The sequence below is a fragment of the Malaclemys terrapin genome, chromosome 16 (genome assembly GCF_027887155.1).
Source record: "Malaclemys terrapin pileata isolate rMalTer1 chromosome 16, rMalTer1.hap1, whole genome shotgun sequence".
NCBI lineage: Eukaryota > Metazoa > Chordata > Testudines > Emydidae > Malaclemys > Malaclemys terrapin.
In genome coordinates this window covers 27,563,609-27,627,869 of record NC_071520.1, presented here as the reverse complement: position 1 = coordinate 27,627,869, position 64,261 = coordinate 27,563,609, and the positions used below count along the sequence as shown (strand labels likewise).

Sequence of the window (64,261 nt, the reverse complement as noted above, 5' to 3'; positions counted from 1 at the left end):
TGCTTACTAAAAGGATAAAGTTCATAGAGTTATAAAGCTAACAAATTACTGGAGTTTTCTATGCCCTCTTCCCTAATCTTTATGCCATGTGGAGGGAGGTCTAGATTATCACCTGCTTTTAAGCTATTTTAAAAGTTTGTTAATGTCATGCAAATAAGTGGTTGATCATCCCTTTGATACTGGATTATCAGTAGGTTTAGTTCTGAATCATTCAGTCTGTATATTGATTTAATAGACAATACAAATTTTCCCCTACTATCTTTACATGCCTTTTCCATGGGCAGGGCTAAAATGTCATTTTTCAAGACACAGCCAGCCCCTCTTCTCACTCCCGTTCCCTAGAATTTGCAGACAGTAATGATTTTCAACTTAGTAAGTACATTCAAATTGCACTGGTTTTTCTAATAAAGACGATGATGTGTTGGTGCTTTTTAAAAAATTCTTCGTTCCAGCCAAGTTCACATTTACATTTCCATCTCCCCTGGACAAAATTAATTTATGTAAGTTTCATAGATGTGTGGCATTACAATTTGTCTACTTACAACGCCTTCCTATAAGCACTTGAAATAACTGTCGCTTTTTTATAGCCCTATAAGAGACAGTTGTAAAATCTGATATGTGTATATGATCTTGCAGGGTAATTTAATTTATTTTTAAACAAATCAATGTAAAAAGGTGACTTGCTTTCCGTTAGCTGCTAAAGAGAAGACTGCTTCCAGACAAAGCTTTTTCAGACAGCCAGGAAACTTTTTCAGATTTTCAAACTGACATGTTCTGCACCTTTGACCCTAATAGGAATTGCCACAGCAAACATGCTTACAGCACAGCAGCAAGAAAAATCCAATAATTCAGATTGTTTTAAGGCTGATATTTTTAAAACACCTTAATGCAGCTATTCTCTGAAGAATTCAAACAACTTTAATGTCAGAAAGTGGCAGTGTAGCTAAAGCTGATACATTAAAAACAAACAATAAAAATCAGTATGATAGTCTGGTTTTGCTGAAACAGATTAGCTTTGTTTATTGCCTTTTTTTGTTGGTGCTGTTAGAGGATTTTCAAATATCTGCTCCAGATATTTTAGTACAAATACAATTGTACAGCAGCTTGTACTGAACGGTATTGCATGTGAAGATTCTTTGAACATTACATTTCTGTTTCACTATGTGTAAATAATAAATTAAAGTTCTAGGAAAACATACCCATCTTTATACTGAAAAGATATTATTGATGTTGGTTGTGTCAGGAAGATTGTTTGCATGTGTAAAGAAAAGTGCTAAATTGTTATTAGAATATTTTTTCCTTTGACATTAACAAAAGTGAACAGTTTGTAGGATCCAAGGGCCCTAGTTTCTTCATGAGACATAGGATCTGTATCTATTTTTAAGAGAACTAATAGTGTCCACACACACAGGTAACAATGTATATGAAAAAAATTAAGTCTAATGATTTATTTCTAAGTTACAAAGAAAATGTGGGGCAAAAATGAGGCATGTACAAGCCAGGGAGGAGTACTAAGGATAGAGTGTAGCTTTTTCCAGAGAACATATGTAGGCTTAAGTAAACATGCCTTTAGAAAATTCATAGGCTTGCACAAAGATGTTCTGAGATAATGGCAGGTCCTTAACCACAAACAGATAATGATATGCGAATTCCCCTGCATCAAAGCCGAAACAAAAGAAAATGTCACCCAGGAACACTATGCAGCCCCAGACAGGCCACCAGAAGCCTGGCTAAATGATAGACAACTCTTAAGCCTCCAACTGAATTCATTGTGAAGTCACAAGACCAGAATGGAAGTGTATTTTCCATATGATGACACACAGGTATGCCTCAGACAGCTGCTATCTGAAGATGAGGTGATGACAATTATGTATATGATTTGGAGCAAGAAGGAGAAGCTGAAAATAAACATCACAAAGAAATAATAGCTGCAGCCTTCTTTTGTTCTGGGATCCTTAGCCCACCCCTCCCATCTGACGGTATGCCATCCCTAATTGCAAGTATCTCCCACTAGGATCTGCCCTCCCCACCCCGGCGAGCTTGTAAAGTGACAATTTTTTCTAACAGGGAAGATGCATATAGGAAGCTTCGCATGAGTTACTACTTCAGCATGTGGCCTCTAAGGAGTAGAACACACTTTGCACCTTGAACTACACAGAGAGTCTCAAAGGGCCAGTTTTTGTGGCCCTTGAGCAGAATGCCCATGAAAGTCAGTAAGAATTTAACTTGAGCAATGATGGAAGTTTGGCCCATATGCTTGGTTCCCACTGGGGTGATGCGATCACTAGACCAGGCTACTTAGCGGTGAACAATGGCTGTAACAGTTACCTATGTCCTGGTAAATTTCAGTTTAAATGATTCTGCAAAGAGAGCAGTGTTCAGAAATGGAAGCCTCTGGCAGAGGATCTCACACCGGCCTCTGGAGTTAAGGAGACATCCTCAAACCAAATGCTGCTTAAGGGTTTCTCACAGGCTTAAAGTTCCTCCTGTGCATGCATGTTGGCAGAATCAGGGCCCAAGATATTTCCTGGTCACTCCTCATTGCAGTATCTAGATGCCAAATACCTGAGAGTGGAGAATTCACCTTCCCAATCTAGACCCCACTAAGCTGCTCGATCTAGAACAGAACTCCCAGCTTTTGGAGTTTCGTGTTCCATTGGGCTCTGGCAAGACATGTGAGTTCTAGGCTGCTCCAGGATTTACTAGGATAGTTTTATTGCACCTGGTCGCCCCAGCAGCAGTGCAGGAATTTCTGTCAGGCCAGAGTTGTTTTTATTTGCATTTCAAGGGGTTCTACTTGGTGTGAAAAGCAGGATTTTTAATTACATTTCCACTGAAAAGCAATGGTTTAAATTAAAGGGACAACTTGAAACAGAGTCCATTTTTTAAAATGGAGTTAAATGTAGTTTTAGACCCTCCCCCTCCCCCAGACCCCGGGCCAATTTTCGTGGTTTTACCATCAAGTTTTTCCTCTTTCCTGTTACACCACTTACACAAGAGAGACTCACAGGCAATACAAGGGTGACCAAAACTCACAAGACTCATGATAAAGTCACGCACGTTGGTAACAGCACATGGGAGATTTGCCATTGACTTAATGGGGGACAGAAACAAGCCCCAAACCCCGATCACCCAGTGAGGTGCTTAAGTAAGGTAACTTGGACCTAAATTAGAGCATGTCACATGCAAGTAATAGGTGCATCTCCATCTGAACTAATTCTAGATCCTGGTTGTGCCCAGCTTAGCCCTGAAAACTTGCAGTGAAAGTGGTGGAAGTTGCACACCCGAGCTTTAGGAGAGTGGAAATAAATGGGGGGAGGGGGGCGGTGAGCTAGACAGTATCTGTACCATCACCCTGACTTAGGGGTTGGGGTTTTGTAGGTTTTTTTGTCATTTTAAGTGTAAAAGATTTTGGTTCCATCTTCCTCCTGCAGTCATGTTAATGAGGTCAAGCTAGATGCTATGGTGCCTCCATCGCAGGTGAACTGGTGCACTAGGAATATCTGACAGATGCAAATCCATCAGTACAGCTTAGCTCTCTCCACGTCGGGGCCTTTACACCTCTCATTGACCTCAATCCACCAGTATAACCAAAGGCCTGGGGGGGGGCCAGATCCCCAGCAGCTGTAAATCAGCCTACCTCTACGGCAGCCCAAGCACCTACTCTGATTTACACCAGCCGAGGATCTGGCACTACGTATTTATATCGCACTCGACACCCTGGCTTTCAACTAGCACACGGCGTCAGCAACAGCTTTGCTTCCCGCCCATCCTAGCGAGCAGAGGGTAACTGGAGGCAAAAAAAAAAACCAAAAAAAACTTCCGTCCCTCGCCCCATAGGGCTGGCGCTGGCTCCTGCCCTCTTTTACAGCCTAGCTTATGGCCAGAGCAACCAGACACCACAAACATTAGGAAGATGGCAGCTAGAGAAGAACACAACGTAGATTTCAATTGCCCCATGGTCTGTTTTCACAATGGGGAGGGTCAATAGTGGGGGTCCCCAAGGATCTGTACTGGGACCAGTGCTAGCTCCTGGGTCTTGGTTAGGGGCTCTAGGTGATACCAGACTCACTCAAGTTTTTCTTGGTGCCCCCATTGAGAGGCCAGGGGAACAGGTTTCCTCCCCCACCCCCATTGCTTGTATAAACCTTAAAAGCCCCAGAAATGGACTATTTGCTGGAATTAGTATTTTGTTAACTTAGCCTAAAATAACAAGTTTCAGAGTAACAGCCGTGTTAGTCTGTATCCGCAAAAAGAAGAACAGGAGTACTTGTGGCACCTTAGAGACTAACAAATTTATTAGAGCATAAGCTTTCGTGGACTACAGCCCACTTATGCATCCGAAGAAGCGGGCTGTAGTCCACGAAAGCTTATGCTCTAATAAATTTGTTAGTCTCTAAGGTGCCACAAGTACTCCTGTTCTTCTTTTAGCCTAAAATAGTTCCTAGTAAAATGGCAGCACTAGACAGGGCATAAACTCTGCCTAAGGGTTGGTGGAAGATTAGCAAGATACTGATGTTCAAACAGGCATTGCAAAGCGTCTCCCTATCCACAGCCCCTATTTTACCTGCATTAACAAGGGTTTCAGCACACAGGCCCATATCCTGTAATCAGATCCACACAGACAGACCCCAGGGCCTGTGTGGACAGAACCCTGACCTCACTGGGTCTGGTTGCAGGTTCAGGGCTTTGTCTAGGCAGACCCAAGTGCGGGATTGGGGCTGAAGTGAGTTTCCCAGTATAGATCACGCCTTGAGTGCAGTTATGGTTAGAGAAGTGACATGTCCTAACTCAGGGTGTTCTCCATGTGCCTTCGAGTCCTACATTTACTTGACCAATTAACACCAAACTGCACCTCCTGTAGCCCCACAGAGCCGGTTAATCAGCAGAGTAAAAAACAAACAGCAAAGCCTGGTGGCGACTGAAGATGCAGCCAGTGCCCAGCTTGACTCTCAGATCCCAGGTGGAGTCTGCAGTGTCGGCTGTCAGAAACAAACAGCGTCATCTGACGGGTAAGCAGAGCACGTTTGATCCTGGCTTGGGGGAGGGGGAGAAAGCATGGAAGCCTTACAAAGGAATTGTTTTTACAGTCCCTCTTCTGAGCTGCAGCATATGCCGATTTTTCCCTTCAATCCCAAGGGGTCTCTCACCCCACGTGGTGCAGGCCCTCAGGTACATGGAACCCTTGGAGCCGCACGCAGCCAAATTCTTTGTTCCTCCAAGTTTTCACTTGGACAAAGATCAGCAGTTCCTCCATGAAGTGAAGGAAAACCTAATCCTTACAGCCGGCTGTTTTAGCAGAGCCACATGTGCACGGATTGCCTGGGCAGGGCAAGGCCAGCGTGCGGAGATTCAGGTGCCAGGAGCTCAGCCACAAGAGCCTCTCCCCATCCTGAGTGGCCATCACACCTGTGAAATTCAGGGAAGAGATCTGAGTGGCACTAGAACAAGCAGAACAATGGGTGCGCCCTGTACTCTGAGGGCCCCGGGGTCAGACTTCCACAGCATGGGCTGCTGGTAGATTTAGAGCCTTGGTGAGGTTTTGGATCAACGTGTGCCAGAGAAAATGAACGAAGTACACGTGGGTAGGGGAAGAAAACGTTGATGAGCAGCAAAGAGCAATGTACAGTCCAGCACAGGGACCGGGTCTCAGCTTTCCTGGAACTTAGGGCGCATGGACACACAAACCAACACTAGTTCATGGGGCGGTTTGAGTCAGTTCCAGTCAAACTGATGCAAATTTGGCAGTAGACAAGGCTTCGGAGCCCAATCCTACAGCCAGGCAAGACGTCTCGAAGTTGGCCTTTGGGATCACGCCCTGCGCGCCCACTGACTGCTGGGGGAGCTGCATTTACCCTAGTGAGCCCTGCAGGATGTGGTATTTAGAATTCACGGTCAGTCTGTGGCAGGGGGTGGGGAGGGAAGAAAGTCCCCCCAGGAGATCCATCTGCAGCATTGCAATTGGATATAAGCCAGTGGGAAAACCACCCATGTTCCAGTGACGAACCAAATCAGTCCTGTATAAGTAAACCATCTCCCCAGTATCCCAACCGCTCCAGGCTCATTCTGGGAATGAGAGACACTGTAGCCGCATGCCAATCATAGCCACCTAACTATCTGGCCTTCTCGGTGCGCGCAGAGGAACGTTTGTTTGGCCAAGTCACAGTAAATCAGCAGTCGCCGGAAGGCGTAGGGCTGATGGGACTTCAGAGGACCACGCAGGCCCTGGGAGAGGGCTGTAGAACTCAAACAGGCAGCTTGAGTTCCGCTCCCAACCCCACCAGCGAATTGCTGTCTGTCCCTGGGCAAGTTGCCCGTTGTCTCTGTGCCTCGATTTCCCCACCGGTTGAGCACGCCTAGCGATGCTTACCAGCCTGGCTTTGGACTCTATGGCTAATGGCTGCTGACAAGTAGCGTTCTAAACAATAGCGTGCACAGAAACACTTGTTTCAGACCAAGCAGGTTCTAACCCTGCTCAAAAGAATGCTGCAACATGCAAGTTAATAAATCAGTTTGTCTCCAGACTGATCCTCTTTGTGTGACTGACAATGGCCCATTGTAATGGGCAACCCTTTGCCTTCTCTTTTGAAAGGCTTTTTATTAAAATATGGAAGGGACTTTTCTGCCTGATTTAAACAAATGTTCCCTGCTCCCATGTACGGCATTAATTTATTCTCTCTTCCCTGGTATTGGCGATCCACCTGATAACTCCTCCTCTGGAGAATGATCGAGTGCCTTCCTATGACACGGAGGGGAGCAGTTTGTAGGAAGTGTCTAAAATGCCAGGGACGGACCTCCCCCTGCAGCTTACAAAGGCCTACATGCCCCTCAGATAGAACTGTGTGGGGGAAGCTGCACAGAGCATCTGGAACAGTGTCGCGGGGTGCTGCATGAAGGTATGGGCATGAGCAGGGTGGGCAAAGTCAGCCAGCCAGAGCCATGGGATGTGCGCCACATGCACCCCGCCCAAACCGTCTGTGATCTGCATAAGGGGAAGGTGTGAAACTGACCCATCCAGGCAAAGATTGAATGGCAACCCAGCAAGGGATCAAGCTGCAGTGTTGGTACCAGGACAGAGTACAGGGCCAAATTCAGTCCTGAGTGCAGGTAGACAACACCCCACAGATATCCACACAGCACCACCCATTCACACCAAGAGCTGACTTTGGTACCCATTGGGCATGAACACTGCTCCTTCCTCTTACTGGTACGTTCAGACCATGGACTGATATGGTGCCAATTCTCTCCTTCCCCTTCTGCTGGTTTGTACATGGACAGTCGCCCCTGAGTGTATTTCTCAGGCTAGAGCCCATTGCACAGGGCTGGGAGTCAGATCAGTTGCCTCCTGGGCCCAGCTTTGTCTCTGATGACTTGCGCAAGGGCACCTAGTCAATGTCCCCGCTGTGTGCCTCGGTTTCCCCATCAGAAGAAAGGTGTCTGAGGGTACTGAGAAGCTCAATTGCTTGGTGTCTGAAGAGCACTTTGAGAGGGGCTGGGGAAGAGCCGAGAATGTTACTGTGCTTTAGTCCCGCCGCACCTGCCCACTTCATTAAATAATTCAGGCTCCCGGCTGGGACATCACAGGCGTTTGCCTGGCGGTGAATTAGGATTTCCCAAGGGATTATGCCCTAACACGATGACCATGCAGGGGGAAGGTTGCCTGCAACTTAGGCACTTTCTGCACGGCAACAAGGACCTGCAATCAGCAACGGTGGGAAAGTCAGGCTAGGAGAGCAGGCCAAGAGGAGGAGATGGGTAGAGCATGCTCAGTCAAGGGGATCCAGCTCTAGAACAACTTCTGGAGAAGATCAGGTGGATCCAGTCTGACCAGCATTAGGGACCATCACAAAACCTTTCTCTGAGAACGATTTTCCACGGTGACGCTTGCAACGTCCAGTCCCAAACCTCTGCCAACCCCACATAAACACCCAAACGCCACCCCGAGCAGAGTTTTGGGCCCAAGAAGGGAGATGTGCCAGAGCTTCCTTGTGCTGCATATTACACAAAGCGCTTAGCTCCTGCGGCGATGGGCAGCAATATAAAACTGAGCCAGCAGCACGATCTCCCAGAAGTTTATAGTGCGAGAGGGCCTGTGTCATGTTGCCGGTGCTCCCACCAGGGCTGCCGGCTCTATCTCCACCAGCCTTCGGTAAGCACTGGAGATTCCTGGGGCAGGTGCTGCAGGGGAGAGGGTAAGAAGGGCCATGGGCATCTGGTCATTTGCTTTCCCAGGTAAACAGCACCTGCTTTCTCAGAGCCCAGAAAAGAGGGAGCACCACTAGCTAAACAAACAGCCGGGAGGGCTGTGTATTGGAATCGTGTGCTTTGGGCCTGGAACTTGTCTGGAACCCACGCACTAGCACAGAAGGAACCTTTTGTCAATTGCAGGGGGGCAGAAGAGATCGTAGTGAGGGATTCTATGGAAATACTGGTCATTGGGTGCAATCTGCTTCTGCCCAAGGCAAAAAAATATTTACACCAGCTGAGAATTTGGCTCTAAAGTCAGTTTGCTCCCGCTGAGAATCTGAAACCAGCTTGTCATTGTCCTAAATGACAGTGGAATAGGCCCAGCTTTGCTGGCCAGAAGGAGTTTTTGGCATCTTCTCGGACAGGGCTGAATCTAGAAAATCAGGAATGTGGGATCACTCAAAACTCCTATTTACGTTGAGGGCAGAATTTTATTCAGGGGCACCTAAGCCAGCTGCCTCCAGCACCTCACTGCCCCTGCTAGAGATGACTGTAAAGTATTTAAAGGACAGGGGGCCCAACTTTTCTCTCCCAGCCTCCTCCCTGTGCCGACTTCACAGGAAGGACTCTGACTCAGCTAGACAGCAGGGAGAACATGGATCTAAAGGGGGCATGCTGCCATTTTGGAGACCTGCTCTGCTATAGAGCATGTGACTAACATTTTCTAAGCTGGGTTTCTCACCTAAAGTGCCTTGATTTTCAGAGCCAAGGGCAGTGGCCAGTGTACTAGGCCACTGGGTTAAAATAAATAAAACCACACACCCCCTTCATCTAGCAGGCTAAATTATGGACTTAAGGGACTGTTTTTAGACACCTGAGCTTGCAAACATTGACACAAGTCAATTTCAACTGCAGCCCATATAATTTCCCTATCCTGATCTCATCTCTAGCAACCTGCTTACAGTCCTGTCAATGTTTAATGCTTCTATTTCACTAGGGGGAAACAATCATTCAAGGGGACTTTTTCCTCTTTTTTTGAAGGAGTAGAGCAAAGTTGGGCTCCATCTGAGAGACTCCCTGGGACTCAATGACATCAGATATCCCAGGAAAACACAAACCATTGCCCTGCGAGGGTCATTAAATGATTTAAATCTGTTTTTCACGTTCTCATTAATGATTTAAACTGTTGCTTGTTAACGTCTAAACCTATTACAGCAGGTGATTTAGTTTACATCTTCAGGCTCCACTCATCTCTGCAAGTTGAGTTTTTTCCTCCCCACATAAATTCATAACTTCAAGAACTACACAAATAATTTAATACCTAGGAAGACAGGTGGCTGTATTACTACCGGTACAACTAATGTGGCACATTGGACAAAGGCACCATCTGGTGGACATAATGGGGAATTACAGTGAGTGCACAGTACACAACTATTACATTCATTACAGCAAAAGGGCAAAATTCTGCAGCACTCCTTTATCAGTTTTCTGGGATCGTGGAGTCCTATGAACTTCTATTGGGTGGGTGCTTTGCTCCAAAGGCATGCAGGGCTCATGTAGAAGGTACTCCTCAAATCAGGTGTTTTCTATTACAGCGGAGTCCTTCTGATTCCATAGTTTTCCAACACAAGATATTTCTTAATGGTCCAGCTCTTCCTTTTTCCATTGTATTATAAATGTATAACAGCACTTAATAGACTCTAAAGCCTTAGAGACCAAACAGGGTGCATGGTCTCAGATTCCAAGATTGGAGGATCTTATTTTCTTCCTGAGTCAGTGGATTGGGTATCAGATGCTAGGAGTTTACATGTTATGCATCCTTCCAGGCAGGGAGAATTGAGTCACTGTTTTCCTGTCCAGTATGGATGAGGTGATTCCATCATAATAAAACATTTGTGGGATACACAATCAGCTGTCCATCTACTAGAAAAAAAGATGGAGACATGGAAGCAAACGCAGCTGTTTCAATATGCTCTTCCTACTGGATCCCAGGTAGCTAAGAGAAGTCTCATCTATACATTCCCTAGGCAGTTGGAGTCTAACTAGGACACTCAAGCAAGCTGCCCCCAGACTGCAGGCCAGGGGGCTTGGTTCAAGGTATAGTAGTTAGTGGCAGGCACTGATTTGGATTCACTCCCTTCCTGCAGTCTGACAAAAGGTAGAGTTTGTTAACAGCAAGGGTACCCTGCAAGCTGTCAGCGCGGTTCAGGGGCTGTGATTTGGGGGAGGAGGGGGAGGAACGGATATTGCTCTTTTTTGTGAATTATTGTGTTCCAGAGCCAACAATCAGTGCCTGCATCAACCAGATACAAGAAGACAGTGCTTGCTTCTTGTAGGGCCAAGAGCAGAACAGTGTCGCCGGTGCAGTGCCCTCAATCATACTACTGCCATCCTACCAGAACAATCCATGAACAGAACTAGCTCGTGTTCCTTTTCCTCCACCAACTGGGCCTCTAACCAGAAGGGTCCCGTTCCAAGAGGAGACAGGTGACCCCCACCTGGCAGGCAAGAAAACACCCACCCAAAGAGGAGAGCGCCTCACCTGGGTGCTGAAGGTTGCCAGGGCCTTCCCCCCCCCCCCCATAAAAGCTGAAAGGTTCCTGACTGCTTGAATCTGTCATAAGTGTCACCTGCTCTCAGGTTACTGGGCAAACATTCTGCCCAGCTCCACTCCCTAGCCATGGGCATGTCTCACCTAACCACTGCAGGTGCCTGGAGCATGGGTAGCACATTGGTCCTGCCTGGAGCACGTGATGGTTGAGGCTCCTGAGGAATGAAATGCTGACGTCTAAGTGAAGTCTCTGGGCTCAATGCAGGGGCATCTGGCTGACATTTAAGGTAGGTCTTCACTGCAATTAGACACCGGTGGCTGGCCCGTGCCAGCTGGCTCAGGCCATGGGGCTGGGTAACTGCAGTGTAGACATTCTAGGCTGCAGCCAGCGCTCTGGGACCCTCCCACCTCACAGGGTCCTAGAGCCTGGGCCACAGGCTGAACCCCTGCTGTCTACACTGCAATTAACCAAGCCAGCTGTCACAGGCCGGCCATGGGTGTCTAGTTGTAGGAGACATGCCCTTACTGGCCTGTTCTAGTCAGGAGGTCAGACTGGATGATCCAATAGTCCCTTCTGGTCTTAAATAAAAATCCATGGAAGCATTTGCTTCCAGATACAGTGCGGAAAGGACATAATCTTCCACTGGTGTCCGCATAACCCTCAGCCCCTCCACTTGCTGCCCTGCCGGATCCCAGCACCTTCCTGCCCTTTACCAGCATGGGGCAGATGCAATTTCTCTTTATGTCACGGTGCTTCCCTGCTACCATTAGCACGTGCTCTTTACTTAGTTTTATTCTTTTACTGTGTTGGGTTAAATGCTGTGGGTTAAGTGCTTCCATAGTTCAGCGAATCCCCATTGCTTACTGCTTCCTCACATAGACACCCTTCCCCCCCCGCCCCCCTGCCCCGATAAGGGCACCTGCCACTTGAGGAGCCCAACTCTTACTACAGCAGGGCCCGATCCAGCGTGGCATCGTCAATAGGAGTGGAGGGCATTCAGCCCTCTCTTCGAGGGGCCCGATGCTGCATTCCTTCCACAGCCTGAACTCCTAGCACCAGACTCAGCCCTGCGGGAAGTGGACTCAACTCCCTTAATAGCAGAGGAATTACACCCACCTGCAAAAAGTCTGAATTTGGCTCCAGCCCCCAGGCATGCAGGAATGGGCCCTAAAAATGTCATTTCCCCGACTCACCCTGGAGAGCAGTTAGGATTTGCTCAGACCATGCCTAGGGAGATGCAAATATTCCTTTTCACTACCGGGGTGATCTTAGTTTGCATGACAATGGAACTCAGCCAGGCATCGCTCAGGCACCAGACTCAGCCCTCAGGTGAGACGAGGGTTAACACTGCCACCTGATGGAAATGGACTGAAAGACATTTTACATTGCAGGGACGCTGCCAGGGTGGCTGGGCCTGAAACGGGACCTTTATTCTCCAAGAGGCAGGTGGGACACACACACACACCCCACTTCTGAGCAGTCCCTGCAAAAACCATCTGCCCCTCAGCCAGGAGCAACCTGCCCACCAGGCCCGAGAGCCTACTGCAATCAATCAGGGCCGGCTCCAGGCACCAGCCCACCAAACTTGTGCTTGGGGCGGCACCTGGAGGGGGGCGGCGCGGCGCTCCGGCCACCGGGGAGAGCGCAGCCCCGGCCGGGCTCTCCGCCATCCCCCTGGCGCTCCAGCCAGTTGGGGAGAGCGGCCTGCGGCCGGGCTTGGCGCCCTCCCCTGCCGTGCTGGGGGGGCGTGGCGGGAGGCTTTTTTGCCTGGGGTGGCAAAAAAGCCAGAGCCAGCCCTGCAATCAATGCATTCATTTTCAGGGGAAACTACGTTTAGCAGCCCTGCTCCTCGTCATCTCCAGTCTCAGGAGAATGAGACTAGAACTCGGTCTGCAGCACGCAGCTCTGGAGGACATTTAGGATAGGTCGTCACTGCAATTAGTGGCTGGCCCGTGAATGTCTTGTGAGTGCTTGCATGGAAATACTTGTGAATCTCTGTGCAAGCACTCACGCTCATTTTGCACTGGATCCAAAGCCAGCTAAGTCAGTCTCATCGACTCCAGAGGGCTTTTGGATCAGGCCCTATATGTGTAAACTGCTTTAGGCTCACAGATCTCTCTGCGTAAGTGCGTTGTCAGGCTCGTGTGGCGAGGGGGCTGGTCGTGGGCAGCTGGCACACATCCAGCCTGGAGTTTGCACGGCTAAACTGGGCCTGCTCAATAGTGTACGTGCATTTGGTGCAAACAAGCTTTGTGAATTGGGACGGGGGATTAAAGTCTAGGTTGCACATATTGCAGAGCAGAATTTGAGCCGCAATGATGCTATTGAATCTGGTGTATAATTGGAGAGAGGAAGCGTTAAAGAAAAGATCCACTTGGAAGCAAATAACTCTGAAGGGCCCAATCAAGGGGAGCTTTACCTCCCGTCAGCGAGTGTGCCATCAGATCCTAGAAGAAAAAGCAACACTCGGGCTGCTATTGAAACAGAGCGAGGGCCCAATCCTGGGGGCCTTCCAGGGCCAGAACTTCCAGGGCAGTTGCTGGGGCTTCTGTGCACAGAATTGTGTGGAGGAGCCTGAAAAACCCCACTGGGGCCTAACAAGGTGTCACAGGCAATGACAGAGCAGGTGGAATAAGGAATTGAATAAAGAAGCAGAGACAAGTGCCAAGGCAGGGGGATTTTGCCAGCTCTTTGTCTGTGTTTAGACACTGGTTCAGATGGAGTTTTAAAAACAATACAGGAACTGTCCCCAGCAAACAGTGCCCATTCCTTCGCCCCGGAGAGAGCCACGCTCCCATTTTCTAGTTTTGTGCTTCCCAAAGGGTGTCTAAGCAGGTGGGGTCTCCGATCACCTGGCAGTGGCCTGGTTTGCCCTGGAGAGAACTCCCCTACTCACTGGAGCCCAGAGCGGACGTAGTTTCCCTTTGCAGTTTTGGGAGGGTCATTAGCTGTAAGAACATAGGCTAGTTATTAAGAGTTATTAACGCCGGGAGCACTAACTAACTAATGCAGCACAGACCAAGTCTATTCCTTCCGCAGTTCAGCTCGGAAGCGGCATGTGGCGACCCAGCATTGCCCCCCCCCCCCCCCCCCAGGCAGTGTCCCAGTACCAGTGAGCCGGGGACCCTGGGCCACAAGCTCCTGCCAACACAAGCTGCTGCAAGTCTCTAAATGAAGCTGCCATCAGAGTCCAGACAAAATCCTGACAGGAATAAACCAGGGGGCTTGTTAATGCCCTGGCCCTGCAGGCTCATTGTCCACCCACATCCGCAGTGAAACATTATGAACGTTAACCCTCGCCTTCCTGGAGGTGGATCAGTTGTGGCCTGTAAAGTGTTCTCCAGCTTCTCTTGGAAAGACGAGACTTCATCGGGGTCCATTACAGAGGGCAAATTCTGCTCTCTGGTACAGTGGAGGAAATCCAGAGTAATTCTATAAAAATCTCTAACCCCAGGGGTAGGGTGGGGAGGTTATGAGAGACTGGTCTATATTGTATAGCTAGAGACCAGCCATAACCAGCACTCAAATCACAAGAGCAGCACGTAATACAGTATAGAAATCCATCTTTGTAGCAGCTTTTTCCTTTTAAAAATCATCATCATTACCAATAAAAAAAATACACCAGCCAAGGTATATAAGCACCAAATTAAGTAGCTACGTGCATTTGTTATATTTGCTGTAGCTTGGTTAACTGAAAATCCTGGGTTTGGAAAATGGATTGATTTCCAACAAACATTTTACTGTAAGTACCAGCATCTGTTGTAGTTAATATACAATTGTTTAATTTAAAATGCATGAAGTTTAAAAAAAATGCATAGAAAAGAATTGCATTAGCTTCAATAAAAACATTCAATTTCATAAATATTATCCAGTGTTAAAATGCATTGATTTCTAGGGAAAGTGCATTGGTTAAAGGTAATTTACATTGGTTTGAATGGGAACGGATAACTTTCTATACATACTTATTAGTTTAGTCAAATGTATCTGATTTTAAAAAACCCAAATAATCTATATATTGGTTAGAGCAAAATACTATTCATAAAAAGTAAAACAGTGGTTTTGAATAAACACCCCATAGGCTGCTTTCAGAAAAATCTAGTTGACTCTAGTGTTAGGCCAACAAAAGGGTTAATTCTAATAAGATACATTGGGCTGAGCATGGACCATCTGATTTCAGTGGGAGCAGGCCCACAGTTCGCTCTCAGTTACACCCATTCAGTCCAGGTTCTTGCTGGCTCTGGAGACATAAACCAGCTTCATGGGCCAGGCCCCAGGCCTTTGTCCCAGGCTAAACATCGGTGGAGAAAACTCCAAGTCCCCCAGCATCTGCAAGTTACAGGTGCAGAGATTCTTTCCTGACCCACGCTGCTCTGGGGGTGCATTGCCCTAACCATGCCCCCTGTCCAGCCAGCACCACTCAGTTTCAGGGCACTGCAGAGGGGAACTGCCCAATATTTTCCTCCACCAGCATCTCCCCGCTACCCCCAGCTGGTTTTCCACCCATAGGGATTTTCTCCAGGGTCTGCAAAAGCAGAAGCAAATATAGATCCTGGGCCAGAAGAGTTTGCAATTGGCCCACATTCACCCAAGTCAGTGAAGGAGCTGGGAAGAGAACCCAGGAGTCCTGGTTTCCCCTGACTCTAGCCTCCAGCTTTCCCAACATACAGGGGTCACGTTAGTGAAGCACCGTGTGGCAATTGGACAGGTCAGCTTCTGATTCCAATTACAACAGCAACAATGCACAGAAGAGCTGGCGTGCTGGGAGCGGGTGTGGTCTCCAGCCCAGCCCAGCCTGCATGAGCAGCAGGTGAACCTGGAAACTTGGGGAGACGCTGGAAAAACTGGGCTCCTTTAAACAAAGCAAAGCTTTCAAGCAAACCGAGCCTTGAGGCCGCGGCGCAGCGACTGGATGGAAGGGAACAACAGAGCAGCCCTGGAACTGCAGAATCCAGTATCTTCCCCCCTATCTGCAGAGGAGCCTGTGTTTTACATGAAAAAGCCTTTCTAATTAATAGGCCGGCCCCTCTCGCGTGTGATAAAAACGCAGGCAAAGGGGTTGGATTAACCCGCGCTCTTTTCAATTTGGCGTGTTCTGCCTGAGTGAGACGTGTGGCCTGCAACGGAGCCAAGCCTGGCGAGGGGCGATAATGTTCTTCCCTTTGTTACATGGCAGCTTAGCCCTCTGCCTCGGCGGAGCAGGAATCCACATGCCGGCTGCAAGGGGAACGAGCGTGGGGCTCGCTGGGTCATTTACCCTTCCGGAATAGGAGCCCTTGCGAACCAACCCGCCCTCCCCTCCAAACAGGTATTAATCCCCAGGCCAGGCCTGGGGCTGAATGATGGGGCAGGCAGGGCAGGGGTGGGGCCTCGGGGGTCTGGTTGCCAGCAGTTAGAAAGGTGGCAGCCCCTAGCTGGGTCTCCTTAAGATCGTTTCCCGGTGAATTGTGGGAGAACATTCTGTCCTTCGGGCATTGTGGGAAGGCACTGAGGACTATCAGCACTTGAATGATTTTGCCTGTGTCCTCACTGCACAGGGGAGCCTAGGTTTAACTCACACCCCAGCTGGGCCAGCTAGCCTGGGTTGGTAGCATCACCACTCTTGGTGAGGTGTGTCTGTGTGTGGAGAGGGTGATTTAGGGGCAACACCCAACTAGGCGCCCCAGCTAACTGCAGTAAAGACAGACCCCAAGGGATTGCCGGGCTGTCTACACTGCAGCTGGGACCCAACCCCCCCCCCCACACACACACACACACACACACACCCCTCTCTTGCTAGTGCATGTTGTGGCCCAGGCCGCAGCTCAGACTCTCAAGCCCACCTGACCCGGAGCTCAGCTCAGGACCAGCCCAAGGCTCTACTGGAGCCACAACGTCTACGCTGCCATTTGTAACGGGCTGGCTCTAGCCCGGTTAGCAGGAGCCCGTCTAGCTGGCCTGAGGCTCGCTCCCAGCTGCAGTGTAGACTGGAATTGGTTTCGCCCTGTCTGCAAGCGGCAGCTGGTTGCTGGAGCCCTGGAGCTGGCTGGCTCCAGGATTTGGAACGGGCTATGGAGCCGTCTGCCTCTAGGGCAGAATTTGAACACTGCCCTAAGCCAGCGAGGGCTGGAAAATTCTTCCCACCCGAGCTCCCAGGGAGCAGATTCTCACACGCTGCTGCATCAGCTCGAATGGCCACATTGCTCAGGCCCGGACTGAATGGCCATGAGACTCAAATCACCTCTGCATAGCTTGGAGTGGGCTGTGGTGCAAGCGTCTCCCATGCTGCCCCGCTGGAGGGGCTTCGTGGATCAGGGCAAGGCCAGCACAGGAAACTCCCCTGGGCGGGACAGAAGTGAAAGGCCTATGTCTGCGAAGCAGAGAGACCCCCTTGGGGAACGGTGTGGGAGCATTCCAGTTGCTGTCAGAAGTTCTAGTGCAGGTCTCTGCTGCAGAGACCCACCGGGACCGACGCACGCACCTCACCCTGCTCCAGCCTCCCGAACACTCCACCGGAGAAGGATTTCTTAGCTCCCTGGCACCCAGCCTCACTTCTCCACCCAGCACAACAACAACACTCGGGCTGCTGTCTGACTACTGAGAAATGAGCAACAGAGCAGATGTACAGTCTTACAAATTACCATGGAATTATACATAGCCATCTGCACCCTACCACCAGCCAGAATTGTAATGCCACACCGGGGCTCTCCCATATGTAGTCATATGTTTTTAGGATCCGAACCATCCTGTCAGCATCTTGTAATACATCATACAGTACATGGGTGAGATTCAAGGCCACAAATGTAGTGCTGCCATAGGCGTCTGTTTCTGACAAGAGGGTAACAGGGTGCTCCGCACTTCGAGAGCATCTTTCATCCTCTAACTAATACAGCTTCAGAGAGGGAAACTGAGGCACAAGGCAGCAATATGTCTTGCCCAAGGTGTCATGGTAAATGTGGTAGAGCAGAGGCTAGAAGCCATGGGCCTGATCATCTCCACAGATGCACACACACAGCTCCCCCTGAAGTCTACGGCTCACTCATATTGCAGTCAGCCACCAGGAGTTCAGACTGCCAGTCCGCAGCTACCACCAACTCCCCGTGCAATCTTGAGCAAGTCACTTCACTGCTCTGTGCCTCAGTTTCTCCATCTTTACAATGGGGAGAACAGCACTGCTCTGCCTCACAGGCTGTCACATAAGTTCACTGAAGATTGTGATGTGCTTTGAGATCTACTGATAAGCCATTTATAAAGAACTAGGATTCGGAAGTATAGATAAATACAAGAGTGCCCCGGCAAGTTGGCTGTGGGCACTGAACCTGGGAATCTAAAAGCACGAGCCTTTACTGCTTTACCTAGGGGACCAGGTCCATTAGCTCAGAGGCTCTAGCAGCTTCATAAACCTCCATTTGTGGTCCAACCACTAGAGACGGGCAGACCCACTTGGCTAACATGGATCATGTAAGCAATAGACCATGCTGCCAGCATCACCCACTGGGACTGTGCAAAGAGCAACTATCAACCTGCTGTGAGCTCCAGGACTGTCACTGTGGCAGAGTTCCAGGGGCTAAAGGACAGGCCGGCAGGGTCCTGATTGTTCAAATAAGCAGCCGAAGTTCCCTGAACTCTGGTCCTCAGCTTTTTACAATGCCCCCAGCACCACTAGGGGACACCAATTAGAAGTGGCTGCTGAATGATCTGCCTGGGGAAGTGGTCAGTAAGTTAGTGGCAATTCTGTGTTAACTCTCTCTGCCCTCCCGCCCCATCTTATTAGCTACAACCTGTTCAGATGCCCCCCGCCCACACTTACCCTGCTTCTGCCCCACTTAGCCTGTAATCTCAGGTGATCCAGTTTCCCCATCTGGTGCTTCCACTTGCCCTTTTTACCCCCTAAATCCGCTTTTAGAGTCTTGTATCAAACCCGTCAGCTGCTGCCCGGCACCAGCTCACCTCAGCTGGGAGGACAGAGCTGCAGCTGGCTCCCCCCAAGGGCCCGGACAATGCCACGAATACAGCAGGGTACTGAGCTGGAAGAGACCAGGTGGGAGCTGGCCCTGCACGGTGCTGATATTTGTTCCCTTTGTCTCCTGGATGCAATACAGCGGATATTCGAATCCATCCCTGTGCGAGGCAATGGGGCAGGAGCATGTCATGGCAGGTGGGGTGCAGGGCTGCCATGCATGGTTAGAGGAGGGGCAGGAGTTCATAGGGCACCTATTGCATGTCTGGTTACCCTGCGGTGAATGGAGACCATCAGGACAACTCAGCTAATCTCCTGCCTCAAAAGTCTGGGCAGTCAGGCTGCAGAGCTCTCGCTGCCACTGGCTAGTTGGGATGCAGAGGACGGACACTCCCATTTCCTGGAGGCACTTGGCTGGGAAGGAGTCACAGAACAGGATGGGGAGGGCAGGCAAGAAACCACAGTTAGAGCAGGAACGATCATGGGCTCAGATTTCAAAACCCACTACCCACATGTTTGGTGGCTGGTCTCTCTTGGCCCCTTCTTGATGGGAAGAGAGTCGTTTAACTCCAGCATCCCCACATCAGGGTAAAGGATCAATAGCTCCCTAGCAGGACTAAGGCTCCCACCATGCCCCAAAGCAGGCAGGCTTACCCCGCAGCATGGCCATTAGTCCTGGGCAGCGCCGTGGAAAGCTTCCCTGCGAGGCAGCCGAGTCCTGCTAGGGCCGGCTCAGTGGCCAAGAGGAGCAGAGAAGGAGAGTGCATCCCATTAATAGCACCTGTGGCATTTCACTACTCTTTCCACATAGCAGAGGAGACAGCGTAGCCCAGTGGATAGGGAAGTAGACTGGGAGTCAGGGCACCTGGGTTCAACTCCCTGCTCTGCCAAGGACCTACTACGTGACCCTGACAAGTCACTTCCCTTCTCTGAACCTCTGCTCCCACCCTGCCTTGTCTAGGTAAGCTAGACCGAGACAAGGCAGAGACCTAGAACCATGCAGATTCAGCTTCCTGCTGGTGCTCCTCCCACAGTCAAGCCATGATGTGGGACGCTTGCACTGCCCATGCCAGGCCTAGCCCAGGGAAAGGGGTTCAGCCCCAGGTCTGTCACCCCAGCAGGACATCCACCCATCCAGTGCTACAGCCAGTCTTGGGCAAATGGCCACAAAACCCAGGCCACACTGCAGATTTATTGCTTACTGGCTGCTCTGGCAACAAGCCAGTCTCATCTGGTCCCAGAAAAATGATACAACTGACTCCAGCCAGTTCCTGGCGCAGGGCAGGTGAAGGCTGGCGAGAAACAAAATCCTCACCTGTGTCACCAATCACAATTTACAATTCCTCTGGCTCACTCTGCCAGCTGCTCCCAGCAGGGCGATGGCTGCACCCACATGGCACAGGGACCCACCCACCAGATGAAACCTTGATCGTACAGCTCGTTACCCTTAGGAAAAGCAAAGGAGGGCGTGGGAAGATGGGCTTAAGCACCAAGAAGGGAGTGCTAACTAGGGCCCGATTGAAGAGCTCACAGGTAGCTCAAGAGGCTGGGAAACCTAAAGCCCTGATGCTGCAAACCCTCAGGCCCGTGGCAGCTCCAATGGGACCTCTCAGCTGCATGAAGTTAAACATGGGCCTAAGTGTTGGCAGAATCAGGGGCTAAAACTCCACTTGAGGGCACTGGTTAAAGATTTTTTTAAATGGCTTTCATCAGATGCCAAGTCATGGCCATTCCTGTTCACCCTAGGCACTCAGCTCCTGCAGGGTGTGACTGACCACGCTGGCGCCTCCTGCTGGCCATCTTGGGGATTAGTTCTGCAGGTTGGTACGCCCTCTCCTGATGGTGTCTGGCCCACTGTCACTTCTACTCCTGTACCCACATCACTCCAAGGACCACAGCGTCCTCTTCATGACACAGCCCTCCGTCCATGTCACAATCTGTGCTCCCCCTTCTGGGGGCCCTGCAGCCAATTGGCCAGCCACTTCCCCAGTGGGGAAGTGACCTGGGCCCACCCTGTGATGGGTTCCCCCTGGGGTGCCACCTGGAACTGGGGTATCACTGAGCCCCCCCCCAGCCCAATCTCCCTTTACACTGTATTGCTGGGACCAGCCTGCCAAACCCTCTTCCAGGCTCCAACACACACACACACACACAGAGGGACACACTCAGATGCTGTGATCAGCTCTGCATGGGGAGGCCATAACTAAGGAACTTCTCAAGTGCTCACATCCCACCCGCCCTGCAGTGTAAACCCAAAATTCTACCATCTTGCGCTGCACAGAGATCTGTACAGTGTAAGCTCATGAAATTCACCCCCTCCCTCAAGGTGGAGAGGAAATGGGGCAATAAGCTGTTGTCTAAGTTATGATGCCCACACATCGGTTTGTGATAAAGCAAAAACTGTATTAGTGACAAAAGATGCACATTATGTGATAAGGGAGAACAAACCGATCCAAGCAGATTACCTAGCAAACAAACAAAAATGCAATCTAAGCTTAATATACTAAAAGGATTGGATACGAGTAGCAAATTCTCACCCTAAATGAGGATTTAAGCAGGCTGCAGAGATTCTTAAGGGGCCAGTGCACTTGCTTGCAGCTTCGAAACCCCAGGTGTCCCTTTCACAGGCTAAAGATTAGCCTGGGTCTAGCACTTCCCCCAGTTCTGTCCTTGTTCCTCAGGCGTTTCCTTGCCTAGAACATCAGGGTTGGAAGGGACCTCAGGAGGTCATCTCAAAAGAAACAAGCACGTGCCTACCAAAGGATTGTTTCAATCCACTGACCTTTGGGTTATGGGCCCAGCACACTTCTGCTGCGCCACTCTGCTGGCTCTTTAGGGAGGGAGTCTGTGAAAAATCCCAATGATGTCACGCCCCTGCCTTAAATAGCTTTTGCATATGGTGGGAACCCTTCATCTCCAAGCTTAGTTCCTACGCTAGCCAGTGGAAAAACACTGGTATTCCAAGATGGAGTCCAGTACCAGGTGACCTGGTCACATAACCCAGTAGGGTACTAGCAGTCATGAATCAGAAGTTGTTTACAGAGTCCTCAGGGAGGCTCCCCGGTGGGAGATTAGCATCTTCCGACCTATTGTTTTCTCCTAATGGCTCATTGACCTGAATACGCCCTTCCCAGCTAGCCATCTAGACAGTGTCTTTTGCCTAGTGGGCATTCCCCTGGCATAAACACATTTGTAATAGATACCTAGACAATAGTCCTAACTTCAGATACAAAAATGTTACATGTAAACAAGTAGGATAATCATATTCAGTAAATCATAGCCTTTTCAATGGTATCTTACATGACTCATCTTGCATAATACATCAGTGATGCCAATATCATAATAATATCCCTGCCCAGGGACCCTGGAGATCAGGAGTGGGCAAACTACAGCCCACGGGCCAGATCTGGCCCATCAGGGCTCTGGATCCAGCCCAAGGGATTGCCACCCCCGTGGCGCTGCGGACCCTGCACCGCTCCCAGAAGTGGCCAGCACCACATCCCTGCGGCCCCTGAGGGAGGGGGAGCCAGAGGGCTCCGCACACTGCCCTTGCCTGCATGCACCACCTCCCACAACTCCCATGGGGCAGGAATGGGAAACCACGGTCAATGGGAGCTTCGGGGGAGGTACCCACAGGTGAGGGCAGCACGCCGAGTCCTCTGCTCACCCCCCTACCTCAGGGGCCACAGGGACGTGGTGCCAGCCACTTCCGGGAGCGGCGTGGGGTCAGGGAGCCTGCCTTAGCCCTGCTGCGCGCCACTGCCACCCCGGAGCTGCTCCAGGTAAGCAGCACCAGGCCAGAGCCTGCACCCCAACCCCCTCCTGCCCCCTAACCCCCTGAGCCCCTTTCTGCACACCCACCCCTCCTGCACCCCAACCCCCTGCCCCAGCCCTACATTCATGGCCCTGCATGCAATTTCCCAACACAGATGTGGCCCTCGGGCCAAAAAGTTCGCCCCCAGCTGTAGATGGCAGCCCATGCTGCACCCCCTCTAACTCCTCAGTACATTTCAGTGGGCCACTTGCCCACGGCCGCAGCACCTTACCTCAAGGTCTCAGCAGACCAGTCCTAGCAAGCAGCCAGGAGCTCGCTCTCACTCCCTGGCTCCTGCCCAGCGCTCTAGCTTCCCTCCGCTTGCAAGGCACCTAATCTTCCCTTTTCAAGCTCCAATGAGTAACTGGCCCTACTCCGCCCTGCAGCTCCTCTTATATGGGCCTGCCACGCCCTGATTGGCTGCTCCTCACAGCACCTCTTCTATTGGCCGCTTTTCGCGCAGTCTCCCTAGAGGTCTATTAACCCTTTATAGGCCAGTATGGGGCCCGCGCACCATCACACGGGGGCATTGGGAAAGAGACAATAGTAAAGAATGTTGCAGCTCCTGGGGATTGTAACGTCCTTCTCCCCACCCCAAAATACAAATATTTTCCGCTTAAAGCCAGTTGCTGGTTTCTCTTTGTAGCGCCCGAAGCAGAAGAGTCCGTGGTTCCGCTGCCCCACACCACGAGGATCTTGGTTACTCCCAACGGCACCTCTCCGGGTGGTCACAGCTGCGGTAATACACAGAGTTTCCTGCTGTAGCCTGCAAGTCTTCAACCCTATTTCTCATAAGCACTTTCTCCCCAGTCCTGCTGCCATTGAAGTCAGGTCAAAACCTCTCATTACCTTCAGCGAGAGCAGGACTGGGCCTTTAAAATCCTCCCCCGTGATGGCTGGTCATTGCCCATGACCTTTCCCAGCGCAATCTCCGGCTCCTGCCTGCACAAGCCCATTCTCACTGTTCAACCAGAGACTCTTTGCACTGATTTGCATGTGGCAGGGGTATTTCCTTTGAATCCAGGCACAGGAGGTCAATCCATCTCAGGTACTTATACGGCCCCCATTATGTAAGGACTGAGCACCTCACAATCATGTAATGCATTTACCCTCCCAACACCCCTGCGAGGCAGTGCTATGATCCCCATTGTACAGATGGGGCACAGAGAAGCTAAGGGACTTGCCCAAGGCCACACAGAGACAGGGAACTAAACGGATTCTGAAGTCCCGGCTAGTGGCCTACCCTTTGGGATATACTTCTGTGAGATTACTGTGTTTGGATGCCTTTGCCACCTATAGGAATGAAAGGAGAACAGAAGGGTTCTAGACTAGAGTTGACTCGCTATTGGGGTGCCCTCTTGTGGCTGGGCATGGATAGCGGGATCTCCACATCTAGCACCCTCTGCTGACAGCTATTCCAGCCCTGCAACAACCTGCCTCTACTTGTGGTTCAGCCCCCGACCAGGCCATTTATAGTCTCACCCTCCAGGCACTTTTGGGTAAGACCCATCAAAAATAGTCCAATGTCGTTACATCAGGTCTTCAGACCTCAGCTCTGGGTCTGTGCTTCTTAATGCTTCCAGTCCCAGTGTGGGGTTTACACCCATCCCAGGTTGCTTATACATTTTCCATACACAGAGAGCACACCATGTATTCCCAGTCTGGATGAGATTTATTTCAGGAAACAACAAAGAACAAATGTAAAGTTTCCTTGGGGGGGGGGAGAGAGAGAGCATGCAGTGACTCACTCTAACATTCTACAGCTGAGGGGAAATGCAAATTCTCTGCCTCTGCAGAAAGATTTGGGGGAGGAGGGGAAGTCTTCCATATTCAAAGGTGCACCTAGACAGAAAACTGAACGCCAGCCCTATCAGTTCCATCCCTATAGACCCCACCTCCTGAGGAGAAAGGGGTTTGTGGGGAGGGGAACGGGGCAGGTGTCAGTAAACAAAGCACAAAAGAGAACTGGATTTTGAGGGCTGTAAAATGCCCGGCACATTGGTGGAAGCGCCAATGTTCAGCAAAGCTTCCGACTCACTCTGAAAGGGGCAGATTCAGCCTTGTGCTGATGCCAAGGGGCCCCGGGCCAGGTGTGAAGGGACCAACCCCACCACAGAAGATTGTGATGATTTTCTCCGGATCCTCCTCTTTCCGATGATCCACACATCTGATTGCCTTTACCTTTCCCGTCTGGAGACAGCTCAGATAATACAGTATCACTCCCTGGCACTTCACTGCCATCTTTCACCAGGGGAATCTCAATTCATCCGCCCGGCTGGTCGCCATTCAACAGGCTCCGAAAACAAGGGACTTGCCCCATCCCAAGTAAACAGACCTGGAATCCTGCTCTGTACACTTCTGCTCTCACACCTGGAACACACCATTGTCCACAGCCCACATTCAGCAACTCCGTGCTGCAGCTGGGAGGTTGGATGCAACTTTGGCACAATCCTAGACCCCTGTAACAACTAGCATCAATTCCAGTGGATTCTCCAGCTCTCTCTTCTGCAGGCTGTCAGCTGCTCGGCTGCCTGGATGGTCACTAAGCAGGAGAAAACGCCCATGGAATTTTAAACGCACTGTGCAGCAGGCCCAGACAGTAGCTCTGGTTTCGTCTGTGCCTGCTAGCCGTGGCCCCATTTGCAATGAGGAATTCTGCTCCTGGAGACCAGTTCAGCTGTGTTCCTGCTTCGTATCAGCACAGGGCGGCTCAGTCTGCACCCAGTTCTACCTGCTAGTCCGGTTCCCTGCAAAGAGAGGGCAGCGATAAGGGACCGATCCCTTTGGATTGAGATGTCTCATCAGCCAGTCCTCAGGCCAGAGGCAAACCAAGGCATTTCCTTGTGGCAGAATACACTGTGGTGTGTTGAACAGCAGGCATGGCAGGGTAGTGGTGGTGGGGTGTTAGGTGCATGGTCACCCTGCTCAGCTCTAGATCCAAACTTCACCGCTGGGGGTTCTCTCTGGAACAGGCCTGATCCAGAAGCCCAAGACTGAAAACCAACCCAGCTCCAGCTCCAGTTTCTATCCCAGCACCTATTCACACCTGACTGCAAAGGGGTCTCCCACTGGCACCAGAAAAGTGGAGATCACAAGAAATAACTGCCCAGCTCAGGGAAAACCAAGCCCAGGAAAAAGAAGCCAAAAAACCACTTGAGATGCAGACAGTGGAAGCCCGGATGCTGTAGGAACTGGCAGCATTCCTGAGGCTCTCGGCAGTCCGTGTGCCTCAGTCATAACTTAGCTCTGAGGTAGCACTTTACACATACCAGCACTTTCCCACCAGTTGGGGGGACACATAGCTGTGATGACTGTTTTCTGTGCGCTGTACCTTTAAATTTCTGAGGGAATCCTTCCATTTGCAAGGCAACTGCCATTTAGCCAGGCAGCATGCTACAGGGAGTTGCACACACTGCGCTCGCTCCTGGAGAAAGGGCTCCGTTCCTTTTTGCTGTTTCCTGTTTGCCTTATGCTAAAATCCAAGCCATTCTGAATGAAAGTCTGCAGCAGTTCTTTGGGTATAGAAAAAATGTAAGCCCTTTGTGAGCCTCAGTGTTGGCCAATGGAGCCCCACAACACCCTGTGAGGTAGAAAGAGAAGGGCTGTTGGCACACCTGACAAGTGGGGAAACTGAGGCAAGGCGAGTTTAAGTAGAAGGACTTTTACCACCCACTCAGTATTGCCAGTCTAACATGGAGGCTGGGGTTTGCCCTCCTATGAAGCAGCAGAAGCTGGTCTGGAGACTAGATCCCAGTGGGGTGAGAAATGGTTTTCCTGTCCAGTGAGAATTTGAGATTTTAAATTTTCCTGACCCGAATCAAGAAGAAAAGTCGAAATCTCAAAAATTTCCATGATCTCAAAATCTGAAGACCATTTCTGATCAGGTCAATCAAAGTGTTTTGATTCAATTTAGTCCCTTTGAACATTGCCTTAACCTTAAATTAACTTTCAATTTCTAAATGAAAAGTCATTTGGAACCAAAAGCGGGGGTGGGCTGGAGCGGAGTCATGACAGGAGTTCCCAGACGGCTCTGGGAGAAGCAGCGCGGGACGGGTGGGAGGACACAGGAATTAGAGCAGCAGTGAGTTATTAAGAGTGCCAGGTCGCAGCTCGTCTTGAGCCTTGGTTTGTCTAATTTCAAGCCCAGAAGTGGCCATTACAGGGCTTGCAATCTGGCCAGGGCAGACTGAGGAAAGTTGCAGAGGTGAGGAAAGAAGAAAGGAAAGACGCTTGCAGGGCCGCCTGTATCGTGGAGAGGGCATGCACCGGGCCAGGCCTGGTTCCCTTTTGCTAGAAACACACACGAGGGGTGTCAGGCTGCATCACCCAGAGCGGGAGGGGAGCTGAAATTCGAGGGGAGCAGCTCAAACACCAAGTAGTTTTGTGAACCCAAAAGCAGTTCAAGGGTGTGAGAAACTCCCAATCCTCTGAGCTTCCCTCAGCCCGGACTTGACCCACGGCTGAATAGAAGGCCCCAGCCTGACGACTCACCTTAAGCCGCTGCGTGCTGCCCCCTGACATTTATAGATTTTACCTAATGCTGCAAATTAAGGTGATTGCACATGGGGCCAATTAACGGCGCTGAACTCTGGAGGAGAGGCTGCGTCCGAACTTTGATTCGATGTAAAGCTTTCGGAGCTCACCCTATCCCATCCCTCACCCTGTCCCATCTATGCTACGGGAGAGCTGCCAGGACCTGAGCTCCAATGCCTGACACGAAGTGTGCCTGCCCATTGCATCTGCAAATTTCTGCCCCGGGCACTCAAACTGAGCATTGCGTCTGACGCTAAAGAATGAATGGCCCAGTCATTTTCTCCCGCACCAGATACAATCTCAGTTATCTGAATGGCCTCGGGGACCTGACAGTACCTGGGATAAAACCACAGTACAGTGGAACTGGGTGCAGTCTAAATATATCGGCTAATGTTGGGACAGCACTTTGAAGGCGGAAGGTACTGTTACTAGATGAGCTAGCACAGGGCTAGGAGTCAGGATTCCTGGGTTTTATTCCTGACTCTGCCACCGACTCACTGAGTGACCCTGGCCAACTAGTCCCTGCCCCCTTCTCTGCCTCTGGTTCCCCATCTGTAAAATGGGGTTAATGACCCTGGACTCAGAGAGTCACGTGGAGACTGAATTCATTAAGGTTTGTAAATTGCATCAAGATCCTCTGCTTGGAGCTGGGCAGAGGCTGCTACGCTCGGGTGTTTCCAAGATGACTGATTCATGTCAGGGCCTGGGACACTATTTCAGAGGGGAGGGGAGCAAAACCCAGGCCGAACGGGACAGGGGGTGCAGAATGGGGAAGGAACCAGCTACTCCCCAGCATCCACAGAAGCCCCTCCACGGGTGCATGGGGACGCTTGGAGGCAGCACGTTGGGGCTGAGCCTAGCAGAAATCTGCCTGGGAGTTAACACGCTGAGCACTCTACCTGCTCGGAGGGAGCTGGGTGAATAGGTGCTGGGGCTGGGGGAGCGCGAGCCAATGGCAGCTCATCTACCGAGGCAGCTGTACTGTCATTGGGCAAAGAGGAGACGAGAGATCCTCCACCTCTCTGCAGGGTCACTTGGCCCCTATTCCACAGGGTCTCCAAGCTGCAATCCTTAGAAACCTTCCCCACTCAATACACCCAGGGGAAGGACCTCTCCCCTCCTGTGGGCTGTATCATAGGCAGGGAGAGCAGGCCCATGGCGCGGGTACAATGGCTGAGTTGAGCCCTGACTGCTGAATAGCTGCAAGGTTAACAAGCCCAGCCAGATCGAACCCTGACCGAAGACCGTTCCCCTGGGACACTGAGTCCCTGCTTGCCAGCAGCCCCCATGCACTGGGAACATGGCCGCCATTCACATGGAGCCTTGGCAGACAGCTCGCGGCACGCAGCAAACCAGTCTGCCTCCCAGGAAGTGCCTCCATGTTCAATGTGCTGGAGCTCTCATTCTGTTTCACCAACAGAGGGCTCCTGAAGAGCAGGGATGGGATCAAGAATTTGCTTTTGCTGTCGATTGTTTGCTGGGAATATCGATAGTCCTGCCCTTCTGGTCTCACCCCTGAGATTCAGTCTAGCACTGGGAATGTCACCCCTTCTTGAGCACAAAGTGCAGAGCGGAGGTGGGAGTGACAGCGTGCCTAGCTCAGAGCCTTTCGTGTGGTATGAGCACAGGGGGATTACAATGTCGTGTGCCCTGGTCTGTAGTAGTCAGAACCCGTCTCTGTCTCTCCTCTCTCTCTTTACACTAAAACCCCGCCAATAAATAACCTGAAGGTTCTGAACTCCAACCCGCTTTTCACGGGAGAAGTCTGCTCTTGGTCCAAAGCTTGGAGCCAGGTGCATATGTATTAACAAGGAAAAGAGACAGAATCCAGCATCACTTTAGGAACTATTCTCCCTCCTTGAGCCAGGAAGTGTCTTCACGTGATTTCTGTACTGTTGTTATTTGAAACAGCTGGGCTATGAACTGGTTTTTATTAACCCATTTCTGCTGGAGTCATCCAACACACGGACTAACTCTGAAAAGGAAAACATCAGTTCAGAAGCCTCAGAGGGCCAAAGTCATTTTAGAGAGAGGTTCTGGACATAGCAAACTGGTGAATGTTACATTTTAAATAATTCACGTCCTTGCGTAAAGTCTCTGCACCTTGTGTTCTGACCCCTGACCGTCGCTGGCACCCCAGCCCCGGCCTGCACTGTAAATGCGTTCCTATTGACACAGAGGGGTTACTTCCCCCGTGCACTAGCTGATCGCATGAGACAAGAATGTCAGTTTCTCACACCTGATGGGCAAAGTGAAATCCCCACATATATGCCATGCATGCGCCTGTTGGTTAGCTCTAGTGGGAAAATGGTGACCTAATACTGCCCTCTCCTGGGCTTCAGGGGTAATACAGCCCAAAGGCTGGTGTTGGGGCTTCCTGTTGAACCTTAGAGACTCCAGTGTTCCAAAAGTGAGGCAGGTTCCATGTGGCATTTTCCTATATGTCATTCACACCCTAGATGTGTGCACGGAGGGGCCACGTCCTGGAAGCCTTTCCCCAAACCTCTCAAAGCGCAGGGGTTTGGATGAAATGGGACTCAGAGCTGAACTCCCCCAGCCTCACCCGAAAAGTTATATATTTGTAAAATCAATGAGATTTTTGCATCAATGGAGAGTCAAACACCCCTAGAAACTTGCCCCCAATCTCACCGCAGGAGGTGCTGGCAAGGCCAAGAACCACACCAGTTCCTGCAGCAACTGCAGGGCTCACCAGAAGTCACCTTCAGAAAGAGGGGAATTTAGGGATGCAGAGAGAGGGGCGAGCTGGATTGCCCTTGGGACTGTGCTAAATGCCATGGACTCCACAGGGACGGTGGAAAATGCACTTGCCAGTACCAGTGAGGAGCTGAAAATGCTTCACCGTGTTTCTCATAGGCCTCCCCTTCAGTCACCATGGGAGTGCTCTGAGAAGACACGGGCAGGGGTCCAGATCCTGAGCTCAGGCTCTGCTACCCAGGCTGATTCCTGCAAAAAGTGAAACCAAAACTTTTGCAGCCCCAAGTCCTCGGTTGGCCTTGGCACCAGCACAGCCCCTCTCACCACATGGGAGTATTGGTTCAGTACCAAGTCAAAGGGAAGATCGCCACCTACTGGATCCCCAGGACCACTTCCGGTAGCGTTCTGGTTTTCCCTGTTGGTCTCCCAATCCTACTTAGCTTATACAATCTCACAGCTCACAGCCAATTGGAGTATGGCTGTGGGAGAAGAAGGATAGTCCAGTCATTAAGATTTGGATTTGAAAAGCCCAGGTTCAGTTCCCATCTCTGCCACAGACTTCCTTAGTCGCTCTCTGCCTCAGTTTCCCCATCTATAAAATGGAGATAATAGCATTGCCTTACCTCACAGAGGTGTTGCGAGGATAAATATGTTAAAGGCTGCGAGGTGTTCAACTACTACTGTAATGGTGAGCCTGACACATTTGCATGTGGGTGAGTCACATGGAAGCAGATGAACTGTCCTCTAAATGGCAAGATTCTTCACGAGTGGCTTTGTTTGGAATGAGCGTACCTATAGTAGCTGGCAAGAGTTTGTTCTTTTATAAATTCTCATCATTATCATAGCAGAGGTTGGGGGCGCAGGTCCGGGGCCTGTGATAGTACATTTTCTGGACAGTTTTGCTTTAATGAGGGCCCTGAATTTGCCCTGCTCCTCTGTGACTTATACAATGCCAGCTGCAGACCCTTTGTAGACTTGGGTCTTACTTCTGATCTTTCTCCCTGTTTCTCTTTCATCCTCACAGTCACCCCAAAAAAACCCAGGGCAAGTCGTTAAATCCTTACACATGATCAGACTTTGGTGGGAGTTCTGCCCAAGTAAGGGCTGAATATCGACTTCAGGACTCGGCCCAAACGCCCCATTCAAGAGTTTATTCTTATACCATCTCTTTGTCTTACTTGTTTAGCCTCTTAGCTATTTAAATCTCTTTTCCAATGCCATGGCTGAGGGCCAGAATAGCTCCTATGTTAGCACTGCTCTTCAGTTCACAAGTCCCCTATTCCATAAAGGAAAGGGAACATTCTCCATTTTGCTTTAGCCATTTGACTGTTCTCATGGAATGCAGTTCTGCTTTCTGGTTTTCTCCCGTTCCCCATGGTGGGGACCAGATTTCACCTGTACTGACCCAGCTTCTTTCCCGGGTCTTTTCTGAGCCCTTCATTATGTTCAGCTCTGTCAGCTGACCCTATAACAAATGCCATCTTGGAATAAGTGGAATAGCATGCAAGGCCTTTAAAGCCAATGTGCATTGTGAGCTAGCTTCCAGAGGCAGCCAGACAGAGGAAGGTGTCATTGAGAAGCGGCTGTCAGGGTATTAAAAATGATATTCAAAGCCTCTTGGCAAACTAGGACAATCTTGCAATCAAGAAGCTAGATCATCTTACCACAGTCCTTGAACTCCAGGGGATCTGGTTTCCCAAGTGCTTATTAAATACTGTTCCCTTTTCTTTCCAAAAGCATTGTAACCTTCTAGCCTCCCTGGGGGAGGAGTGTTCCCTAAGCCGTATGCCACTGGGAGGGAAGGCTGTGGTACCACCTATCGCCTCTGGAGATCTGGATGTAACTAGACTAAGTCTCCCATCAGGGTGGGTCATAAATAATGTCACTGAAGTCAGTGAACTTCAACACTGTTAAGTCACCTGAAAGGTGCCCCCATTAAGTGGAATTACTGTTCTCATTCAGCGACAGTCATTGCTGACAAGAATCTTTAGGCTTAGCTCAGTTCCCTAGAACATACCCCAATTTAAATGCAGCCCACCATAAAAAAGTGTTCAGCTCTATCATCTTTCTCTACAGAAGGCTTGATAGTATCGCATACCGTGTATCACTCATATATACTCAATGCAAGTTCTAAAACATAATAATCTGGGAAGAACATTATTCGTTCTCTGGTACCACAGAGTATAGTCATCATGTTGTTAAAGATTTAAATGCAGAAGCTTATCCCTTCCCCCCCACACACCCCCCTCCCTCCCGTGTCATAGGGCGTGTGAGGAAATGTACAGTAAAGTTGTCACAGTGGGACACCTAGTGACACCTCATTTTAACATGACATTCAAACAGCATTTTAATCTCGAATCACGCACTAGCCACCAAAACAGCCATTTCTTGCACAATAGAAACAATTCAACTCTTCTCTGACTAGGGTGACCAGATGTCCCGATTTTACAGGGACAGTCCCAATATTTTGGGCTTTGTCTTATATAGGCGCCTATTACCCCCCACCCCCATCCCAGTTTTTCACACTTGCGGTCTGGTCACCCTATCTCTGACTGCCGAATTCTTCTCTCCCATCTCCCTTCCTCTCCGGGCTGCCAAAACCTCGTAACACCAAGAACAGCGTGGGCAGCTTGCCCGAAGACCCAGGGCGTCACCTGCTTTTACACATAAATATTGATACATTATTTAATGAAAAGTGAGTGCCCATCATTGTGATAGCTGCTTGTACTTGACAGATGAAGAGAAATTGCTTGCTGGTCAGTTTCCCAAGCAATGAGACCTGCAATTGATCAACTCTGACCTCACGCTGAAGTTGCAGGGAAAACAGCGGATGGGCACAGCCTGCATTTTAGTACACTACAGGCCACATTTGGCCCTTCAGCTACACCCTGGAAGATCCCTGCCTTAACCCTGCATTTGCCAGCAGCGGAAAGGGAATTTCGGTTGCAACATTCCACTGCAGCAATTTACATTTGTAGTACAGCTAATTGGGAAATGTGGATTTCTGTGTATTATGCTATATTACAAAATACGTTAATTTTTAAAGGCAGGGAGCTTGTTCTCAATGTCTAGGGAGTCCTAAATCCTGAGACACCTAGAAAATTCCCTGTTAAATGTTCATAAAATGAAGGAAAATAAGGAATTCCCCGTACTCTGGGGAATATCTCAGAATGCAATAAAAACAAGTTTGCTAGATAGCTTTATATTCTTTCCATGGAAAACAACAAAATCAGAGATTTGTTGTGATAATTGTCTGAATAGATCACTCAAGTTTGGTTCTTAGAGAGAGAGTGTGTGTGTGTGTGTGCGCGTGCGCGCGCATGCACACACACACAGGTATCTGGATAAAATAAGAACCAACTGGCACCTCTGCCCAAACCCCGATTTTGGGGGGTTGGGGAATCATAGAATCATAGAATATCAGGGTTGGAAGGGACCTCAGGAGGTCATCTAGTCCAACCCCCTGCTCAAAGCAGGACCAATCCCCAACTAAATCATCCCAGCCAGGGCTTCGTCAAGCCTGACCTTAAAAACCTCTAGGAAGGAGATTCCACCACCTCCCTCGATAACCCATCTTTAGTTAACTTGCTCTAGTTTGCACTCCCTGGTTTCAGATAGGATGGGATGCACATGCAGACTCAGCAGGAGAAGTGACCCCAGGAAGCCCTGGAACCTCTGTCTTGACACTGGCACCCCGTTCATTCAGAGACATTTGAATGATCTGAGCTCGGCAACCAAACAGACCTGAACCTCCATGTCTTTGAGACTGGCCAGACACTAGCTTGTGCTCTTCTCTCTTTGCGGCTCCGGGTCCCACCTCGGCCCCTTTCCCACACTATAGCCCTATGTTCTACATGCGCCTCACAAACAGCTTGGGTAAAACAGCCAGCCAGCTCCGCACTGCCTCTCCTTGGGGCCAATGGGCCAAAGGCAGAGTTCCCTATTCAGGCCATTCCAGCCGGAGCTGGGCAAGCTCTGAGGTCCCAACTGCAGCTGCCTAAATACGGCTGACTTTAGGCACTCCCAGGGGGTCTGGGAGCACGGAGAAGCACGGCCGCCCATTTCTCCAGTCCTTCCCTATTAACAATGTCTCCAACAAACTGAAGAGTGTTGAAAGCAACTTTGCCCGAGTGTCTCGCGTCCAGCGGATGGCAACGTGAAGAGGCCTGGCCTTTATATAGCTCCAGGGTCTTAGGACTCTTGACAAACAGGTTCAGCTGTAACAAGGCCATTTTCAGGGCGGCAAAGGGGACACCAGAGTAGCAGCTGTTGTTTGCATCTTAGATCCTGTAAGAAAAGAATCTGCCGGGTGGCTAAGACAGCTGAGAGCCGGGAGGGGATCTGCAGGGCATTGTTTAACCAGGAGTGTCATTCCAACTCCATTGTACAAGTATGCCTGCATCACATGTTAGACTTCAGGGGGTGGGGAGGAGATCAAATTAACAGGCTAAATATATGAAGGGGGGGGGGAAATGGTTACCGATGAGTTCAGCTTTGTGAGTCGATGGCTCCTTGGGCTAGTGAGACCCAGACGAGATGTAGCCTGTCCAGCCGGGAGAAGGATCCATCATCTCTCGCCTTCAGTAGCCTCTGCTACAGCTGTCTGTTCTTCCAGGACAAATCAATTGTACCAGCAGCAGCTGACTGGTGAAAATGCAGCCACGTCTGGGGTGAAACATAGCAACTATTCAACAGCCCACTGCAACGCTAGCTGAAAATGAACGGAAGGCCGAGGGTTAATAACTGCACTGCAGTATGCTGGAGTTAAAGCCATAGTAGGCGTGTGGCATAACTGGGTAGCAGGTGGGTGCCCATCAATAAGGATCAGTAAGAGGGTATGGGCGGGGAGGGAGGGCTCGCTAACCTGTGTGGGGCCAGACCAACCCCCAGCAGCCCCAGGATGGGGGAGGCACAAGCCGCCTCCTCAGGGTCTTATGCCAGGCACCTGTGCAGGGCTGAATCTGGCCCAGCGGCTCTTTGGATACGGGGCTGCTTTGTTATGTCCCTTCACTGCAGCTGTGTCTGTTCATGGTTCTGCAGCCCAACTAGCAACATAATCCCGGCTGCACTGCCTGGGCCAGGCTCCACCCTCACTGACAGCCAAGCATTGACCTCAGCAGCTCCGAAATAGGACCATGAGATGGGGCCTATCTGGACAGTGATCCCTGGGGGCAACTGGAGGGGAAGCGGGAGGGAGCAGGCCCCCTTCCATCAGGGAAACTGGAGACAGCAGCAGCTGGAGACTAGGGTCCCTCATCACCACCAGGCAGATGGGTGGGGCAGGAGCTCCTCAGCCCCTCAACAAGGGTCCAGTTGAAAAAGCACCTACCCCTCTACCCCAAACAAAGGGTTCTGGCCCACCCCGCCCTGCTGGTGCCACGCAAAGGGCTACCTCAGCCCTGGCACGGTGGCAGCTCACACCACCTGGGCCGTAGGGGCCTTTGGGCTGACGTGAATAGGGTTGGGTGATTGCTGTGTTGTGACAGCTGCCACATTCCATCTCAGAGGGGGCTGCCTTTGTGTGGTGGGTGAAGCACTCTGGGATCTCCCAGGGTGGAAGGTGCTCAGAGGCAGATCTGGGTGAGTAGATTGATGTATCTCACTGTGCACAGAGGTCACCCCTAGCTCTATCATGAGGCAAAACCAAACCCTCCATCTGAATACTCCTGGAGTGGGGGGAGGGGGATGAAGTTCAAATCCTGGTTCAGAGCTGACATTCACTGCACAGAACCTTCTTGATCTGCAGGCCAGATCGTCAGCTGCAGTAAATCAGCACAGCTCCAAGAGCTGGCGTATACATCTGTATAGACAGACATCCCTCGCTACCGGGATATATCGCTTCTAGCGTGCTTATCTCGGCCCCAGCAATCCATTGACAAACGCAGGTGTCACTCATTCTGCACAAGCTGCGCCGCACGACTCGTGTCAACATCTTCAACGTGGCAGCCCCACAGCCTGCTAGCATTTCTCTAACCTTGAAAACCTCTGTGTCTCACATGTCACACAGTGACAACAAGCTGTTATTCAAGATGAGAGCGAGACAAAGACAGAGAGACAACAGGGCTGGGGGCGGCGGAGGTGGCAGCTAACTTACCTATTACAGCCAAAAGTGGGCATGCGTTTATTTTTAAACTGCACTGGGCTGTATTTATTGTTTCAGCGCAGAGCGGCCTGGGGGATTGTCTTTTGAATTCCTCTTGCAGGAACACCAGGGGCCGTGCAAAGCAACTCCGGTGATGGTGAGTAACGCGAGTGGGCAGCTGCGGGAATGACAGTGAGACGAGCTTGTCAGCGGTAGGATTCTTTACTAGGCGCATCTCTAGCAATCAGTGAGAGAGAGACGCTTTAGTGCCCTAATGGCACACACATGCCTTATAGCTCCGGGAACAAGGTAAGCAGCCTAGGGGTGTTTAATTCACTGGTGGCGTATAAATAGCAGCAGCAAAGCGGAGGGTTTTTTCTTCTAGGTTAACTGCTGCCCTGTCTTCAAATCAAGAACTAAACAGAGCTTGCAAAATGGTACTGAGCACCTTTTAAGGTCAAATTGGAATTCTTTCCCCTCATCCATGCACCTTCTAGGAAGTACATCTCTATCCCTCTATTTAAATCTTGTTATTCTTATTATTTGTGATTTGTAGTCCCTAGGAATACCAGACATGGACCCTCTCCATGGGGTCGCTTACAAATCTGTGATTTTTATTTAAAAGGAAAAGATCATAACAGATCACGTGTGCTGCTAAGATAGAAAGGATCAGAAGTTCTCAAGAAGGTAGAAACTTTAACACGTGTGTCAAAACATGTCCTGTTTAAACCACAAGAATCTGAATCAACTAAATTCTGGGTTTCATCTTCTTTGATGTAGGAAAGGGCAGATTTGACAGCGTTTTAATGTGAATCCATTGCAGTAACATCATTCTTAAAAAAAAATGCAAAACCGTGATAAAGCTCATAATAGCTACAGCCATTGCATGAAATCTCCGAGATGTGCTTAACTATCTTTTCCAATCCCAGGGGTCCTGAATGTCTGTTGTTACAAGGGGAGATTTCTTTGGTTTTACTTCTCAGCCAAATGTCATTTGAACCTTGGCAGACATCACACGGTAGTGTGGCTAGTCATTTTTCACATCGCTTCCCCACTAATCAATTTGGTGAAATGCATGAGGAGCCCAAGAAACTGATCTCTACCCTTCCTTGTGAGAAGAAATAATAACTCCCATCACTAAAGAACAGTATGTACTTTACCCCACACTTCTTCTGAGCTGAGAAACAGCGGATCATTTCAAGAACTAAAGTGCACCAGCAGGCAGCAGCCCCTAGCTATTCATAAAGATTTAGGAATAAATTCAGGGTAGTTTAAATTTATTCCACATTGAAAAATACAGTGAGTTAATGATAGCATGCTTGAATTCCCCAAGGCACCCAAGAAAGCTAAGAAGAGATCAGAGGGAGCTAATTCCAATGTCTTCTCTATGTTCGAACAAACACAGATCCAGGAATTCAAAGAGGTAAGTGGCCTTTGTTGCAATGACCATGAAGGGTAAAGCCAAGAACCACCAATGGGGTGATATCGTCAAACTTTTCCTAAATGCTTTTAGGTTCGGTGATGTTGGATTTGGAACAAGAAGCTCATTTAAAAGACAACTGCTTTACTGGGGGGAAAAAACTTAATTCAACTACATAATCAAATATAGAGTCTTCTCCCAACTTCACGACACTGCACCCCCAGCAGAAGAGTGAATGACAAGACCCTCGGCCAATGGCACACAAGACAGCAGCCCTGTATAATCCAAGCAAATTCTCATTGGCTGAGCTGTGACCATGAGGCAGGGCATTCTTACCGAGAACTGGTTAACCCTTTCACGGGCTTCACATGGTTACACGTTTTCAGGTCTTAAAAGTTACCCACTGAGAGTCTTTGGACGTGGTGATAATGTGGGGCCTTCTCTAGCCGAGTGTATCCATGTTCTTCCGAGTACGATAACCGAGGACAAGGCAGTGGCCTCCTGCATGCTGGGGCCCGTGGGAGCCAGTTGGGGCAGATGACCTCATGCAAGTGAACTCCCCAACCCCTGTGCTCCACAACGCCGTCTCCTGGCTGATTCCTTCCCCCCATACACACACTCACTCACTGGGCTTGCAAACACTGTCATTGTTACTCTAACCCTTGGCTGCAGGCAGCGCGGTTAGACAGCTCCAGGCCTACTGGGGAGGCTTCCATTAGAGAATAGCCACCATGTGGGAGAGAACATCTCTCACCCCCCACCTGACGCCTACAGAAGGAATTTTCCCACCTCTAGTGATACCTTAGGGATAATCTCCCGCCCCATGGGTCCTGCTCCTGGGCTGAGCTTTTGGACAGGGACATCTGCTCTCTTCTAGCTGATTAGCTGCAAGGTCCATCAATCAGCGAGGCCCATCCCCTGCTAGCATTCTCAGTGCATCTTCTAATGTCATTCGCATGAGCACAATTGTCAGCTGGGCTCCCAAGACATTAGCAATTGATCACATCGGGTGAGGAGGTTGGGTGGAGACACCTGCTCTGGAAGGGGGACAGTTTGGGGCAGCTGAGTAATGCCTCAGCCCACGTCACGCAGCCACTCCCAAAAGGGATCGGAGAGCAGCCTCCAGCCCTGCACCACTGGGCGCCTAACAAACGTTGCTGAACAAGAGGGGCTCATTGGGCCTGATCCTGATCCTGAACGCTGCTGGAAGCCCTCGCCTCCGCTCCCACTGGCATAAATCACTGCGAGAGGCAAGTGCAAGTACAGCTGTGAACAACCACAGGTAAAGCCATGGCTTGTGTCTCGTGACAGTTCCTAGCCAGGCTGAAATGTACATGGCTAAACAGAGGGAGCGATATTACACTCTGGGGGAGCTGTGGGTTATTGTTCGGCAAGCTGACATTCCCCTTTCTCCCCTTTCCAGGCATTCACCATCATGGATCAGAACCGGGACGGCTTTATTGACAAGGCAGATCTGAGAGATACGTTTGCTGCAGTGGGTAAGCCTGCACCTTAGAACGTCCCTCCTTCCCCCCAGAAAAGGCTTTGATCGTGTTAGACTAATTATTAGATGAGAAATCAACGACTCTGCTTTCCATTTAATTCAATCCCTGGTTAATTGGATCTTCCATTTCCTCTGCTCACAACCACTGGACCCAAAATCATTTCTAGTACAAAGAGGAGAATGTTTTACCTTCAGCACATTTTTGATCAGTGTGGATCATTTTTTAGGATGACGTTGTTAAATAATTTAGGCCCTGGCTAGAGAAAATGGTTATTAAATTAATTAGGGCCCAATTCCGCCAGCCTTACTCCTGCTGAGTAATACCTTACTCTATGCGTAGCCTTGCTGGATTACGTGATTTATGGGAATTATGTACATCCTTGGAGAAACATGAGGCCTGGTTATCACCTCATTAGAAGGATGCATATCAGGTGTGACGGCATTGTAATCCAAAGAGGATCAGGCCCTGTTTTTGTAGCTCTATGGATGACAATATGCAGACGTTTGGTTCTGTTCGTTTTACTGACAAAATGTAGGTGGGAACTAATTCAACAAGTACCATGGTGCAGTTCTGTGCGTTCCCTAGACTCATAAAAATCCGAGTTGGAAATACCTCAGTCAATGCAGGATTCTTCCCTATGATACATTTTCTAGTGCTTTGTCTGGTCTGGTTCTCTTTCTCTCCAAGGATGGAGCTTCTACCACTGCCCTGGGGAGACTATTCCCATGGTAAAAAATGCACCTTTTCTATGTCTTTTAACTCATCCATAGGCTCGTTTGTATATAAAATGGGCTCATGTACCTTGAGATCTGCATAAAGTTTAATCCATGTCCTAGGTGATTTGTCTTTTGGTTTCTTGTCTAGGTCGTTTGAATGTAAAAAACGAAGAACTCGATGAAATGATAAAGGAGGCTCCTGGAGCAATTAACTTTACCGTATTCCTGAGCATGTTTGGAGAGAAGCTCAAGGGTGAGATGAGGAAGGGGGACAAAATGAGTGGAAGGATGGTCCGGTGGCTGTTACAGCACTTGAGGGGGGGGAGAGGAAGAGATCTGGGCTGTATACCTGGCTGTGGCACAGACTCCCTGTGTGACGTGGGCAAGTCACTTAACCTTTCTGTGCCGCAGTGGCCCATCTGTAAACCAGGGAGAATGACCCTGCCCTACCTCCCAACGGGTGCTAAGACTTAGCGTGTTGAGATCCTCAAAGTGAAGATGCTAGGAAAGGGCAATGTATATTAAAGCATTAAGCAACTTGATTTGCAGTTTCTCCCCAAGGACCTGATCCTGCACTCAACGGGCACCCTTGCATGCATTTAAGGGGGCTTTGGCTCAGGACCTAGGAGCCAAATCATCCTTTTCCCCTCAGAAAAGTACAGAAGGTGAAAACTTCCCAATGCCATTCCCTGGGGTTTCTCCTGCATCCTTCCCTCAGCATGGTGGGGCAGAAAATGGCAAAGACAGGGCAATGGGGTGTTGCCAGTCAAAGGCTCATACACGGGATATCCCCAGCAACTGTGCATCTAGGTCTAATGTATACAGCAATTGCTCCTATTGGTTTTCAGCTTCCTCTACACTACGCTATTCCCAGGTCTGCCCCTAGCCTGTTGGGTGACCTTGAGCGAGTCGCCACTGCTCTGTGCCTCAGTTTCCCCATCTTTCAAATGGAGATAGCACCCTGAGGCCTCCAGACGAGACACGCTGTCTAGCAGCTGCCCACGCCACTCAGATGGGTTCGGTGCCACAGACTCCAGACGTGCTGATGTGAACTAGTGTGGCTATCTGCTGCCTAAGCCCTGACAGGTTTTCAGGAGCCGATGTTGCCTAGAGCAGCAGCTTTTCTGTGACTCTGAGCCCCTCCCGCCCAGCGGCCATATCCCCTCACCCATTGTGCAACCCGAGCTATGTGACGTTGGTGCAGAATTCCTTAAGGCCACAGAGCCCCTGGCTCCTCTGAGAGTGGCATGCTATAAATACACTGGGTAGATTAGCTACATATTGGGGGCGGGGAGGGGCAACATGAATGTGCATCTGTTCCTCTCTATGCCATGGTGGCCCAGACAGCAGGGGGTGGGTAGAAATATGTCAGCCGTTGCTGTGCATGGTGGTGGCAGGACAGCTTTCTCCACCACACAGCCTCTGTTTCCCGGGGGATGTCACAGGCTCTGCCATCCCCATCCCTGAAGGGAATGCTACTCTCCAGCGCTGCCCGCGGCAGGGACAATCCCTGCTCCGTGCCAGCAGCGGTTGCGTGTGCTCCCCGTTGCAGGTGCCGATCCAGAGGAGACGATCCTGAACGCATTCAAGGTGTTTGACCCCGAGGGCAAAGGCCTGAAATCTGACTAGTAAGTGCAGAGCAGCGATTGGGGTGTGCATGGGGCGGGGGGAGCTGTTCTGGTTTCCTCAGCGTCCCTCCCTCATTCTGACAACATGCTCTTTTATTTGCAGCATTAAAGAAATGCTGATGACGCAGGGAGAGAGGTTCTCCCAGGAAGAGGTATGCATAGGGCTCCTTTTCACCTCCATCCTTATACAGGGTGCACCATTCAGCAATGCCTAGCACTGATCTGTTTACTGCGCATGCGTGGAGAGCAGGCGCAGGCTGTAACAGGTCGGCTTACCTTTCCAGTGTAGAGCACAGGTCCGTGCCTCAGTTTCCTTGTTGTGACTCAGTTTCCGCATTGGTCTGCAGTCTCCCTTTTGTGGCGGGGTGGTCTAGTGCTTTGGGCAGAGGGATGAAGCAAGAGCCCTCCCTTATGGGGCAATCACAAGAGTTAAAATGAAACAGTCCTTCCCCTGCTCTGGACTGAACAGTGCCTCAGTGTCTCCCATAGGGGATTCTCACCACCTCATGGGGACGATAGGGGAGCCCATGCCCGGCCTCTACGCTGGGACCCAGCCCTGGACCCTGCTGCAACCCCAAGATCATCCTGCGGCACAATTCCCACTGCCCACACTTCCTACCACTTCCCATACAAATTCTCTCCAGAGCTCACCAAAAAGTCCTCTACAGCCCATTTCTTACCTCTCCTTAGGGTCCTCTCATTGTTCACCGCAGCCCTCTTGGGCAGCCCCCCCAGCTCCCCTACTCCAGGGCTTGCCATGTCCCTGGCCGCTCCCACGCTGCCCACAGACAGTCCTTTGATTGTCCAGCCCTCGCGTGACGTGGGGGCTGGGGGCACCGAGCCAAGGTCAGAGCCATGACATAGGGCTCCGGGGTGCTGGGGGTCCATTACATCAGGCCATTGCACAAAGTAACAACAATTCAACGAAGCAAATCAGTCTATTGTAACAGAGCCCATCTCCCACAGCCTGTCCCACCCTATATCCTGGGGTCCAAGAGTGCTGGGCTTTGGGGGAGTCTGGGAGCTAAATTTCACAGCAGGCCCCTTTCCATAACCAATCAAACCCAACCCCCCCGCCCTCCCCCGGATACAAACACCCCCAAAAAGTGAGAATTCAAACCCGGCCCAGATCCACATGTCACCATCTCTGTGATGGCCGGGACCAAGCCATCTGTGAATTGTGCGGGGGGTGTCAAGCAGCACCCAGGGCTGGGCGTGGACCCAACCACTGAGCGATGGAATTTCATCAGTGCTTCACACGACACCACGCACCGCGGGATAGGAGTGGACTGGCAAGCGCCTTCAGTGGAGCTGGGGGTCAGGGCACAGGATTAATGTAGATCAGGGGCCTTACAGTTAGGGAAGCGCTAGAGACTTTCCTTTACCGCCCATATTTCCATTGCTCGGTTAACAAGCTAGCGAAATAAGGGCAGGCAGCCTCAACAACAGTCTCCAAGTCCCATCCTGCTTCCATTGACGCCAATGGCAGAACTTCCAGTGATTTCAAACAGCTCCCAGCCCCCTCCTTCAGATCTGCTGACCTGAATACCCAACTAGTCTCTTTAACCCTTTCCCTTCTGGGCCCGTTTACATTGCAGATCGACCAGATGTTTGCAGCTTTCCCCCCAGACATCACTGGAAATTTAGACTACAAAAACCTCGTCCACATCATCACACATGGAGAAGAGAAGGATTAAGAACCGGGGTTGCGCCAATTCCTCAGGCACAGTCATGGGGATGATACCTTGTAACTGGGGAAATGCATACCTGAATTGTGTCCACATTAAATTATACATTTTGCAGGAGGAAATCCAGCTGCCTACGTCAATAGTGATAAGGGTCTGTAAACTAAATGCTCTGTCTGGGGCAAACACAACCCTGCAGAGCTCCAAGGTTTGTGTGTGTGTGTGTGTGTGTGTGTGTGTGTTAGAGAGAGAGATCTCTCCAGCTGTGTGTGTGTGTGTGTGTGTGTGTTAGAGAGAGAGATCTCTCCAGCTATGTGTGTGTGTGTGTGTGCGTGTTAGAGAGAGAGATCTCTCCAGCTATGTGTGTGTGTGTGTGTGCGTGTTAGAGAGAGAGATCTCTCCAGCTGTGTGTGTGTGTGTGTTAGAGAGAGAGATCTCTCCAGCTGTGTGTGTGTGTGTGTGTGTGCGTGTGTGTGTGTTAGAGAGAGAGATCTCTCCAGCTGTGGGCTGAGTCACACAAGACTCAGTGAGCCAGATCTAGACAAGGTCACCACCGAAAAATTCCTGCGACTGAATTTCTGACGATGAGACTCGGTTACAGGGAAGGTGGCGAAGGCTTGTCCGAGGTGGGTTGTGCAGCTCGGGCTACCATGGCACATGGTGCTGCCCTCCAGTGACACCGTTCTCACTTTGCCAACATCAAACAGCAGAAGCCCAGCAGGGAGGAAATGGGCTCATACTGCGTGACTCGCTGTCAAACTGCCGCTAATCCAATGGTGCACGGTACATCGCTGGCATTAGTAAACTTCTCTTACTGGCCAGCATGCGCAGACCACTAAAGCTTCTCTTTCTCTCTCTGTGATGGGGACCATGCAAGGTATGGGGTGCTTAAAAGACAAAATAACTAAGGCTCAATTGTGCTTTTGATGGCAATGCAGGGCTACCGTGCCCCCTTTTCCAACAGCTACATGACTACGGCTGTCTGCCTTGAGAGCACAAAGACATGCAGCGATTTTATCCTCGCAAACCCACTGGAGCAGGCTCCCTTCATTCACACCCCTCTGGAAAAAAACCCACTTCGGCAAAGCGCACAACACTGCTGTCCCACGTGGCTACAAAACCATCACCACGCGAAGTGAGAAATCTTTCCAAGCTACCGCCACCTCTCTGGATCTCCCAGGCATCTTGTCAGAGTCTCCTCTGTCCTTGGAACAGGAACTGTCAGTGAGATCTTCAAAAGCATCTAAGGGTATCAATGTCTGTTTCAGACTGGAAGATCAGGCAGTAGCTAACAGTCAGGCTGGTTGCTTCCACTTTTGAGCTTTTTTATAGTGATAACAACACCACATAGTTCTTATACAGAGCTTTTCATGAGTAGATCTCAAAGCACTTTACAAAGGAGGTCAGTATCCTTATCCCCATTTTACAGATGGGGAAACTGAGGCACAGAGCCCTGGACGTGAGTTGCCTAAGGTCACTCAAGAGGCCAGTGGCAGAGCTAGGATTAGAGCCCAGCTGTCCAGAGTCCCACTCAAACAGTGCCTCTCCTGCTTTCTAGTTTCCCCCCTTATATCTAGTTGTCTGGGATTCTCGCCAGTGCTTGTCTACCGACAGAATATTTGTTAATTGAAAAAAAAAACCCACAGAGATGTTAAAAATCATGGACTAGATCCTCAGCTGGGGTAAATCAGCTCTACTGAATTCAATGGCGCTCTACAGCGAGGAGCCAGCCCCACTGTGGTGAGAGTGGGGTGAGAGGCAGTCACGGTCCAACAGAAGAATCATCTCAGGTCTGAAACACTTGGAAGTGCAGCATCAATTCAGGCCTCCATCCCTTGGTTTATTCTGTGTGGACTTTAAACAGGGCCGGCCTGCTCTGTGCAGATACTGAAGAGCCCATGGCAATTTGCACAGGCAGAGGAGATGGAAACGTGAGGTCATGCCGACCTGTGGCCATTAAATGCCCATGCACTTAGAGCACCAGCATTTTGCAACACAGAGGACGTTAGTCCCAGTGCAGCAGTCAAACTGTTGTGAACTATTGTTAGATGGTTGCTGCCCTCCTTTCCACCCCAGAAATGGTTGCATTTCATTATATGTGATGACTGCCTATAATTTGTAGAGCTTTGTTTTAAGTTTGGGATCCTGCCGGATGGCAAAGGCTACTGTAAATACAAGACAGTACTAGCATTCCAGAGACTTAAAGTTAGCTTTGTTTAAATTAAGCACAGAATCGGATTTTGATTTCAAGTGAATTAAGAACCTATTATTTATACCCAGTGTATTTGCTTTCCCTGGTCTATAAAATTATCCCTTTCTTCTTCTCTTTGTCCAGCGAGATCACACTGGACTTTTCCTTCTCGAAGTTCTCAATAATCAGGTTGCGCAAACTGCCCTGGTCCAAAGGCCAATCAACTGTTTCAAAAGAAATTAGGATTATTAGGGTGAAAAATCTGTCCAGAGCTTCAGTTAAAGTCCTAACTTGTCACTGCGCTTGCTGCAAACCCGCGCTGTCTGATAACTGTATCAGAAGGCTGCTAATACCATCTCAATAATATGCAAATCCAGGGGCCCACGGAGTTTCACCCACTCGCATTAGTGTTAAATATGGCCCCGGCTCTGCTATGGCATTTCATTCCCACGGCTATCTGAGTATGACATTTCTAAGTCCCAGACTGTCAGAAATTTGCCCACTCTAATAAAGCAGTGAACCAAATCTTGGGTAGGCACTGAGCACATACATCTCCCATTGACTCCAGCAGGAACTGCAGGCCCTAGGGAACTCCCAGCATTTGGCCCCATCTTAGAAACTATAGAGCCTAATTCTGTGACTCCATTCCTGCGCTAGAGGCAGGGGTTGAGGTGACTTTTAGCCGCCTTTGCTTCCCTATATTTTGGGGCTATAAAGGATCCCGTTTTGTCCCTGGTTTAATTTAGAGCAGCCCCAGGGCTGCTCTTATGCTTCACTTCCCCTGGCCACTATGAGCCCTGGGAAGCAGAGAACAGCCATAGTGCAGTGCACTCCAGCCATCCCATCACAGGAGCTGGGAGCAGGGCTGGCGCAGAGCTCTTATGCCCACCGGGGCAGCCCCCTCCACAGGGGATATTATCGTAGCATCCTTTCCACCTGCTTTAAGGCTTCTTTATGCCAGGGCAATGTAACAGGGCCTTGGCGTAGTTGGGAACCAGGCCCAGTTAGATCTTTCAGAACAGGCTCCCAAGGGAAGTCGTGAAAGCCCCATCACTAGAGCCATATCAAGCCAGGCTGGATGGAGCACAAGCCAAGATGGGAACGTATTGGCAAGTGGGTGGGGGGAGACGGTTATAATCCTGGGAGCCTTTTCCACCTCTGACTGCTGTTATCCTGCCATTTGATTCACATTCCCCATTTTGTTCCTTTTGCAGTCTCCTTGCTTCCGCCCCAGCCAGGCCTCTATGGTTCTGTTCCTGCGTGTGATAGGTAGCATTTGGATGCAAGTGAGGCTGAGAGAGAAGGTGTGAGTACTTACAGTCCTCTATGTTCTCTGCCATGTGCTCTATGGTAGGGGAAGATGGGGGTAATTTTGCTGCATCTGTACTTTTAAGGAGTCCTGTGCCACCCAAAAATGGATTCAATAAAGGGAGCGAATCCTGCTCTCCCTCGACCTCCTTATAGCACAGGAAGGATTCAATGAGCAGGAGATCATTGGTTTTCTTTTCTATGATACCTGTGGGGGACAAGTTGAAACCGATGGACCCCCAGATCCAGGCATAGATACCGTCCATTCCAAGACCACTTCTGGCAAAAGCCCCGACTGGGAGGCAGGAACCTGGCTTCTACTTCAAGCTCTTGTGTGACATGGGTTATCACTGGCTAGGTGAGGCCTTGGGTTTGTGGGGCCCTATACAAAACAGACTAGACCCTAAGGTCCCCCCCAGAGACAAGAATAGAACTCAGGAGTCCTGGTCCCCAGGCCTCTGCTCTAACTAGTCAGCAACACTTCTTCCCAGAGCGAAGAACAGAATCCAGGCTCCCCAGACCCACTCCAACCACTCGAGTGCTATACAAAATAGACCTGACCTCACATTCCCCCCCAGAGTCAAGAATAAAACTCAGCAGTCCTGATCCCCAAACCCTGCTCAAGCCCCGAGACCCCACATTCCCCTCTAGAGCCAAGAAGAGAACTCAGAAGACCAAGAGCCCCTTGTTCTAGCTACTAGACTCACGTTCACTCCCACCATAAATGTGTGAGTGACTCACTTCTCTCTCAGTGAGTTTCTCTGAAATAGTTTGGGTTTTTTTGGAGCTTTAGTAAAATTCGGGCAAAGGAAAAATAACTCACAACTCACCAAAATACTGCATCAGGTTCAGATCCGTGATCTCCCCACTCTCACCAAGCTGCTCCATTATCTTGGTGTCCTCACAGTGTATTTGTTTAAACAGAAAGTCCACAGCGGATTTGAGCTGGTCCAGGACCTTGCTGCTCTCTTTACAGGTGTACTCATACAGGTTGGCCTCTTCGGTGGTTTTCTTCAGCTTCTCCTATCAGCACAAAGCAAAGCCATCCCAAGAGTTATCTAGGCTACAGGGCTTGTACCATGTACAAGAGCTGGGCCCAAAGCGAACCCCCCCAAACTGTGCCCCATCCAAATACCCCAAACTCTGTTTGCAGCTCAGACCCAATTTCAGTTTAGGGTTGGAGGATTCGAGGAGCATCTCCACACAGAAGGTGAATGTGAAAGACACTGAGCACAAAGCAGTGTGGAAAGGTTTTGGACTGATCTCATCCCTGCTGTAATTCTACTGATGCCATGTGTCTGGGGGGAGTAGCCCCCTCCTGGCAGCCCCTTGAGAATGACAGAATCATAGGACTGGAAGGGAACTTGAGAGGTCTTCTAGCCCAGTCCCCTGCTCTCCAGGCAGGACTAAGTATGCAGGACATCACCACCAAGTGTCCCCTGAAAGATCATGAAGCAGGAGATACTCAGCACTTAGGAGACAGGCTAACAACGCCCCACTTCCCCCAAGTAATCTCAATAAGTTGGGAGGCGCCGGGTGGCTAGGAAGGGCCACTTGTGGGGAAGAATGAGCCAAGGGCTCCGTGAATTGCATAGACTGGGCCTGGGGTGACTGACAGGGCTACACCTTGAGCCCATCTGACTTGGAGGGTGGTCAGGGTTGGTGTGCAGATCCCAGTCACAAGGTCAGGCCTGCACTCGCAGAGCCCGCTCCAGCATCCTGAGCCGGAGGGGTTTCAGACAGGGGCTGAGAGAAAGGGCTGGCAAAAGCCAAAGCAGGATCCTCTGCTCGGATCAGCCAATCACTGCCCCCTCGGCACATACTGTATCAGAGCTGACAGGAGGGGAGGGAAGGGAGGGTCTAGAACTAAGGGTGCTGGAAGGGGCAGGGGCTGGATTGGAGGACCCTGAACAGTGGGTCTGTACCCCTGCACACTACAGAGCTCTGCACCCCGCTGGGCAGAGGTTTTCAGGGGTGGCCTGGAGGCAAAGGGGCAGAGCAGGACCAATGGAGGGCAATGGCCATTCTCCTCCATAGGAGGGTAGCGTTCGGTCTCCGAGGCTGCAGCGCTGGCACTGGGATAGCTCCTTCTGCCAATGCCCATGCAGAGAAATCCCAGGGCCTGGCCAGGCCATGCAGACGGCATCCAAGGGCCCAGAATCGAGCCCATACAGTACATACCGTACAGCCAGGGGGTAAGTCACGGGCTAGTGAGGCTCTCCCCGGACAGCTCCTTACCTCCATCTCCTTCAGGCTGGTGTTGCTTTTGTCATCAGCAAACTTCTGTTGGGATTTTAAGTGAAGAATTTCATTCTACATAAAATATAAGCACATACGACTAATGATCAGGGCTGCCCCACACTGCTGAGCAAACCATATCCGGGGACTTTGTATGCAGTGTCTGTGTTATACCCTCAGTGGGGCTGATTCCACATAGGGTCTGCTTCCTGCAAGGAGAACAGGAGTACTTGTGGCACCTGAGAGACTATCTTATTTATTTGAGCATAAGCTTCCTGCTCTCATTTACCCTGACTGCCAATGGGCTTGCGTGGGAACAAGACAGGCCAGAGTACGGCTCCTTGTCTTCTTCCACCTTCTGTGAAAATAGTCCCTTCCAAAATCAAGCAGGATTTTCTGAAAGCAGCCGCAAGTCCTAGCAGTATCCCCTCCCTGGGTGTTGGAAGAGCAAATGGGAGAAAAGTTCTACTAATCGCAGCAAATACCATTATTCTGAGCTCATGTCATTGCAGCTTGAAAAATGTGGGCCAGTTCCTCATCAGCTGGTGTAAATCAGTGGGGCACTGCTGATTTACCCCAGCTGAAAATCTTGTCTTTGGTGGAGGGCCTGAAACTCAGGGGATCGGTAATCAATCATTCTCTGTAAGGTATCTATCACCTTAGGATCCAAGTGACTGGAAACACTTTGGGGCACAACCATCTTTTTGCTCCTTGTTTGTACAGCCCCTAGCACAATGGCATGTTTGTACAGCACCTGACACACCTCCTAGGCACTACAGTTATACAAATAATATATAATAAAAAAATGCTGCCACCCCAGTGCTATACCCCTAGTGGAAATGCCAGTGCACTCCCTTGAATGCTTCAACCTGTCTATATTCGTGTCTGTTGGATTCAACTGGAGGACCAGTAGTCCTAGGATCCAGTAAGACCAGTACCCCCATGGCTCTGCTCCAAAATGTAGTGACCAGCTGGAACCAGCTGAACATTTTAAACTGGAGTATAAAATCACAAGAGATCACAGCTCATTGTGCTGTTCAACTCCAAGAGTGAAACGGGCGTTACAAAGTCAGCCTATTGGATTTGTGTTAATTGCTTTCAACTGCCAGTCTGCCGGGTGACTAGAACAACCAGCCAATGCCTGACGGAGGTGTTCCGCACCTGGAAAGCACAAAGCAGAGCTCCAAGGCACAGGTGATGCATCGTAAAGTTGAAGGAGCTAAGCAGAGTGTGAGTCCCTAATGTTCTATTTTCACCCACAATTAATACATTGGTTCTTGCATTGGTTGCATGAATTAGCCACTGCTTAGGACACGTTTCCAAACAGTCAGATCACAGTCACTAGGATATAACTGCTTCCTAGTTAGAAGTCAAGAAAGGAAACATTTTTGGTTAGTAGCCAAGATATTCCTTTCCCACCACTAGGCTTCCCTTATCTCCCAGCTCCCAGGCATAAGTATCAGGGCTGATAAAGTGTTTTCTTCTTTAGTGCCACACAAACAAGAGGCAGTATTGGGAGGTAACGCCTTGGAACTAATTCCTTCATCCCAGGGGACAATTAACTATCACTGACAGGTAACACAGAGACTTCAATCTCTAGGTCACTGGTTCACATCCAGGTCAGCAGTAACTGAAAGGTGTTACCAGCTGATGGATGTTTTGGGATATCAGTCCAAACCCCTGGGGGAACAAGTGTCCATATCACCAAATTCTCTGCTGGACTGACCCCCGTGTAGAAGTTTCCACAGAGCAGTGAAAGACTAATTGGGCCATGAGGACAGAACGTCCTTCTCCCCTGTAAGAGTGGTCCCTCCCGATCTGGGATAAGGCATACTGGGAGAGCAGCTGGCACTGCCTATGCTGTACCTTGTTCAGCGGGGGAACACACCTCTTCTTTGCTGTCAACCTAAAAGCTTTCCCAAGCACTAAATCCTCACAGAAGATACATTTTAAAGCCCAGCTTTTGTAGAGAAAGGAAGCAAAAGAGATCGGCTGCTTTGCCACGGGGAGGAATTCTGCTGTGTCCAAACACAGGCCATCAGCAGCCTCTCCCTACAGTCCCACTCTCTTTGGCTGTGCAGAAGATGGAACCACCAGCACCCTTCCCCTAAAGATCTCAGCAGCAGAGCCTGGTGGAAAAATAATTCCAGGCCCATTCTGCTCAAACACAGGCCAGAGAGTAATAGAGTCCCACTGCTTTTCTCACCATATTGTAGAGGTCCAGCAGGTAGAACTGCTGGATATGCTGGGCCACGTTCCTCTCAGCTGCACAGAAGTCAGTGTGGCTGAACTGGGGAGCATTTGGCCAGCTATTCACAGCCATGCATCTCTACTAACAGGAGACACCATAGCCCCTGGGGAAAACCTCAACAGCTGAGTGTTAAGGTCTGTCTTAAGTCTCTGGGAGACCCCCGGCCAGCTATGTGCAGTATGGGACCCCATTTTCTCCTGAAAACAATCCTCTGTAGCAAAGTAAAACCTTCTCTGGAAGGCTTCATGCTTCCACGCTCCCCCCACGTCTAACCTGTCCATTTGATGGGTCCCTCCCCAGCTCCCTGTCCTTGGTAGGTTGAGAGTGTCCCATAGAATCCATTCCACCTGATCCTGCTTTGATTTAACCAGATTGCATGGAGGCTGCAGTCCACAGCAGTAATGGACAGCAGGTAAAGCATATGAATTAGAGCATCATCCCATGGCTGCAAGGAGGCCGCGGAACGCTCCATTTACCCGTCAAACAAGCCAGAGCTTAGACAGTGGGCAAAGTAAGATCTGGGGATCCGGTCACTAGGACCTGGAGTGTGGTGCCTATTCAGTTCGAGTTTGGATTTGATGAAAATGTTATGGCAGGAGGGGAGCCAGGTTCCCGGGCAGGGCAGAAATAGCTTTCTACTGACAGAGGTAAAAATACTGCTTTCTACCACCAAAACCTCAAACCAGGGGCCAAATCCTGAAGTCCTCCAGCACGCACCTCTCTTGCAACACTCAATGGGAGTCTCGGCCGGGCAAAGCCCTAGGAAGAGCTTCCAGGCTTGATCCCACCCAAGTACAATTTTTTGCACCATTTGCTGTCACATTTCTGTGCACATTTCCAGTGACGGCCACTAAAAATAACATCGGATCGGGTTTGGTCAGCATCTCATGCAGCAAACACCCCCAGCTCTGCACAGCTACTGAGCATCACTTCCTTGCAGTACCTCCTCTGGGTACAAGATGGCAGCAATGAGACGATGATTCCGTCTCCTAGACTAGAGTTCTTTTTTTGGATGCCCCATTTATGTTCTAAAAGTCACACGCCTGCGGTGGGATCGGCAGCTGAGGCCCTAGCGTGGGCGGCAACAGCTGCAAGAGCGGAAAGAAGAAACCTCGTTCTAAAAGCAAAACGGCAGCGTGAAGGGTGTAGAAAAGCAGCCGGGACTAACCTGAATGTTCTGTGTGTTCTTCTGCAGCCTCTCCATTTCGTTGTTCAGCTCAGTGACGTAGCTGAAATACGCAAAGTTCTTCTCCTCTTTCTCGATGAAATCGGCCACCAGCTGGCCAATGTCCCCGTCCTCGCTCAACTTCAGCAGGCGCATGTAAGCCACCTCATAGCTCTCAAAGCTTTCGCCTTTGCTCTTTCTGGCCCACTTGCTTGCCTTGAGGACTGGAAGAGACCAACAACAACACGCAAACTGCTGAGGCAGCAAACTACCTCCGTTTCTTGTCATTTCGGCCATGCCCATCACTGGGCAAACTCAAAAGAATTCACCTGAAAACACTGGGGATTAAATTTATGCCCACCGGGAGGGGGGAGGGGGAGAGGTTGGGGGATGGACGGACGTGGAATGCAAACTCAAGAAGGCCAACAAAACCGAGAGCAGGGCTGGAGAACGGGACATGCCAGAGAGACCAAGGGAGCTGATTTATAGAGACTATGGGTACATCTAAACAGCAGCTGAGAGTTGTGATAGCACTTAAAGATAGCAGTGTGGTTGGGCGCCTCGGGTGAACTCCTGCCCGACACCCTGGCTACGTACCTAGGGTGGCTAGCCCAAGCCACTAGCCAGGCTGCCCTGGCCACACTGTTATGTCTTGAGCAGACCTAGAGCACGTACATCTACCTGACCTGGGATTACACCTCCCAGCTGCTGTGTAGACATAGAATAAGAAAACCCAGGGGGGCGCACATGGCCCATAAGCACCTGCAAGGTAACAGTACCAGTGGAGGATGGGAATTTCTCCCTGAGGATGGCAGGAGAAATGACCTCTGCCCTCAGTCCCATCGGTGCCACCTCACAGCTGAGGCGAAACAATAAATGATTAGCCCCCTCTAGCGTATACTGAAACTAGAGCCTGTTTCCCCTCCCCCACCAACACCTCTCTCCAGCGCCTCTCTCCCTCCTACTGTCGCAAGGTCCCAAGAATCACAGAAATGTAGGCCTGGAAGAGACCCCTGACACCGGCTGCCCAGTTACACAGCTCACTGATGGTTGCCTGGTTTAAATCAGGAGTAACACCGTGGAAGTCAATGAAGTTATCCTGGAGTGAGTGGAGAACCCAGACCATGGTGTCTCCATAGCGTGGACCATATCCTAGTTCCCCTAAAGCCAATGGGATTTTTGCCAATGACTTCAGCACTAGCAGGATTTAGTCCTCTGTCCACAGACGCCCAAATGGCCTTTCATATCATCATTACTTTTATGGATAATGCCACCCATTCTGTGGGAGAGGGTAGGGGCACTCCCTGGTCCCCCATGAGCAGGGGGTTAACCCCAGCTCAGCGTACCCATCCCCTCACAGTGCTGGGGTTATCGGAGTGAGAGACACAGGGGTGAGAACCTCTCTGGGAAGGGCAAGACAAGGATGGACCCCAATCTGAGAGTGTTCTGTCTTGTTATGAACATTTTTCTCAAAGGACAAGACCCAGCTGACTCTGACCATGAGGTTTTATGCTGAGTCACACACCAGCTTCTTCTATATGGGGGACAGGGGGTGAAGGGGTTGTTATCCCATATGGTACCTTCTTCCCTTTTGGCCTGTTCCTCAAAGTCTGAGCGATCCACTAATTTGATGAGCATAAAGGCTTTCAGCTTGGTCTCGTGGTCAAAGACACGTTCCAGTTCCCTGAATTCCACATTATACTGTGCGATGTCTTTGCAGCGCCTTTCCTTCATGGCGGAAATCCGTGCCAAGGCCTCCACCCTAGACCCAGCCAGAAATCACACAACGCACCCCGTTAACTAGTTAGTCTTCACTGTGTGACAATCCACACGTCTCGTTCCAGACACGGGTTCAACCATTAGCTAGCAGCATGGACAGCTCAACAGCACAACTCAGGAGAATGGGATATAGAGTCTTTCCCCGTAAGGACATTGGCTAGACTACGGCCCAGGTTAGTAGTCACCAAGTGTTGTGCCAGCTTAGCTGCTGTTCGGTGGTGCATGGGCAATGACTTGGTGTGGTTCAGTTTCCATAGGACAGACGTTCACTACCCCATAAACCACCACTGCAATGGGCACTGATAGACCCCCCCAGTCTTAGCTAAGAGGCCAAGTGTTTGACTGGGCCATCCCTACACGATCCCGGTTGAGGTGTACTGGGAGTGGGCAGTTGGGTGAAGACCACCCCACTCTGCCTGTCCTATGGATGAGTAGAGGAGCTCAGATTCTAGGCCCATCAATCAGGCATCTTTCCTGGGCACTAGAAAATTCATCTAGGCCCACATTTTCACAGTGGATTTTAACTTTGCTTGTGGTGCCCAGCTTTGGACATCTAGGGCCTGATTTTCACAGGTGCTGAGCACCCACAGCTCCAGTGGAAGTCAATGGGAGCTGCCAGAGATCAACCCTTCTGAAAATCAAGTCCCGAGTATTTAATGTTGAGCACCCAGAATCGGTGGGCACTTCTTAAAATCTGATCCTAGGTGGATATTTATTAATGAATAAAATGGGCATTTGTGCCCTGGAGAGCAATACCAAATGTACTGCCAAGAGCTAGCGCGGCCTGTGCCTTTTCCTCTCCCATTTACCGCTGTTCGTATGCTTGGCCGGACTGCTCAATTGCAGTGTCCATTGTTTTCTTCTGCTGATCTAGTGTTTTATGAAGTTTTGAATAGAAGTTGTCAAAAATAGCTTTCTGACATCGCAGGTTTTCAATCTCTTCTCTGAGTGTGGCATTCGTGGTCAGGATGGTGTCGAAATGGACAGTGACCTGGGAAGACAGGTTGCAAATGAAAAGTCTGTAAGGGAGGCAGAACAGGAAAGAGGAGCCCAGCTATTATGGGTCAAACAACATAGAATCATAGAATATCAGGGTTGGAAGGGACCTCAGGAGGTCATCTAGTCCAACCCCCTGCTCAAAGCAGGACCACTTCCCAACTAACCAATTCCAGCAGGGCTAGGACAAACACAGCCCAAGGAAGTCTTAAGTGGGCCCTCTGGCTACCCTTGTCTTTAATACAGCAGCACAGCCCACTGAACCTATGGAGAGGCCACTTGGATCACGATGGAGTGGGATCTGTTGCTATTGAAGTCCACCTCCCCTGTATCAGAGATGATTGGCTGCAATCAGCTTCATTTTGCTGCAAAGTAGGTGTAGCCCTTACAGCTCCTGGGAAATTGCAAACATTGCTCTTGGATGGACAAGCCTGAAAGAGCCGAGGATGTGCAATATACAGCAAGAGTGAGCGGGTCAATGAAGACAGGAAAATTCCTTTGCGTTGCTTGGGTGAACCAGCAGTGCTTGAATTTTTAAATTATCTTCATAATAGAAAAACATCTTGCAAACACTCCATATACAGGTAGCCAGCTAGTCAAGGAGCTGCAGTGCAAAGTGTATTAACAGCATGGGAAAGCAATTACTCACATGGTTTAGGCGATTCTCCAGCATCTGAATCTGCTTTTGCAGCCATTTGCTATCATTCACTTGTTTCACCTTTGCTACAACCAATTTTTGGGTTTTGATCTTTTTTTCCATCTCCACTACCTAAAAAAAATAAAAAAAAAAAAAATCTATTTTTACATTCTGGATTTTTGTCAGTGTGTTTAGCCAATGTAAATACCCATGTGTTGACCTGAACTACAGTAACCCATGTCAGTCATGATCTTAAATTTATAGAGCAGCTTTTATCCCAAACGATCCCTCTTTACAGACACTGAAGTACAAACTACAAACAGGAGTCACTTTATTTTTATGTCACCACTGAAATACGGCTACTCTGGGGTGAAACAGCAGCTGTTTAGGGCACAACAGGCGCAGCAACACTATGCAACAGAGTAGAATAGAAAATGAAGAATATTTTATCATGGTACCTCTTGTGCCATGGTCCACGGGCCACCTACAGTCTGTGGAGCTCTTCCTGAAGGTGCATATAATGAAATGTTTGGAAAAATGGGGAGTTGGAAGAAACTCCCAACACAAAGTGGTCAGAAGAATGAAACAGTTGGAAGACCCCCTGAAACTGACCCCTACCAGCACAATGGTCAATGATTCCATATTGACTCACAAGGGAAGGTGCCACCTACTGAATCTCCCAGATCACTTCTGCAGCATTTGGGTGTTCCTTGGTCTCCTCTAAAAATACTGGCCAGACCCAACTCTGCTGAGCCTATAAGAGCTGAGGATATTTTTATTGTACGTATTTGGTTGTTTTACTTAAATGTCAAGTCTCAGGGCACATAAATGAATGTAACAAAAAACACTGTTTTTGCCTCTTTTCCAAGAAAAACAATGACAGCAAGCGTGGGGTAGGGAATATTCCCCAGCAAATCCCACACTCACTTTTCCCCATCCAGACCACCCCCTCAAACCATAGTGGTGTATAAGAACACAGGGACCAGAGTCAAACCCAAAGTCAGTGGGCGAACTTCCACTGACTGTAATAGGAACAGATTAGGTGGTCCATAATGTCTTCAAATCATGTGATCTTTTGCTCAAGAGGTGACATTATATTCCAAGGCCTGAGCTGACACAATTTATATACAAATGCTTCAAACACAAGATTCCCCCGCAAACAAACTGCAGACAGGCAAGGTTTTTTCCCCCTAAGATTTTAATTATTTGATTCAGAGCTTTATTCCCTTTGGCTATTTCATGCCATGATATTGCCATTGTGGTGATCAAACTTATTAGGTCACAATCCTTTGAGTTACGTTATCAGTTAGAGCAGAAACCTGAAAACATATAGCCAATTTAGGGTCTGATCCCAAGACACTTACCTGAGTAGTCCTTACTTATGCAAGAAGTCCCACTTACTTCATTGGCACTACTCAGGTAAGACTTACTCAGGTGTGTAATGGATGCATTGCCGGGAACCTTGGTCGCAATCAGTGAACTGCTCTTTTGACAAGCTATGAAATGTGAAGACACCTGAAGCCGTACAGCTGCAAAGCGAAGAAAGAGCTATCATCCCAGTTGTGACAGATAGGAGGGTGTCGCTTGTTTTGTGGCTTTGCTAATGTATATCATGTTTATCCATGTAACTGTTCAGATACTCTACCTTATCGTCAAGTTCAGCTATCAGGGCTTTTGTTGCTCTAATCAGAGAATCATATTCCTCTTTGGTCTGTAAAAGAAATTTAAGCTCCATACAATTTCTGTCATCTAACATCATATTCCTCTGTGACTTTGTGAGGCTCAAGAGTAATGCAATCTCTTCATGATCCTGCTTCAGTGAATATATTTCTTTTCTGTAGAAAAAATCATATTTGGCACTTAGCAACTTCAAAGCACCATGCAAACATTAACTATTTTACCCTGGCAATTTCAGCTTCTATCGAGGGAGAAATTAGTTTAGACAAATTATTTTAACAGACCTAAAAGACATTCCCCAAACCAAAAAAATTAAGAGTTTTTCCAAAAATGTATACACTTTATAGCCTAATCCAGCTGTCCTCTTGCATTTAAAACTCCCACTGATTTCAAAGGGAGTTCTGCATAAGGAAGGATCAGGACCTAAATAAAGGGTCTCTAATTATTCTAAGCAAATAGATTAATGCTGTGAAAGCAGGAAATTCAAAAGGTTATCAAGAGAATAGTATCACATAAAGAACCCAAGCCTGTATTTCTTGTGCATCCAATATTCCCAGTGGACAAACCTGGCCTGGAGGATTGGGCCCAAAGCCCATAAATGTGTGCTTTTCGGACCTTCAGTATCATGTAGTATGCAAAACACAGAGGGTCGTATTCCCAGCTGGTGCACACTGGCAGAGTTCTGCTGCAGTCGATGCAGCGACACTGTTTTACACTAGCCGAGGATCTGGCTCAGAGTGATTTTAATGTAACTGCTCCTGGCATAAGTAAGAGCAGAATCAGGCCCCCAGAGGACATGTGCAGCCCAAATTTGAAGGTGTCTTTTCTTATTCAGTCGCAGACTAGCAAAATGAAGCTGCCCTTACTCCTGATGGTACATTTGCTGTTGAGCCTTGACACCAAAAGACTTCCGTCTTTCTACCATGATCCGAAACTGCTGCTGCAGCTTCCGGAGCTCCGTCTCAGCCATCTTCTCCTTCTCCTTCTTGGTGAATTCCGAAGGGTCACTCCTGGACGGGGACTCTTTCCACCGCTGGGGAAATGGTACAGTTTTGTCAAAATCTTACTAACACTCAGTGCCTATATATGGTAACACCTTCTATTAACTAACATTAACTAGTTCGGCCTCATAGCCGTGCTGAGGGCTAGGGAAGTAGTCCTATCCCTGTGTTACAGAGGGGAAACTGAGGGACAGAGAGGGCTCTGTTACGGCTTTAAAAGCCACGACAGCATTAGGGGATGTCCTGCAGCTGACAGAGGTAGGCAAAAAGTCTGCAGGGTCTCTAGGGAAGCACAAGCAGGAGCAGCAATTGCTACACTCTTGTAAAGGGTGCAGCATTGTCCGCATGCCTGACTTGAGAAGTTATTGTGTACAGGAGTAGGGTGTGGTCATGGCTGTGATACCCCCATGGGCCGCCGAACACCACAGCAGGCACTAACACTGCTTTGCACCTGGAAGTCCGAATCTCAGGCCCCCAGGACAGGAGCACAAAGATGCGGGGCAAGGACTCACAGCACCTTCTTCCCCCGGTTCCACAAAGCCACTACAACAACTCGATGACAAAGGATCAGGCCATAGCAGTGCCTAGCTCCCAGGCCACTGCTCCAATCACTAGGCAATCCTTCCCCTCTAAAGCCAGCATTTATTCATACGAGTTGAAATCCTGGCCCCTGGGAGTTCTGCCACTGACTTCAATGAGGCCAGAGTCTCACCCACGATCTTCTTGACAGCCGTGGGAGACAGTTTGTGCAGTTTTGCTCATAACCTTCCCTACAGTCTCTGATGTTGGCTTTGGGGATTTTTTACCTGCGAACCCTTCATTGTTTCCTGTTGACGTCAGCCTTCAGTTCTGGGCAGATACTGCGATAAGGTAAACGTAGCGAACCCTCCTCCAGAGAAGCTCTGTTCTTAAAGAAAAAATAGAGAACTAACCGGCTATGTCAGCAGATTCCCAGCACTGATTCAGGATTCAGTCTGTCTCCCCGCCCCAGCCCCAAACCCCCTTTATTATCTTTGGCACATGAGCAAATAATCACAGATGGCTGCATGCTGAATAAGAGAAGAACATTTGTAGTGATGTCACTGTGAAACATGTTCCTCCTATCCAGTTTATAATTAGGGGAAGAACAGATGGTTCAAGCCTATTCCAACCCATTCAGTATTGAGTTTCCATAGAAATCATAGAAAGAGCTCATGTTTGCAGAGCAGCTGCATGAACCATACAGCAGGCATGGGGACGAAGGGGTTAAAAGAAGATTGGGGAATCAGATTCTGCCCTTGGCTACGGGCACAGAACTCCTACTGGCTTCAGCAGGAGAAGTGATGGTGGACATCAGGGCAGAAGTTAGCCCCAGGATTTCTAACCCCTCTTCAAATACAGCCCGGACAGTCATTAGTCATCAGTATGGGATAGCTCAGTGGTTTGAGCATTGGCCTGCTAAACCCAGGGCCATTTAGGGATCTGGGGCAAAAATCTGTCTGGGGATTGGTCCTGCTTTGAGCAGGGGGTTGGACTAGATGACCTCCTGAGGTCCCTTCCAACCCTGATATTCTATGATTCTCCCACTGGCTGCAATGAGAGTTTGCACTGTGCCAGGACTGAAGGCCAGATTGAGCCAGACCTTTCGGCAGGGGTGTAAAGGAGCCGAGGTACAAGGGGCCTTCTCTCCCTTCCCTTGCGGCATCTGCATCAGGGCCCGACTCTGCTCCCTCCCTACTCCTCCAGGGTCACCCGAAGGGGACAGGGACGAGGTAGGGCCATGAATCTGCCTCCCACTCCACACACCAGGGTTGCAAGTGGCCCTCTGTATAAGAGATGGCATATAAGGAACACTTCCCCGGCAAGTTCAGGTCAGGGATGCCACCTGCTCACTAGGGCTCATGCTAAGTGGGACAGCGCTGTCTGCCCCTTCTTCTGGGCTGCGAAATTGTGCTGCTGTAGAAGCCCACAGGCTTGCAATTAGGGCCAGATTTTCCAAAGAGCTCAACACATTGGATGCTGAGTGCCTTTGAAAATCTGGCCTGGATCAGGGCGCCTAACCGGGAGCTGAGCTGCTGTAGAGATCTGTCGCCATTTGTGGGTGCTGAGCACCTGAAAACCTGGCCCTGAGCTCTTTTGAAAATCTGAGCCTGGCAAACAAATCAGTGCTTATGAGAGATCCCCACACAGCAACGGGTCAGTATCCAACACACCCTTTCTGTCCACTACTGTTTGCTCTGTGCAAGGACTTTAAATATATTGTGGTAACTCTATCTATGCTCGGATCTTTTACAGATACCCAGTAACAGTTAAAACTTGTCTATATTTGAGAGTTAATTCAGATTAAGGTAGGTGGAATCTGGGGAAGGTTATGAGCAAATAGCTATTCCTGAATAACTCCAGGTGTAGACAAGCCTTTACACTTAACCCGTAACTTTATTGGTTAAAAAAGAGTGCACCTGCTAAAGAAAATTGAAGTCATGAGAAACTATTTGTCCAATAACTTAGTAAAAATCTCAAGGAAGGTAGAACTCTTTGACCAGTGGTGGATTAAAGTCATTTCAGTATTTACACACATCTTGTCTTTGGGATACACGCACGACGAGCACACGCACACACCCACTGACACCCTCGCACCCCACTAGTAGAGGAAACTAGTCACAAATCTCCTAACAACCAGGGCCAATCCTTGCAGAAATGGCCTAAAAAACTACCCATGAAAGCTTGGTTTATCAATCAACTCTCAAATGAAGGGCCAGGCCCAAAGCCCACAGGAGTCAATGGGAGACTTTCTATTGACTTCCGTGGGCTTTGGATCAGATCTGAACACTTTTCCCATCGGGATACCATCTTTATACAACCACAGGGCTGCAGAGCGGGTTCCACTGGGAGGAGGCGGTGGGTTGTCCAGCCTCTGTAAGGGGTGCAAAGGTTTCCTGCCCCAGGAAAGCTGTTTTTAATAGATGACGTTTAGAGCCACCGGGTGTATTCCAAAGGGGAACATCAGCTCCTGCTTTCTGAGCCGGGGCCCGCCGATTTGCCAGGGGAGGGGAAGAAAAAGGCCCCAGGCCCAGCCCCATCCCACCGCCCCGTGCGTCTCCCCGGCCCTGCAGGGGCGACCCCAGCTGGCAGCCAGCCGCGAGGGCGGGACCCCCGCCCCGCTGTCCCCACGCCCCCGCCCCCACCCTCACCGGGCACAGGGCGCCTACGCGGAGTGCGGGCTGCGGGAGCCCGTCCGGGGCGCTGCTCTCCTGTGCGCCGCAGCCCGTAGAACACGCCGGGCCCGGGGGTTCCCTGCACAAACGGGGCCCCTTTGTGAGGCGGCCGCCTGCCATTGGCTGCCCCGGGCAGTCGCACCCCGGGGGAGGGGTGTGGCGGGGACATGCTCCAGCGTCTGCAGGCTCCAGCCCCGCTCTCCCCCCACCCCCCTTTTATTCTTTCGTTCCCCTCCTCCGATGTCTGCTTTCCCCCCTTCCCCTACGTGTCCTCCGGCCTGTGCGGAGCGGACCCCTTCTCTCCAGGGCGCAGCTCGCTGCAAAGGGCCGGATGGGAGGCCAAGATTTCCTGGCGCCCCACGGGTCACTCCTGAGCTGCTGCATCGCCCCTCGACGTAGAGCAGTTCGCTGCTCGCCCGGCATTCCCGGGGCCCGTCTCCTCTCTGCTTTCAACCGCCTAGGCCAGGGGGTCACGAGGTTATTACATGGAGGTCGCGAACTGTCAGCCTCCAAACCAGCCCTGCTTTGCCTCCAGCTTTATAATGGTGTTAAATATATTTAAAAAGTGTTTTTAATTTATGGGGGGGGTCACACTCAGAGGCTTGCTATGTGAAAGGGGTCACCAGTACAAAAGTTTGAGAACCACTGGCCTAGGCATATTATTGGAACTGCACGTTTGGTGATTGAGAAGGGTTTTGAAGCACGAGTGGGGTTTTGTCCTCATGTGTCTTAGAGCTGGTCTACACTGCGGGGGGGATCGATCTAAGATGCGCAACTTCAGCTACGTGAATAGCGTAGCTGAAGTCGAAGTATCTTAGATCGAATTACCTGGGGTCCACACGGCGCGGGATCGACGGCTGCGTCTCCCCCGTCGACTGCGCTACCGCCGCTCGCTCTGGTGGAGTTCCGGAGTCGACGGTGAGCGCGTTCGGGGATCGATATATCGTGACTTAACGAGACGTGATATGTCAATCCTGGATAAATTTATTGCTACCCGCCGATACGGCAGGTAGTGAAGATGTACCCTAAGGCGAATGCTCGTATTCTTTTGCGGGAAGGTTATAAATCACGACTCCCTAATGCCACACTGTGCTTGAAGAGATTGATGTATTTGCCTGCATCTTTTTCTGTTAGATTCAGATGGAACAATGATTATTAGATCTTTTTATTCTCAACATTCTATTTAGATCAAACTGGCATCGCTGGAAATTTGGATTTTATTTCTGAGTTCAGAAGCCAGCTCCAATTATATAATCCAACTGATTTACACACTGTAAGTATATGGATGGATGGATGCACTGAGATAATGAGGACTTGATTACAGAGCCCAGAGGTAGATGCATGTTTTCCCATTCAGATATTCACAACTAAGGGTGTCTAAGATGATATGCCTGACATAACATCTGCTTGAGTTCGCTTCCCTTATTTGCAATGGTACTTTTTTGCACAGAGTGGGTGAGGTAATATCTTTCATTGAACTAACTTCTGTTGGTGAAAGAGATAAGTTTTCTAGCTTACACAGAGTTCTTCTCTCACCAACAGAAGTTGGGCCAATAAAAGATATGACCTCACCCACCTTGTCTCTCTAATACCTTGGAATCAACACAGCTACAACACTGCAAACAAACTTTATGTACATTCATTTGGTTTATAGCTAATGGTATTTCAAATTTTGCATTTGAAAATGTAGTTTCAGTCTTTGTGGAGAATCCATCCCCCAAATATTAGCGCAAATAACAATGGCAGGCTGTTACTGCTTACTGTAGCCTTGGAAAGTAAGAAGTGAAGGACTCTGTTCTAGTGGTCGCTAGCAGAAGAGGCCAGCGAGTCAAGCAAGTTTCTGGGTTCTTTTCCCAGTTCGGCCATTAACTTGCTGTGTTCTTGGGCAGGTCACTCTGGGTATGTCTCCCAGCACGGATCGATAGACTCACACTAGCATGCTAAAATAGCTGTGCTAATGTTGCAGCTCTGGCGGATATTTAGACTGGCCACATGAGCTCAAGCCCACCCAACCCCCTAGTGACACTGACCTATCTCACAGGGGTTTTGAGAGGACCAGTTCATTAATGTTTGTGAAATGTTTTGACCTCCTGTGTGAGAGGTGCTATAAAAAGGCAAAGTACCATAATTAAATAACCTAACTGGCCTACAGTGAGACGTTGCAGTACCTGAACAGTACTCCAGTCCCTATGAAATCCCTATTTTGTACTAGGTTTCAGAGTAACAGCCGTGTTAGTCTGTATCCGCAAAAAGAAGAACAGGAGTACTTGTGGCACCTTAGAGACTAACAAATTTATTAGAGCATAAGCTTTCGTGGACTACAGCCCACTTCTTCGGATGCAAGAAGAACAGGAGTACTTGTGGCACCTTAGAGACTAACAAATTTATTAGAGCATAAGCTTTCGTGGACTACAGCCCACTTCTTCGGATGCATATACATCCGAAGAAGTGGGCTGTAGTCCACGAAAGCTTATGCTCTAATAAATTTGTTAGTCTCTAAGGTGCCACAAGTACTCCTGTTCTTCTATTTTGTACTAGTTGTATTGCTTACTTAGCTCTGGAATAAATGGAACTACAGGTTCACTGCTGGCAAGACAAGGGCATTTACACTCCATTTCATACGGCCAAGGTTCGCACAGTTAGTTTGAGAAAGTGAAGAAAACCCCCCACAAAAAATGCATTGCTCTTGGGCCTGGTTTGTCCAGTTACTCTAAAGACCTTAATGATCAAGTGTCAAGCTAATGCAAAGCCAGATACATGCTAATAATTTATTTAATTAAAAACGACTTTTGCTGAGGAAAATGGAACATGGCAATAGATAAACGCCAGCAGAAAACAATGAGCCTCGGGGAGGGATGATCTCAACAAAGCAGCCGAACCTGCAGCTGCATTTGATCCTGGCTTGCCACCAAGACTAATGAGAGATTTGCTGGTCTGGGTTTCAGTGCTGCGTGGTGCAGAGTCTGGGCTGCTTCCTACTGACTGAGAGCTCTGTGGACTTGGGCTCTCTCCTTCTTAGACCATCCTGACTGGGGCACATGGCTGTTCCCC

At 49.8% G+C, this 64,261-nt stretch overlaps 2 protein-coding genes across 2 annotated transcripts; one reads left to right on the top strand and one right to left on the bottom strand.

Moving 5' to 3' along the window:
- The first annotated feature begins 35,880 nt into the window (after window positions 1-35,880).
- On the top strand, window positions 35,881-42,916 carry MYL2 (myosin light chain 2). Its single transcript, XM_054006962.1, has 7 exons — window positions 35,881-35,976; window positions 37,153-37,242; window positions 38,663-38,738; window positions 39,609-39,713; window positions 41,013-41,088; window positions 41,192-41,240; window positions 42,687-42,916. Exons 1-7 carry the CDS (start codon window positions 35,974-35,976, stop codon window positions 42,783-42,785), a joined length of 498 nt encoding a protein of 165 aa, XP_053862937.1. The 5' UTR covers window positions 35,881-35,973; the 3' UTR covers window positions 42,786-42,916.
- Window positions 42,917-44,529: 1,613 nt separating this feature from the next.
- On the bottom strand, window positions 44,530-58,911 carry CCDC63 (coiled-coil domain containing 63). The gene is made up of 11 exons (XM_054006961.1): window positions 58,823-58,911; window positions 57,882-58,048; window positions 56,984-57,173; window positions 55,351-55,470; window positions 54,515-54,696; window positions 53,507-53,688; window positions 51,930-52,150; window positions 48,511-48,585; window positions 47,103-47,295; window positions 46,283-46,480; window positions 44,530-45,188 (listed from the first exon to the last, which is right to left on the bottom strand). Exons 1-11 carry the CDS (start codon window positions 58,835-58,837, stop codon window positions 45,073-45,075), a joined length of 1,659 nt encoding a protein of 552 aa, XP_053862936.1. The 5' UTR covers window positions 58,838-58,911; the 3' UTR covers window positions 44,530-45,072.
- Window positions 58,912-64,261: the final 5,350 nt, after the last annotated feature.

Excerpts from the sequence above, each read along its gene's own strand:
- MYL2 (XM_054006962.1), top strand. Across the intron at positions 38,739-39,608 it reads AGATACGTTTGCTGCAGTGG|GTCGTTTGAATGTAAAAAAC; the intron begins GTAAGCCTGCAC and ends TTTCTTGTCTAG. Across the intron at positions 39,714-41,012 it reads GTTTGGAGAGAAGCTCAAGG|GTGCCGATCCAGAGGAGACG; the intron begins GTGAGATGAGGA and ends TCCCCGTTGCAG.
- CCDC63 (XM_054006961.1), bottom strand. Across the intron at positions 55,471-56,983 it reads TAGCTGAACTTGACGATAAG|GTAGTGGAGATGGAAAAAAA; the intron begins GTAGAGTATCTG and ends TATTTTTTTTAG. Across the intron at positions 46,481-47,102 it reads GAACCTGATGCAGTATTTTG|GTATCATAGAAAAGAAAACC; the intron begins GTGAGTTGTGAG and ends TGTCCCCCACAG.